This window comes from Brassica napus, chromosome C5 (assembly GCF_020379485.1).
Source record: "Brassica napus cultivar Da-Ae chromosome C5, Da-Ae, whole genome shotgun sequence".
Classification (NCBI taxonomy): domain Eukaryota; kingdom Viridiplantae; phylum Streptophyta; class Magnoliopsida; order Brassicales; family Brassicaceae; genus Brassica; species Brassica napus.
In genome coordinates, this window is record NC_063448.1 from 23904023 (window position 1) to 23974787 (window position 70765).

General features: G+C 37.9%; 7 protein-coding genes, 2 non-coding genes and 1 pseudogene across 15 annotated transcripts in view; 3 read left to right on the forward strand and 7 right to left on the reverse strand.

Moving 5' to 3' along the window:
* LOC125587728 (formin-like protein 14) overlaps positions 1-5399 on the reverse strand; it is a 6312-nt gene extending 913 nt beyond the window's left edge. Inside the window, exons 1-15 of one of the 2 annotated variants that reach the window (XM_048758760.1) lie at positions 5201-5399; positions 4864-4970; positions 4080-4783; positions 3788-4009; positions 2091-3631; positions 1788-1908; positions 1392-1463; positions 1123-1221; positions 948-989; positions 786-866; positions 654-704; positions 490-571; positions 301-395; positions 133-204; positions 1-53 (exon numbers count right to left, since the gene is read on the reverse strand). The exon at positions 1-53 is cut by the window's left edge and continues 64 nt beyond it. In XM_048758760.1, coding sequence (XP_048614717.1) covers positions 1-53; positions 133-204; positions 301-395; positions 490-571; positions 654-704; positions 786-866; positions 948-989; positions 1123-1221; positions 1392-1463; positions 1788-1908; positions 2091-3631; positions 3788-4009; positions 4080-4783; positions 4864-4936 — 3308 coding nt within the window. In that variant the 5' untranslated portion in view covers positions 4937-4970; positions 5201-5399. Of the gene's footprint in view, positions 54-132; positions 205-300; positions 396-489; positions 572-653; positions 705-785; positions 867-947; positions 990-1122; positions 1222-1391; positions 1464-1787; positions 1909-2090; positions 3632-3787; positions 4010-4079; positions 4784-4863; positions 5166-5200 lie in introns of those variants that run through there. The other variant, XM_048758761.1, reaches the window with a different exon arrangement.
* Positions 5400-14056: 8657 nt separating this feature from the next.
* On the forward strand, positions 14057-14546 carry LOC125587158 (F-box protein At2g35280-like). The gene is made up of 2 exons (XM_048757331.1): positions 14057-14330; positions 14401-14546. The coding sequence occupies exons 1-2, from the start codon at positions 14057-14059 to the stop codon at positions 14544-14546; spliced, it is 420 nt and encodes a 139-aa protein (XP_048613288.1).
* Positions 14547-16304: 1758 nt separating this feature from the next.
* On the reverse strand, positions 16305-17520 carry LOC111212596 (acyl-CoA-binding protein-like). Of its 2 annotated transcripts, XM_048758763.1 has the most exons (5): positions 17477-17520; positions 17277-17403; positions 16864-16981; positions 16711-16773; positions 16305-16577 (listed from the first exon to the last, which is right to left on the reverse strand). In XM_048758763.1, exons 2-5 carry the CDS (start codon positions 17286-17288, stop codon positions 16489-16491), a joined length of 282 nt encoding a protein of 93 aa, XP_048614720.1. In that variant the 5' UTR covers positions 17289-17403; positions 17477-17520; the 3' UTR covers positions 16305-16488. The 2 variants fall into 2 exon arrangements, with proteins under 2 accessions (XP_048614720.1, XP_022569877.1); XM_022714156.2 differs by lacking the exon at positions 17477-17520 and having other exon boundaries at positions 17277-17421.
* A 339-nt stretch (positions 17521-17859) lies between these two features.
* LOC111211832 (FRIGIDA-like protein 2) lies at positions 17860-20049 on the reverse strand. The gene is made up of 2 exons (XM_022713123.2): positions 19781-20049; positions 17860-19689 (listed from the first exon to the last, which is right to left on the reverse strand). The coding sequence occupies exon 2, from the start codon at positions 19394-19396 to the stop codon at positions 18059-18061; it is 1338 nt and encodes a 445-aa protein (XP_022568844.1). The 5' UTR covers positions 19397-19689; positions 19781-20049; the 3' UTR covers positions 17860-18058.
* Positions 20050-28281: 8232 nt separating this feature from the next.
* Positions 28282-28388, forward strand: LOC125588041. The gene has a single exon (XR_007324437.1). It is a non-coding gene; the product is annotated as a small nucleolar RNA R71 (small nucleolar RNA).
* A 7107-nt stretch (positions 28389-35495) lies between these two features.
* LOC111212593 (probable ribosomal protein S11, mitochondrial) lies at positions 35496-42082 on the reverse strand. Of its 2 annotated transcripts, XM_022714153.2 has the most exons (3): positions 41856-42047; positions 40718-41599; positions 35496-35514 (listed from the first exon to the last, which is right to left on the reverse strand). In XM_022714153.2, the coding sequence occupies exons 1-2, from the start codon at positions 41965-41967 to the stop codon at positions 40743-40745; spliced, it is 969 nt and encodes a 322-aa protein (XP_022569874.1). In that variant the 5' UTR covers positions 41968-42047; the 3' UTR covers positions 35496-35514; positions 40718-40742. The 2 variants fall into 2 exon arrangements, with proteins under 2 accessions (XP_022569874.1, XP_022569873.1); XM_022714152.2 differs by lacking the exon at positions 35496-35514 and having other exon boundaries at positions 40566-41599; positions 41856-42082.
* A 155-nt stretch (positions 42083-42237) lies between these two features.
* On the reverse strand, positions 42238-46160 carry LOC111212594 (annotated as a pseudogene).
* Positions 46161-48562: 2402 nt separating this feature from the next.
* Positions 48563-50683, reverse strand: LOC111212592 (probable polyamine transporter At1g31830). 4 transcript variants are annotated; one of them, XM_022714150.2, is made up of 2 exons: positions 50392-50683; positions 48563-50196 (listed from the first exon to the last, which is right to left on the reverse strand). In XM_022714150.2, the coding sequence occupies exon 2, from the start codon at positions 50149-50151 to the stop codon at positions 48709-48711; it is 1443 nt and encodes a 480-aa protein (XP_022569871.1). In that variant the 5' UTR covers positions 50152-50196; positions 50392-50683; the 3' UTR covers positions 48563-48708. The 4 variants fall into 4 exon arrangements, with proteins under 4 accessions (XP_022569871.1, XP_022569870.1, XP_022569872.1 ...); XM_022714149.2 differs by having other exon boundaries at positions 48563-50226; positions 50392-50622; XM_022714151.2 differs by having other exon boundaries at positions 50365-50591.
* Positions 50684-56082: 5399 nt separating this feature from the next.
* LOC111212595 (probable WRKY transcription factor 62) lies at positions 56083-57276 on the forward strand. The gene is made up of 3 exons (XM_022714155.2): positions 56083-56417; positions 56506-56628; positions 56714-57276. The coding sequence occupies exons 1-3, from the start codon at positions 56140-56142 to the stop codon at positions 57087-57089; spliced, it is 777 nt and encodes a 258-aa protein (XP_022569876.1). The 5' UTR covers positions 56083-56139; the 3' UTR covers positions 57090-57276.
* A 12454-nt stretch (positions 57277-69730) lies between these two features.
* Positions 69731-69836, reverse strand: LOC125588013. The gene has a single exon (XR_007324409.1). It is a non-coding gene; the product is annotated as a small nucleolar RNA R71 (small nucleolar RNA).
* Positions 69837-70765: the final 929 nt, after the last annotated feature.

Here is a 70765-nt window from a genome sequence, read left to right on the forward strand (position 1 = left end):
TCAAGGCCTTTAGCTGCCGCCTGCATTTCTTCAGCCAACGTTTTGAAATCAATCTGCAATTTTTAGAAACTATTAAGGCAAGTGCATTATGAAGACGGAAAGCTCATATGCAAGCATGAATAACAAGGGTACCTTTGATGCAGCTTCCAAGTGAGCAAGGTCACTGGGAAAATCCAGCAACTCTGGCATTTTTTCGCCAACAAGCTAAACAGCAAAAAAAGAAAATTTACCTAAAGTTCATCTTAAAAAAACTAACTGAATAAAAAGTATTATTGAGATAAGAAAGGTATGTGCTTCTACCTTGCATAAGTAATGCATCAAAGTCATTTTGTTATTTTTTGCACGAGTATCAGATAATTTAAGAAGACTCTCCAGTTTGAAACCCACAGCAGACCCTGCAACACAAAAGGCACACTACATTACCAACAGATGCTACAAGAAAAATCATTTAAAAAAAACTTGAAATCAATAGGAATATAAAGGTAAAACCTCTTGCAGTTCCCTGATTCAGAGCATTTCCTAGTGTTAAAATTGTTTGCATAATCTGACGCAACTTTGCAGACTCCTTCACCTGTTGCATGATAATAATAATACTTAATTATCAAGATGGGGATATATTTCCATAACTTAGAAGCTCTCACTCTCCACTATACCTCTTTAGTAGCATCGTTTATTGTATTCAGGCAGCTTTTTAAGTCTTCCGCCTGAAAAGAGCAAAAAAATAAGATCACCACAACATGCCTAAGACAGGAGAGACCAAATGCAGAAAGTTTTAATAGTTATACCTGAGAAGCAAAGGTAATCTTAAAGCCAAACACTCGTAACTTTGCTTCTATACGTGGAACCTTCATTAGTTCCATGAAAAACTGATACATTTTGCAAAGTTAAGAGTCAGAACACAGATTATAAACATGTAACCATCCAACGCTCCAAGAACTGGAACAAACCTGTTCACACTTTCCAAGCATTTCTTTGTCACCGGTATAATTCTGAAGACAAAAACAGAACAAGTTAACTTTAGGCATTAAGGAATTGCTGAAAGAAACTTGCGTTTTGAAGCCAAACAGAACCTATGAACCTGGTACTCTACAGAGAAGTATGACAATAAACTTTAAGATTTACCCTCAACAATTCCATTTCTTCCTTCGTCGGACAAAATTTGATGAGATTTTCAACCTGGTCGATGTCCAGAACTGACGAATCTAAGGCTAGAACTGCGCTCTAAGATAAGAAACAGATATGAAATTCTCAGTTAGTAGACATAGTAAACATGATATAAAGAGATGCAACTAGGTAAAAAAGTTACAAAAAGAAATGTAAACTCTGAACGTCCGCCTTACAATTATTGTTTCAATGCTAAAATGATGAGCAAACCGAGAGCAAAAACTTACAAGCATATCTGGCAGAGGAATCTTAATTTTCGTAAGCATTATTTCACAGTTATTTGCTCTTCGAAGGTCAACCTGATACAAACACACACACAAAACTCAGGACTAGAAGATAAGTATACTAAGAGGCGTCAATCATATTCGTTTATGTTAGTCATAGACTACCCATTTGATGGAATAAATGGAATTTGCAAAGTATATCAAGTGTCAATGTTTTCTGGTAACCAATGAATTGGATCGTCAAATAACTATTTACTTCATGAACTCTAAAGCTGTAGGCAATAGCTGCTTAAATAAATCCTACACATGATAAATTGATAATATTTGGAAATTTTACAGAATTGTATTTATATATAACAAATGTTAGATATGTAAAGAGGTGAAACTGAGCTGCCTCACCAGTTGAACTTTCTCAGGTTTGCTGATACTCGAACCCCTGCGAGCTGTGCTTTTCTTAGCAGCGGTATCTGAAACTGCAGAAAACAGACTCTCGAGCTCTGATATATCTATTTCAGGGGCACTGTCATGAAGATTCATAAAATCATTTTATTAGCTTCAGCAAACATACCAGCTACTGGGAGATAAGAAAATTTGCAAGACAGAACTGGAACGACTGATAACATTTGTTTTACTATTATCAATGAACTAGAGACTGTGAATGTCACGCTAAACTATCTAAAAGAAAGTGTAAGAGGAACCCACCGAGGTTGGTTTTCCTGTTTTTGAGTATCATCAGCCCACAAACTACCTTTTGCTGGCCGAGTAACTTTAGACCAATGCAAAGGCTTTAGCACGGTTTTCTTAGGTGCAACAGTAGGCACACTCACACCTCGGCCTCTTCCAAGTCCCGAGGAAGCTCTGCCCCTTCCTGCAGCAGGAGGTGGCGGCGGTGCATTTGAACCTTTTGCTCCCAATGGTGGTGGGCAACTACTTGTACCACGACCCAAAGCTGGCGGAGGAGGAGGAGCAGAGGTCTTGGATAGAGGTGGTGGAGGGGGAGCAGGGGTCTTGGATAGTGGTGGTGGTGGAGGCGGAGGAGGAGCACCCAACTTTCCGGATGAAGGAGGACGTGGTGGTGGAGGAGGCGGAGGGGGAGCACCCAACTTTGCAGATGAAGGAGGTGGTGGTGGAGGCGGAGGGGGAGCACCTAACTTTGCAGATGAAGGAGGAAGTGGAGGTGGCATGGGGGCATTTGAAATATAAGCCTTAGGAAGCGGAGGTGGAGGTGGTGGGGGTGCCGAAGGTGGACCAGTACGAGCAAGACCCGAATGAGATGTAGGTGGCGGTGGGGGTGGTGACGGCACACATTTAGTCGAGGATGCTTGGATTGGAGGAGGAGGAGGAGGAGGTGGTGGTGGATGTGGCTTCGCCTGAACTTTATTTCCTGTGTTCCCAAACGGAGGTGGCGGGGGTGGTGGTGGAGCTGAAGATGGAGAAATGCTTTTAGAGAAAGGTGGTGGAGGGGGTTGCACCTGAAGTTTATTTCCTGTGCTCCCAAATGAAGGCGGCGGGGGTGGTGGTGGTGGAGGAGGTGGAGCTGAAGGTGGAGAAATGCTTCTAGAGAAAGGTGGAGGAGGAGGTGGTGGTGGTGGGGTTTTGTTGATAGGGTGGTGTGATGTTGTTGGATGATCTCTACTGCTGAAACTAGGGAGAGGTGCCGGCGGAGGTGGGGGTTGGGGTTGGGATGGCAACGAGTCTATGCTTGTAACTTTATTTACAGAAAAAAGAGGGGGAGGAGGTGGTGGTAGCGGTGGAGGTAAAAGTGTGGCAGAAGAAGGAAGAGCCGAAAGCTGGACACTGTCTTTCGATTGATCTTCTTGCTGTTGTCCACGAGAGAATTCATGAGGCTCCGCTGAAGATTCAGGAGCAAAAGATATAGGAATGCCTTCGGGGTCATCATTATCAAAAGATAGAGAAATGCGAGGTCTATGGATGGCATCAAAGCCTTCATCTGAACTATCAGCGGCGCTAGATGTGTTGGTCTCCTCTTCAGAGTCAGGAGAATTCATATAAAAACCCCCTCTGTGCCGAAATCTTGTGAACTCCTTTGCATCATTTATTGCAGCAAGTTGTTTCAGCAACCACAAAGCAGCATCGTCTCCATTTTCAGCTAAATCCACACCACTAAAAAGTTCTTGCACTTTAGAAAAGGCTTCAATGGGCAAGCCACCAGTCTCATCACCATTTACTATTGGCGTTGGAACTTTCTGAGGCAAAGCATTCTCAACTTCTCCAAACAAAACCTGTATGCATAAAGAATGGAGTCAGAAACAAGCGCATGTATATAGTATGGACTATGTTCAGCCCACCCATCTAAGGAAAATTGTTTCTCCTCTGGCTATCTATATCTTCTCATATTCATATAAAACTTAAAGAGGTGAACAAAAAGGTCGACACACCTCTGCTCGAAACCCTTTTGGATAATGATCCTTGGCCTCCCAAAGAATATCCAAGTTGTCGGAGTTCAACATTAGTATGTTGGACCTGATGAATGCAGTATTGAACATCACACGAAACATCATAACCTCTCGTTCTGGTTCTAAATCCATATGCACACACTCCAGTACAACATCTCCTTGCACCCAGCACTGGATGTCAATTTTGATCACGTCACATTGTGCCTGCAGCCAGATTATACAGAGTAGTCGTTAGAAAGAGAAGTGTGTGAAGAAATCACAGGCACACACCAACCTGTCGGTAATGCCGAAGGGGTTTTTTCTTATTAGACATAGAATAGAGCATCTCCGTGGAAAGACCAGAAGTGCAACTGTAATTTCTGCCAAAGATACGTATAATAGGTCTGCATCCATGTTGGGAGTCGAAGTTGGGAATAGCTCGAATAATCACACAATCCAAAGAAAGAGATCTCTCAGGAGGCGGCCACTCAGGACTGATGTTCCTCCTCGCTACATACTGAAGATAACGAAGCTGAGAAGGGAACGGATTCAAGGGGGAGAGGAGCTGCAATAGACCCTTGGGAGCCTCACGATGCACAATCTCAAGGGTCCTGCGCTCACCACTGTGAACTTTCCTGAAAATAAGAAAGCTGGCAAGGACAAAAGCGAGAAGCGGCCAGCCTCCTCTTTCGCAGTGAAGAAGAATAACATCCTGACGGCTCCCACGAGAAAGCCAATTCTCACAGACACGGAGAAAATGCTGGATGAGTGATAAAGGGAGCAAAGGGCAGCCTTCGTATTGCCTCGGATACTCAAGGACAGTGACATCGTATTCACAGAGAGTCTCAGCAAAGACGCTTCTTTTCTCTCCTTCTCGGAAATTGAAAGCTAGAAAAGATGATTCGGGGAAGTCTTCGTGTAAATCATTGATAACTTCGTGGAGAAAGATTTGGTATAAGTCATCAGCCAACACTTCCGTGCAAAAACATGAATCAAAAACTGTCGGAAAGTACAAAGATGATTTAGCCAAAAAAGAGAAACACAGAAACAGTTAATCGTTAAAAGGTGGTGATGATTACCATAAACTCTATCAGCAAACTCAAGCAACCCATCTGGTGGTCTCTTGTAAAAGAACCTACTTAGCAGAGACATTTCGGCAGATTCAAATGTGCTTCGATCGATAAACCTGAAACGAGTCCGATAATGGTTTCGAATCAGCTTAAGTCGTAGCTACGAGAAATCGCAAAGTCAAAAGCTAATCGAATCGAATTAAAATTGGGGAAATCCCATAAATTGCGATCAAATTAGATGTATCCCAGACAACCCAGGTGGTTTCGAGGATGTGTAAACACTGAGACTGCACAAAAACCTTCCCGCAACTAGGGTTTTTAAGAGGCGAGGAGGTTGATGACTTACACGTGACAATCAATAAGGGTAAGACGTCGGCTATTTACATTCCCCGATGCAGCTGCAGCTGCAGCGAAGGCGGCGGTGGTGGGACGTAAGTGATGAAAATCGGGAACGTTTGGTTTTCAAATTTTGAAATGAAAACCAGATGAATCGCTTTCTGGTTTATTTCAAATAATAATCACCACTTCTTCTTCCATTTCTCATTTCCTTGTCTTATATTAGTATAAAGTTTTGAAACAAAACCAAAACTATTTTCTCTGTTTTTTCCTAAGAAAAACTAAATAAATTACGCAATATACACTATATAATAAATAGAATTATAAATTTCGTAAATAACTATCTTTATAATCTTGAATCTCTCTCAGAGAGTCCAACTCGGATGTCATGTCATCAATTAGCCACCTTCACTACGACCCTAACCCTAATTTTCTCTATCGTTACTCTGAGTTTGATATCGGCGGCGAGGATGACGATCTATTGTTCCCGTAACGGATCGCAACATTAATCACATTAATATCAACACCTACTAAGAACCCTTCAATGCGTCGGTTGCGTCTGTGAAATCTGTAGTCTCTGCTATAAATAGGTTAGTATTCACCTGGAGATCTTGCTCTCTTCATCTCTCTGCTACTTTTCTCTTTTATTCTCGATCTTCTACTCATCTCTCTAAATGATCATCTCTAGGGTGTTTTTCTGATTTGAAGACCGGGAATTGTTCATCGGTTGTGGAGGCTAGGCTGCTGAGATACTGGGAGACTAGGAACGTTAAGCGGGGTGGAGAGCTGATGTGGGTGGATATGCTTTTGGTCGATGTTAATGTGAGTGAATTTCGATTTTCCACTCTTCTTGATCATTGGCATTGATTGTGTTTTATGTGAATTTGACTATGTATTTAAACAGAATCAGGAACCGTATTATTTTTTCCGCATCTCTATTTACATTTTTAGAAAAGTATATAATAGAGTATCTTACGTTTGAGAAATCCTTTTTAGTTTTTTGAAAGTCATTAGCTTTTGATTATGGAACTCCTTCATTTTCTCAATGTGTTTTGCGTTGTTTACCATTTCATTTTCTGAGAACATTTTAAGTGGTTTCAGGAGTATTTTGTTGAAGTGAACGTAGAAAAAAAAATGTTTGATTGCTCTGTTCAAAGTGAGTTGGGTTTTTCAAATCATTAGCTTTTATGGTGGAACCCGTTCATGCCCTCAAAGTGTGTGGCTTTGTGCCTGCTTTAGACATATCATTTGGTTTAGACATGATTTGTGTTTGCTAAAAAGTGTTCATGTCGTGTGTGGTTAAAGTCATAGTGCCTGCTTTTGTCCGAATAACATTTGATGCTTTTGTCTGTATATCATTTGATTAACTTAAGTAAGTAGTTTGAAACATGATTTGTATTTGCTCTATAATGGTCATGTGGTGTGTGGTTATGTGAATCTGAAAATGTTATTTAACAGACTCATTACTATTATATTTAAAATCCGAACTATGTTTGCAGGCAACCATGATGCAGGCCACAATCAGCGCTCACCGTCTCCCATGGTTCAAAGAAAGACTTATTGTCGGTGCAATGTATTCCATAGCTGGTTTTGATGTCGCTCGATGTGCTCAGAACTTCAGACTTTCTGATTCTTCATTGATGATCCGGTTCAATGAGTCTACCTCTTTTGACGAGATAGATGAACCGGTCCCTGCTTTGCCTAAGGAAACATTCTGGTTCCGTGACCAGTCGGAGCTGCTTGGGCTGGCTAACACAAACACTCAGTTACCAGGTACTTTAATACAGACTTCTTATGTAGTTTGACTTTATACATGACATGATTTACTGATTTCGTTTTTGAACTGCATGTAGACATCATAGGAGAGATCCTTGGCATCAAAAGTACTGTTACTGACCCTCCGGAGGAGAAGAATCGTGTCATGGTAACCATAAAAATGGACAGGTAATTATCCTTCACTTTTAGTACTAATTGATACTATACTATCAATTGATGCTCTGTATGTTTGCAGTGATGACACTATCACTTTAAGCTTATTTGACTCTCAATCTGTTGCTTTCCACAAACAACTTGAGGCCATGCGTGTTGATCCGAAGGTCATTGTTGCTACTAGCATTAACCCAAAGATGGTTGGAGGTATTGAGATTCCATTTTATATAGCATTATTTTATCATTCGGATCCTTATATTCCTATTCCTTAATGCAGGCCGTTTGTTTCTCAATGCGACGTCCGGAACACATGTGTATTTTGACAAGAAGATGAACGCATGGGAAGTTCGCTTCTACCCGTATGTTTATCGTTTATTAAATGTGTATGTGTGCATTGACATACCTGACTGCCTAACCATTGTACTTTGTGCAGGTTGGTTGCGAGAGACACTGGACTACCATCAGTCGCCCCGCTGCTAAGGTCATATGCCAAGGTTGAGAAGATGACGATCGTTGAGCTCAACAGTTTCATCGTCTCCGCTGGAAGTCAGGTGAGATAGCTGACTATATATATTTGTTTGATTTCAATCATCTCGAATATGTTTTACATGTGATCCTTGCATCCATGATGCAGGAAATCGATTTCCTATGCACTGGGAGGGTCGTTTGAGTTGACACCGATAAGGGGTGGTGTTATGTTGCTTGCTCCAAATGCAGTAAAAAGTTGCAGCGCACTATGTCCGCTTTTACGTGTGGGCGATGCAATAATTTGTATGCCGTTGGAGCACTTCGGTGAGCATAGTCTCAACTGGATTGTTATTTATATAGTTGTTAATAATTGTCTTCCACTTTACTTTCTTATTACAGCTATCGTGTGGAGATGTCTATAGCTGACGATACTGCTGAAGGAACGTTTGTTTGGTTTGATGGGGTGATGATAAAATTTCATAGTCTCCGAGCAAGAGAAGCTGTTCAGATGCTGGTATGCTACAGCTCTGTTCATCAACGTGTTATCACCTAATAAATGACATCTCACCTCCATTTGATTCCATGACAAATAGGCTGAAGATGGAGTTAATCCTAAAGACTCTAGGGTACCTCCTTTCATAGCAAATATGGAAGGACAGTCATACAGTTTCCAGGTGAGGGTTACTGCACTTAACTTCACCGAGCATCATAAGATGTTAACCATAACACGTATTGCTGAGGAGCTTGGTCGTGTGACAGTCGATGACACGGACGACAATGTAAGTATTATGTGTATTATACTGGATCACTGACATCTCGCTGTTTACATTTGCGTGTATGACCAACAACATGAATGGATCAGAGAGGTGATGATGAGGATGAAGATGACATTCCTCCTGGCAAGCCAGCGCCAGAAGAGTTTGGATCTGGAGGGGCCATTGGTGAATCATCGTCCACTGCTGATACGGGTACAGTCCGTAATGCGCGTACTAAGGTGGTGAAGAAGGCGTGTGTTGGCTGATATATGCATCTCAGTTTGGACTTTCAGTTTTAATAATACTTAGACATCTTTGTTTACTTTCATGTATTTGGTTGTTTCACTTTCACATATTTGGTTGTTTCACTTCTGGATATTCTCATTTTTATGGGCAATTTAAGTTTAAGGATTTTGCATTTGGGTATAATTATTTTTTACTGTATTCTTTAAATCGTATTAGTGAAGTTATGCAGAAATAATTTACATACTTATATCTGTTATAATTTATATAGAAATTTGAGTGTTTAGACTAACAACTTAGATTAGAAAAGGGAGAATTGCCAAGTGTGACTCAAAACTTGGAGTCAAACCAAAACAATACCCCAACTTGGGTCAAAGGCAAAAGTAACCTAAAAGGCTATTGAAATTACAACTATCCCCTTGTGACCAAACAAAAAAACGGAATTTTTTTTACGTTTCTACCCCTCGCAAGTCGTCTGTTTAGACGACTTGAAAATAAGTCGTCCAGACGACTTAACTGAAAGTCGTCTGGACAGTTAGTCTTAAACATAATTTAAAAATTTTGTAAAAAATATTTTGATAAGTGAAAAATGGGAATTATGTAATTAACATATGTCTTAGGAGGTATAAATTAAGATATAACAAATTTCAATTGTTTTCAGCATAGATGAGTGAAAGTAGTGAGTCATGATATTCTTTAGTTTATGTTTCATCAACATATGTTGTAGTATTGTATGTGTTCTTAGGGTTAGATTTTGGAAAGCATTAAAACCGTTTTTGAAAATTTTTAAAATTACTTATGCGTGTTCATTTCTATGTATAGTAAACACTATTTAAGTATAATTTGATTTTATAACGTGGTTAGTTAGTTAATCTAGTCATTTTAGTTTAGGGGTTCATTTTAGGGTCTAGGACGACTTAATATTTTGTCGTCTGAAAACAGACGACTAAATATTAAGTCGTCTGTTGTACATTATCAGCCAGAATAAGTCGTCTAAACCGGACCAAACCTTAAAGTTTATCAATGTACTTTTAAAGCTAACCGGATTATTTACCCAATATATAAGGTGATTTTTATTTTTTTTGTTTCATTTTTCACGAAATTCAGAAACCCTAACAGTTCTCTCTCAAAGGCGATTTCGAATTCCCACGATTTCCGAACAAACCATCGTTCTCAACGTCAGCTATCTATCTCACTTCATTCTCACCGTTGTCGCCGCAGCTTCTTCTAACCCTAGCGCCGCCGATTCCTCTAAACCCTAGCGCCGCCGATTCCTCTAAACCCTAGCGCCGCCGCTTCCACTATTTCTGAACAAACCGTCGCCCTCGCCACCGTGGTCACCAACGTTCTCACCGCCGCTTCCTCTAAACACTAGCGCCGCCGCTTCTTCTAAACCCTAGCGCCGCCGCTTCTTCTAAACCCTAGCGCCGCCGCTTTTAACATGATTTTTGTATTTGAACATGATTTTTGAACATGATTTTTGTATTTGAACATGATTTTTTAACATGATTTTTGTATTTGAACATGATATAAGTTGTCTGGAAGAAATAAGTCGTCTGGAAGGTTTTCCAACTGGACGACTTACAAATAAGTCGTCTGGAAGGTTTTCCAACTGGAAGACTTACAAATAAGTCGTCTAGAAGGTTTGGACGACTTATTATAAGTCGTCTGGAAGGTTTTCCAACTGGACGACTTACAAATAAGTCGTCTAGAAGGTTTGGACGACTTGAAGGGATAGTAGAAGGTAGTCTAAAAATAAAATACACTTGAAGGGATAGTAGAAGGTCGTCTAAAAATAAAATACACTGGACGACTTAGTAGAATGTCGTCTAAAAATAAAATACACTTGAAGGGATAGTAGAAGGTCGTCTAAAAATAAAATACACTGGACGACTTAGTAGAAGGTCGTCTAAAAATAAAATACACTTGAAGGGATAGTAGAAGGTCGTCTAAAAATAAAATACACTGGACGACTTAGTAGAAGGTCGTCTAAAAATAAAATACACTGGACGACTAAATATTTAGTTGTCTAGACGGGTAATCAAGACGGGACGACTTAAATTTAGGTCGTCTGGACAACTAGTCAACTACAACTAGTCAACTGGTTGTGTACATTGTGGTTTCGTATGGCCAGTTTCCTTGCAGTTTGAGCATCTCCGTGCCCTGTGTTTCTTCCTGGGTTTGTGTCCTCTCATCCTAGATAGCTCCAACCAAGATTGCCATCTTGATTTCTTCGGTCTCCCCCGACCACGCTTTAGTTCTGGAGGAAAGCATTCTCGTTCCTCAATATGTTGTGACACGATAGGATATATATTCTCTGAGTATCCTGCATACAGATAATTCTTTGAGTACAGTGGACATACAAGTGTGGAGATATGCAAACCAGCATGTATTCCAGCAGCTATAGCATGAGAGCAAGGTATTTTCTCCACTCCATAGACACCACAATCACACTTTGCATGTTCCAAATCAACCACACAGTCCATTTTGCCACCTTTGACAAAGAAATGCCATCCATCAATTGGTTCGACCGTCATCATACCCGCTATCTCTTCTCGAACAGCAAGCAAGTATTCAACAGCCCGGCTATGTTCAGTTGTGAGACTCAAAGCATCTTGTCTCCTTTTCCAATACCATTATCACCAACATCTTCATCATCACCACCAACATCTTCATCATCACCACCAACATCTTCTTCCCATTCACCAGCTTCATCATTATCACCAACATCTTTTTCCCATTCACCAGCTTCATCAATATCCCTTTTCTCTGAAACCTTTTCGACCTTGCTGCGGCTTGATACACAAAGACATACTCTATGGGTTTTGAGTATCTCCAGCAAGTTTCGAACTTGTCTATCACTTGTAACATGAATGGGAAGACTGCCTGGAGCCATCATCATTTCTGCTGGTAATGAGTAGCTAATCTCCACACTCACTGTTCTCATATCCAGGTTATAATCTTCTTGAGCCATTGCAACAAGTTCAGCATGTGTTGAATCTTCATTCAATAAAAACAATCTTGCTCCTTTGAGATCATCAACCACAAAATCCCAACGGAAATCTCTCAACAACCATTCTCCATACACTGCATGTAACTGAAAAATCATCTGCAAATATTCAAAATAAAACACATTAGTAAACATAGAGAAAATGAAGAAGTTCAATAAACATTGCCGCAGACGACTTAGCATTAAGTCGTCCAGAAGACTTAAAGGTAAGTCGTCTAAAGAGGTCACTTTTGCAATTGAAAATTAAAAGGGACGACTTAATTCTAAGTCGTCCGGCTTTGTTTGTTAAAAAAAAAACTTCAGACGACTTATATATAAGTCGTCTACGAGAAACGGGCTAGTTTTGCATTTGACCGAATCGTGTCAGATCTTTGACTATTTCTGGACGACTTATAATTCAGTCGTCTCTGGGAAAGTTAAAATTTCAATATTTTATGAAAACTTGACGACTTACGTGTAAGTCGTCCTAAGGTTAGTTTTGTAATTGAAAAATAAAACTTGAAATTTAACTTTCTCCAGACGACTTAGATGAAAGTCGTCCAGCTAAACGACTTAATTTAAGGTCGTCCGGGATAAGCAAGGTTTGACCAGAAAATTGGGAAAAATTCTGGACGACTTTGCTTTCCCCGGACGACTTTAAATTAAGTCTTCTGGAGGGACGACTTTATATTAAGTCGTCTGGTTAAAGTTAAATTATGAAGTTTTATTTTTCAATTACAAAACTAACCTAGGACGACTTACACGTAAGTCGTCAAGTTTTCATAAAATATTAAAATTTTAACTTTCCCAGAGACGACTGAATTATAAGTCGTCCAGAAATAGTCAAAGATCTGACACGATTCGGTCAAATGCAAAACTAGCCCGTTTCTCGTAGACGACGTATATATAAGTCGTCTGGAGTGTTTTTTTTAACAAACAAAGCTGGACGACTTAATTTAAGTCGTCCGTTTGACCAGCAGACTCATCAGTAAGTCTTCTACATACAGATGACTTACTAGTAAGTCTTCTACGCGAACAGATCTTGAAAAAAAATTCAAATTCGTACCTTAAACTAGGTGAGATGACTTCGTTTGCACACAGGGTCTTCTCCAACCACCCAGAACCTCAAACGAAAGCAACCGTAAGTAAAAACGAAAGAAATATGGCTCTGTCAACCATAGCCCATATTTTGAATCAAAAGCTTGAGTTTTTTGGATGAATATAGAGAGAAAGTGAAAGAAATGTTGTTTTTAGTTCATAACAATTGAAACAGAGAGAGTGTAAAGAGATTTACGTGCATTAAAGGGCATTAAAAGCTCCAAACAGTTCGTACAAGGTTGTTGCCACTATTCATTGCAGTGGCAATATTGTAAATACTTGAAGAAGATGAGGTTGAGACAGTAAAGAAGCCATTTTCGAAAAAAAAAAAAACAAAATGTTAATGGCATTTTCGTAGATAAAATGCAGGTGTGGGGTTAAAATCTCAAAAAAAAAAAGAGTCAAAAGAAAAGGTTAGTTTTCTGTTTGACTTCAAGTTTTGAGTTACTTTTGCAAAAAGCCCATTAGAAAAAGATAATTTTCAATCAGTAATTTTTTTTATTGTTATTTTATGTTATGCAACTTTCATTCATAATGGACTTATACAGAAACTCTTTCTCAGTTATTATATTTTGCTACTTTATGAATTGTTAAATTAGTTTTTAACAAGTTTATTGAAATTAATATATTAAACTAAAGTGATAAAGTGCATCAAAATAATCATTGTGAGCTTAGTCTATAAGTAGCTACGATTGCACCGGATAACCACATACACCCAAACGATCCATGTTATGGTGGACGTTAAAAACGTATAATTTGAACATTTAATTAGCTAAGTTGAATTTCAGGACATAACTGTTTCAGGAACCTTTTGGTGATTTTCTTTTACTAACACTTATAAAGAAGTATTCAAATTGACAGTGTAATTAAAGTTTGGGAATGAATCAGACCCATTTTTATTAGTAAGTCTGAGAGTAACATAACATATATGAATCATTTTACTGATTAAAATTTAAATATTAATGCTAATCAAAAGGAAACATTTTTTAAATAATAATAATGATTGAAGTAATGTTATGAACTTAATTATTGGCTATATACTTTCTCAAGAACAAACACCAAATTTATCTTCCACATATTTACCAATTTAGCACATGTTAGTGAACCCAATATTGTTAAGAGTACTATTAATAATGTCTGGAAAGATCCAACTCCTTAACGATTCACCTTATACGAAATCCGTTAGCGACATTACTATCTTACAATAAAATCTCTTCAAATGTGTAGTGGGGTGATTCAATTCTGATCCGTTACGCTTAAACTACGTGAACCAGAAACCCTCACTCCTTCCTGATCATCTCTTCTATATAAGCAGACCAAAGCACCACACATCACCACCAAGAAAAGCAAAACCTCAGATCATTGTAACTTCCCAAACACTTCTATGGAGCCAACTAACCGTTCTCTGACTCGCCTTGACACCATGCCAAACGGCATGTTGCGCCTCATCATCTCAAAGGTCGGTGCTGCGTCATCCACCGATTACTGCAACACCGTGCTTACTTGCAAGAGTCTGAACTTCAGTTTAGATGATCCCTTGATCGCCAAGACCCTCAACATCGCTCCTTTGGTGGAGAGGCCTCATCTAGCTAACAGGTATGAAAAAACAATGGAGAGCATTTTGGCGGCCAACAACCTCGATGCGCATTACGTTAAGGGTATGCGTGAGTACTTTTATTTTGACAATCACTTTTTGGGACTCAATCACCTACGTCTTGCCTCTAAAAGCCAAAAGGGACCACAAAGAAGCTAAATACCTTTACGGTGTTCTTCACATGGCCTTGGGCATGATCGAGAAGGGCAAAAAGATCCTTACGAAATTGACTGAAGATGAGGGTCTCGACTCTGTTGAGATGAGCTGGGAGAACATCTAGACATCCCTGAGCCAGCTAAACGTGAGGATGAAGGACGTGTATGTGGACTCATATATGAGCATGCAGCCAGAACTCAATTGCCACCCAGCAAAGATCAACAGTCTGCTAAAAATGCTACCATGCATACCTCATGTCGGAATTTTTTGACATGGCCCTAGGTCTCAACCCAGTTACTGCAGCTGCGAGCGGAGCTTAATGGTACACATTGAAGACCAGTTTCATGTTTTTGCTTTCATGTTTTTGCTTTCATGTTTTTACAAGTTTCTTTATATCTTCCTCGCCCTTTTTTTTACTCACAGACAGTTGTACGTTGCTATGTCTCGAAGAACAATTCCATCTGGCCTTAAAATATTAGACGAAACTTCCGGTAAAGACGGTGAAGATGGAGTTACTAATATCGTCTACAAGGAAATCTTCATGGATGTTCAAACAACCCAGGTTAGATCTACACGTTTAAATAATACATCCATATCAAACTGATTTTGTTTACATGAACTGACCTCACCCATTATTTGGCACTGCATACTTAAAACATCTCATTAGTTGCAGTGAAAGCAACATGCCGCCATACAGGTTCACGAAGACACATGAGGTAGCATCCCACTAATTATCATGCACTTTAATGCTTCAGCAACAACATCATTTGCAAAACTACAATCAATATTATGTTGAGACTCTTCACTCTGTTTTCATTTCTACATTTGGTCCACATACGACTCTTATTTTATACTATACATTATTCTAACATACGTAGAAACATGTAAAAAATAATAGTAATAGATTGTACACCCATAATATTGCTAGGTAAAAAGTATACATCCAAAATTCTGATGCAAGGACATGTATATCAATCAATAATCATTATTAAATTTCAAAAATAATATATACTTAAAGAGTCAAAAATTAATTACCAAGCCCATAACATTCTCTTCATGTGATCAACACTCTAATAGACAATAAATACATGTAAAATAATATATAGATATAACTGTATAGTTCTATTAGTCTGCTAATACCAAAACATATAAAAAAATAACTAATATATATAGTTTTCTATAATATAAATATATATTAAATATATAATATACAAATTCAATTTTTATTAAATATACATCCCGCCCGTAGGGCGAGCCGACCCTAGTTTTCATATATAAATGTGGGATGGCAATTATGAAAATGTAATAGGTTCAGAAAAATATATATTTAATTTACGCAAATTAAATGAATAAACTGGAGTTTAAAACTTTTCTTTAACTAGTTGAAATAATATGCCTTAATATTCATAGTTTGTTTTTCTAATTGTGAGATAGTCATTCTTTTAATATAGAGATATCTCACCTGATTATAACTCCTCATATATTCTTGTAACTTCAATATATGAATGAATACATAGAACTATTCAGATTTTTATGGTTTCAGAGATAGTCTCAATCTGATCTTATTTGTTCTTTTTTTCTTTCATTGTTATTTACCTTTAACTCTTTTGCAATCCATTTTAATGGCGACTATTGAGATAACTTTTAGACTAGTAAACATATGCTCACACATCTTTTTTATTATTGGAGTAATTTACAGAAAGATAATAGTCAATTTCACTTAATTTTAAGCCTTTTTCTTAATTGTTTTCTTTTGAATACGATTGACCATGATCATGGTTGGTAATGGATGTAACGAACGTACATACGGTAGATAAGCTTCGTCTTCAAAATCAACAAGACACAAATAATGGTTTTAATTTTGCATTCGTTTAGACCAATATTAAGAGGAAGACCCGAAACCATAGGATCAATTTTTAAAAATCAAGACAGAGGTCATAATGTAAATGATAGATTCATAAGGATGAAAACACAAGAAGCAACAAGAACAAAGTCTTATGCTAAGTTATTTGAAGTTTAGATGGAATTATTGGAGTGGAGCATTTGGTGAATCATATATAAATTCATCAAGTTGAAGCGGCGGAAGCCTCTGCTGCTTCCATGAGTTGCTTCACCTTAGTGATGTAGTCACTCATGGCCTCATCCGTCGATTTCGCTGACATCAAAACCCAAAACCAAGACAAAATAACGGGTTAGATTCGGTTTTAGTGTTGGAACTTCCGACAAGAATCGTAAGCTACATTTGGTTATAAGCAAATAAGTAGCAGCTCAAATATGAAATGAATTACCTTCAACGGCCTTCCAAGCATCCCACTTGGCTCTTTCCTTCATGCTGAACATTCCAGGACGGCCTACGAATCAATCAGAATACACACACAAATAAAAACGTTAGTAACATGAAGCTTCTTAGAGAGAGAAAACTAAAGGAATGTAATATTAACTGGTGGTGACTGGGCCGACGGTGGCTTGCTTGAAGAGACCGTAGAGGATGAGCAAGTCCGCGTCAGATGGTTTCGTGGTGAGCGTCTTGACTTCCTCAGCGTGCTCCTCGAACTCCTCCTGCAGATATATATACATCAAACAATCTTTAATTGCATATAACACCATCAAACATATGATTACAACTTCTAGGCATGGAATACAATAAGTGCAAGGAGACTGTAAACTGAATAACACAGCAAAAAGCTAGAATTCAATCGAGGATTCGTGGAAATAAACCCAACCGGTGAGATTGATTACAAAACTTGTCTGATCACATATGAAACACTAGATCGGCTTAATACATAGAAACCAAAACGAACACTATCCGAACATAAATTGTAACCGAAATGAATAGAAAGGGATATGATCGTACCTTCAAACCCATGATGATTAGACGTTGAGATAAGCAGCGAAAACAAAATCAATGTGTGACGGAGAAGACGAGAACGCGCTTGTGATTATATACTAGATACTCTCAGGCCCAAAACTTTATTTTATTTCTGATAATAGTAAAAATCATACCCATATTAAATCAAAAATAAAAGAAAAGAATAAAACCAGAGATACTCTTACACGTCAGACACCTCGCTGATTGGGCTTATCTACCCATCAATGTTGGTATGGGTAAAGAACATGTTCTGTGTTTCTTTTCTCAACGAATATGTTCCTTGTCCACTCAAACGAACGTCTGTCTGATCATATGGGTTTCCCCATTCATCAATTATTTTATGTCAATTATTTATATAAATTCAATTATTATAGGTGTCTTTTCACAAAAACCAAAACATAGTTGTCCTAAATCAAAACAACTTAAGAAAGAAAATCTTGCTAATTTCAAAGGAAGTGAATCATGGCAGGTTATCTACCAAATCAAAGATTAGAAATGTAAGATCAATCCGTCAAAGACCATTCCCTCCACAAGCTAACTAATAAACAAGACATTAGTAGAGTAAGAGTACACAAGATTAATTATTTTCTTTTATACCATCGCAAAAACAGCAATCATAATCAAGTATCTTATATGTGGTCCTTTGAGAAAATTTACTTTTGTGTCAATACAGAACATCATACACACATAGAGCCTAGCTAGCTCCTTACACCAAAAACTTCTTATAATTCAATATCCCTTGCATTCCCTAGCCAACAATGGAGATGCTACTGAGGATAGTAAGGTGGTTGGTATTGAGGTCGTAACCCATATCCAGTCTGCTGCTCATAGTAGACAGGTCGAGCCGCTATAGCTGGAGCTGGAACCGATCCATATGGAGCCAATTGGTTGCCGTATGGGACATTAACACGAGGCACTGTTGAGTTCACAAAACCAAACGGGTTCACTTGTAAACCGTGCCTAGGATCAGGCAAAAGCGGAGGTTGCTGACTCTGTGTCGGGGCTGTCAAATTGTTACCCATAGCAGCTCGAGGTCGTTTTGGGGGATTGGCAGGGGAAGCGAGCTTAGCGGCTTGCGTCGTCCGAGCTCTCAGATTCTCCAACTCTTGAACGGATTCCTCAAGATCCTCTTCAAAAAACTCAATTTCGAGGTTCCTCTCCTTGATCACTTTGATCACCAATCTCAACGCACTAAGCTCTTTATCAGTAGCTTCGTTCTGGGCCTTGAGAGAGTTACCCGCTTGGGCGCAGACCCTCTTAGCAGCTTCTCTAGAGTTGTACAAACTAGTTTTCAAAACATTAACTGGTCGGAACCTATCAGTCATCTCAAACTCATAAATAAAACTAATGGCGGCAAGTAACCTGCCAGTGTGCAACAGCTTATGAACAATACCAGCGACTATGGTGTAATCCAAACCAAGCTTCTTGGATAACGTCGTCGCTTGTTTACAGTTAGAGATCAAGAAAACGTAATCAAGAATCTCTTCCATCTTAAACACAGATACTAACTCAAAGACTACGACCAAGTGAAGAAACCCTAACGCCTCTGAAGGTTTGTTACCTATATTCAGCCTCCAATCGGAAGCGAGCGTCCTCGCTCTCTCCCTCAACTCGAAAGTGAGATTCGGTTTGACCTCAATCAAAGCTTCCAACAGCAAAACGAAGATTCTCCTCGCATCGGCGGAAGACGACGGGGAACAATGGTAAGAGCCTTCGATCGCGTCAAGAACCAAAGCTGCTGGACTCGATGAGGATCGAATCGCTTGCGCAAGCTCCGGTTTGATCGACAGACGCTTATTCGAGTTATCAACCATGAACGTCCCCAAGCCTTTGCCGTCCATGTTCTCGCAGAACGTTCTCAGTTCCGGCCAGAGGAGCGGTGTCTCCGTCGTAACCGCCGGGGGTGGTTCGGTTTTGTCGGATTGGAGGAGGCGGAAGCGGTCAGAGAGAGAGGAGAAGTGAGAGTCGATGTCGGACCAGGAGAGGTTGAAAGATGGGGAGAGGAGGGATCGGTGAGCTTGAAGGTCATCGAAGGCTTTCTTCAGCTTTTGCTTCTTCTCGTCGATTTGCTTGATCGCTAAGGCGATTGATTCAGGAGCCGTCATTGTAGTAGGAGCCCTAGATTTTGATTGATTTGTCCGCCGTGCTGGCACCTCATAATCTCTGTTTCCTGATAATGCATATATATGTGTGTTTTGTTGACACTATAAAAAAAGGAAGCAAATCACGGTCCGGTTTATTGATCAGTCTCTTTGGTCCGGTAATCACGTATTATGTGGAATGTTATCTTCACCTTCATGCACTGCAAATCTGCAATCTGTCTCAAAAAACTACAATTCCTTCCATATGAGAATTGCTGGTGGAATACAAGGAGCTGGTGAGTTTCCCAGACAAATCCCTAAACACACAGAAAATATATAGCCGTATTCAGGCACCTAGGCTAGAACAAACATTCGTCCGACAAGTCTAAAGAAGAACTGAGAACGCACCGGAGAAGGAGAGCACGTAGCAATAGATCTGAACACCATATTCCATATATAACTGAAGCGCCAAACTAATGAAGACGGCCAGTACCGAAGAAGCCAAAATACATCCACAATGGCAACCGCATAACTCCGAATTGATCCATGCCACAAAGGATCACCAAGCTTCAACCAACGAGATCCAAAATCTGCAACACCGGAACATCATAATTTGACAAAATATTTAAACACACAACCAAATATAAGACACATATTTGTCCCCCAATTATTTTTCTCAAATTCAATGTGAAGGCTACAATCAACTAAAAACAAGTGAGAAAAGGGTGAACCCCATCAAAATATAGATCAAAAAGGTGTAGAAGCACTGTGGCGTATTGGTTAATTCTACACCCGTGTCTGGGGGTGTAGAATCCAAAACAATACAGCTTCTTGTAGATTATAAGATGAAAAACTTATCGGAGATTCCAGTACTTGAGGCAGAGTGGTCATCTGAGAGAGAGTATATCCATCAAAAGAGTTGCACGTGTAGAACCGTGCGTCAATCCAAGTGTTTTGGGGAAAGCTTCATCGTGAAATCATTATCCATGGAGTTGTTCATCAGTATTGCATATGTTGCAGGTAGTTGATCATTAATATGTAATAGAATTAAAGATTATATGATGGTGTAATTGTTACCCATTGTTAAAGAAAATGATAGATCAAAAGAGAGACATAAAGACACATAAGAAAGATAAAGGGGCGCAGCATCAGAGAAAAATTATCGAAAGCTTATCGAAAAACACCAAAACGGCGGAGGAGGCTTTTAAAGGATGAAAGAGAAAAGAAAAAAATTAGGGCGAACTGTCTATTCATATTTCTCTTCATTTTTTTTTCTATTTTTTGGGTTGTCATCATTTAAATATTTATACAAACTGATTTCCTATTATGGTGGCGTTACACGGATTTTCTCATTATTATATGATATATGGAAAGTACGTAATGATAAATTTTTATGTGGGCTCTAAGCTTAAAATATTTCAGAAACCGCATCGTTTCTCTTAAATCGCCAAAAATGATTAAAACCACCATTCTGCAATGACTTTGGGCCAACTTCAGCTTCAACTTTGGCTTTATTTTTGGCTTTTTAATCTTGTAATTACATTTTTATTTTTCTAATAACATCAAGTAATGATTTGAACTTTTCAATTTTCAGATATTGTTCTTTTTATTTTTCTTTATAAAAATCACTTTTTTTGCTTAAATATAAAAATATTTTTTCAACCATAATCTAACACCAATCCGATAATATATGTGTTGGATTTATTCCGTCAAGGAATTCACAGTCAAAAAGTTCATGTCTTTGATTTGGATTTCTCCAATTTGTGACAAGGATTTTAAGAATGGATCCATGACAGAGGAGAAAACATTCCGGTTTCGAAGACAGATTAAATGAGAAAAAAATGGGGAATCATCAGCGAATTTAAAGGAATAAATTCATCATTTAATTGATTCACCTACATAAACAAAGAGAAGCTTTGCAAGAAAATAATGAAGATATTCAACATATACAAATATGCTGTGAAAGTAATGGAAAAGTCTATCTTTATTCATAACATAGAGGTTCCTTATATAAGAGATTACACCGTCATAGATAAATGGAAAGATTACAAATCATAATCTCTTGGTTATGAGCCCATCCACAATCTGGTTCATAACACTTCCCTTTGGATGACATAACCATTTAGAGCTTGTAATGTGTTTTAATGTTGTCTAATTAAAACCTTACCAGGAAAACCCAATTGGGACAAAACCATGGTGAAGGAAAAAGAGTACAACACACATTACTCCCCCTGATTTGGACATTACTCAAGGTCCCTTGGACCTCTCCAATTTTCTGCAATCCGTGGGTGATGAATATCTTGGACAGAATATGCTTCGTCCTCGAACATGATAGTTGGTTCTTCTTTACCATCGGCCATGCCACAATCTGATCGAACATATTGAGTCATCGACCTCAAATACACACACACGAAATCTTGGATGATGTTGCTGTGATATGCGTGTACCACCATGTGTAAAACATAACATGTCTGAAAACAAATCAACAAAACCAAATAACCCCTCTTTGGGCTGGTTAGTATAAAATAAGCCAAAATCAAAGGCTTCTTCATCGTCCTTCTTATGGACCAATCAGATCAGTGTCTAAAACAAGATTTCTGCATCGTCCATCTCAGGACTAAATGGACTTCTTTATTGTCCACCTTTGGACTGAATGGATCAGTGTCCAAAACAAGTGATCTCACGCACATGTACTAGATAATGGGTGAGACTGGTCCATATTAAATCTCTTGAGTACCCTTTTCTGTATATACTATTTGATGCACAAGGATTTCATTGTTAATGTACTCAAGCTGTAATCCCAAACAAAATTTTGTTTTCCAAGATCTTTCATCTCAAACTCTTTCTTGAGATATTCAACTGTTTGAGAAATTGTATCCAGAGGTTCCTAGGATATTCAGATCATATACTTTGATGATTATCAATATTGTTCTCGAGAACTTGCTGTTCTTTCAGCTCAATACCCTCTAGTACTTTCATTATCCAGTGGACCATATAAATATGCAGTCACTACATCAATTTGCTGCAAGTCTAATTTTCTCTCTTATATAGCCAGACTTATGAGAAATCTAAAAGTAGTTGCATCTACCACATGGGAGTATGTCTCCTCATAATCTATTACTGGTCTTTGTGAGAATCCTTGTGCAACATCAGCTTTATATCTCTCGATTTCTATTCCTCGCAAGACCCATTTATATCCACTGGTTTTAACATCATATGACATCTTAATCATATGGTCAAATATGTCTTTCTTCTTTAAACTATTTAACCTCATGTTTCCCTTCAATTCAATCTATTCTAAGAGTACACACTCTTATATTGACGTGGGTTCATGATCCTCGCTTATATTCATAAATTCAAGTGCTACCTTGTATGCAAATAAATCATCTTATGTCGATATTCCTTATTGGTTCCATTATGTTCCAGACATGATATAATCGATTGAGATTCATTATTATCAGGGCCTTTAATACTTTACAGCTTGGCGTCTCAAGCTACATTGTTTGGTACCTATATCTTAGAGCTGGCCGGCCTTATCTCCATGTTTGGGATGGTTTCCTTAGTAACCTCGGATTTGGATTTTGATTATCATTCTCTGCACCTTTCTTTTGTTTCCGAGGATTCTTATCTTTTGGAACCTATTTGGTCTACCACGTTTCATATGTTGTCTAGACTCTGTAGCAACTTGACTGTGTCTCTTCTTGGACATCAAATTCGTTGGTGCTTTACAAGCTGGTTTATATATGACTTAGTCATTCTTTTGTGGGTCAGCAAATGTGTCTCGCATTTGATTAGCTAGCTTTGTAAATGTATAATCTTTGGACGTCTATTTGATGTTAGGAGTTTTCAAGGCTCCTAAGACAAATGATGTAGTATAAAAGATTGTCGAACCAATTCTAAGGGATTTCAAAGCACCGAGAATGCAAGTACGTACTTAATCTAAGTGCAACCGATAATTTGGATGGTTTTAAACTACTACTAATAATAGAATGCAATAACAGAACAATAAAACAATAAAAGAAGTGACTTTCTTTGGTTATGATAAAAGAGAACTCATGGGTATAGGAATTAGACCTTGGGTGATCAAATTTCGAACTAATGATGGCAAATGATCAATCAAAATATCAACCTTAAGCTTAGACACAATCTTAAACAAACTCTATGTCTAGATGAATGTTCATTTACTAACATATTTCAAACATCAAATGTCTCTGGTTGAATAATATGAAAGCAATCATTACTAGCACGTCTATTGGCTATCTTAACACTTTTAACAACAAATGTCTTTGGTAAAGTAGGTTAAAAGCTTAGGAGAGTTGTCTCAGGCATTTCATCAAACACCTTGTGGGTGGAAAATGCCTAAAGATCAACTTTTGAGAGGCCAACTCAGAAGATGCATTATGAATACTCTACTAGCAAGGAATAAGAATGATCTACACTATAACATCCTAGATCTAGCCTAATCACCCTTAATCTCCCTAACCCATGAATTCAAGAGTGGATTACTCACTACTCTTCATGATTCCTCTTAAACCCATATTGGATTTCAGATTAATCATGTAGAGAAATACAGATAATAGATTAGAAATCAACAGGATAACATATGATCAAATGAATCAAAGAGATGAACTTTTTCAAGAGGTTTTTGGTGGTTTTCTCCAAGATAAAGATCCTCTCCCTCCTTGGCTTACAAAATGTACTTAAACTTAGGTTTAGAAAGTGTAAGAAGTCAAGACAAATGAACAAAAGGTCCCTGAAAAATCATAAGTTTCGACTGAGTAAATGACGCACAGAGTGACTTCGTGGTGTAGCTCTGGGAGGTAGCTCTGGGTTGGGAGCTACCTCAGGTGGTCGCTCTGAGAGGTCGCTCCAGGCTTATTTTTTTTACCTCCAAAGTGATGAAAAGGCGAGTGACTTCGTGGTGTAGCTCCGGGAGGTCGCTCTGGGTTGGAAGCTACCTTATGGTGTCGCTCTGGAAGGTCACTCTGCGATGCTCGACAAGGATGGATATGCCTCTGGTAAATTGATCATAACTCCTTCATTACATCTCCAAATGATCTGAAACCACTTCCACTAGAAAGCTAACTCAATTTTCTGTGTTTCCACAAATCTTAGCAACAGAAGATTTCTTTAAGGCCTCCATCCATGCTCATCTTTCATCCCTTTTTGGATCACAATGCTCCAAAACATCTCAAATCACTCCATGGCACACTCCAACACCTAATAAGGACAATGAATGCAATATGGACTCTAAAGATGCCTAATTCTTAATCTATATGATCAAAATATACACGAATTAATGGCTAAAATCATGTAATTATACAAGATATCAACTCCCCCAAACTTGTTCTTTACTTGTCCTCAAGTGAACTTTCAAGAACTCATAGGGATGAGAGGTTTGAAGGTGGGAGCTCATAGCCAAACACTTCTTGTTATACTATAGCTTCTCTAGGCCTATCAATACTCTTATGCTTTTACACAGGTTGCAATGCTCATCAAGCAACAAATACCTTCACCCAACTCTCACATTTATTCACACGCACACACACAAAGTGAATTCTTACAAATGGGCACATGATCTCAATCATTTGGCTTGGTGAGTGAAATTGGTCTAATGTGAAGCAGAGGGTTTTCAAATGCATATTTTGTGGTGACTCATACTCAAAAACAGGAGCAAGAACATTATACAAAATTTATCTAAGAAAATGAGCAATTCATGCATACAATGATTTGTTCTCATCATTCTACCCATTTCCTAAAGATCTTTAAACTCTATCCCTTTTCTTGGTGGTAATCTCAACCCTTTTTCAACCCAAACACCCCAAAGACCACACTCTCATCTCTCACCCAATGAACATTTTTCTTTCACTTATCTTAACCAACTAGGAATTCTTTTTCTTTTCTTTTCCCCACTCTTTTCATGTTTCTTTTCTTTTGATTCTAAAGGGGATTATACTTATAAACTCTATAGCCTTTTTTTTTTATATATCCCTAGTGGTTTTCTTTCTTTTTCTCACTCTTTTGGTTCATTTCTTTCACTTTCCTCTCATATCCCAATCACAAGATCAAAATCAAGCTCACAAACCCAACAACCATCCTAAGTGCCAGCTCAAATGAGGTCCTAGTGCTAGATAAAGATAAGAACAAACCATTGTCGCTCCTGATACTCTCAAGATTTTGCACATGACTAGCTTTCATAAAAAGCCTCACTCAAGCAAATCAAAGTTGGTTTCAAGGAATGGTAAGGGTTCACGGGCATGGGAGTGTCATTTCGGTTAACAGAGAGTGGTGCAATGAAATAAGATAACCCAAATGTGTATGAAATCCATGACTAAGTATGCAAGTGCCCATGTGCAAGAGAGATTAAGTTCATTTAGCTCAAGTTTAGCTTGAAGTTGGTTTCAAGAACAATGTCAATATCAAGCAAGCAAACAGGTTTCAAGAAGAGTTTTCAAGGCTCGAAACATGCAAGCTTTTACAAGAGATGGATTCCAGACAAGTACCTTAAGGCATTTTTAATCATTACTCCCTATGCAAGTGAATGAAACCTATATGCATGTTTCTAGACTCAATCTTAAGGATGCAAGATGCAACAACATGCTTCTTTTGTGTTTTTCAAAAACTCTTTTTTTTAGTTAATTTTTTTTTTGGTTTTTCTATGCAAATATGTATGTACAATGCAATGCATGAGACTCAAAATCATCAAAGAAAGCATGATCAAATACTTGGTACCTCCCCCAAACTTAGTTCACACAGTCTTTGTGTTAGTAAGTTGAAAGAGATACCTAAAAGAGAGATAAATGCAAAGAAAAACTGGTATATACAATGGAAAGGTGGTGGAGTGGTACCTCAAGTGGAAAGTGGAGAAGGAGGATCCTTCCCACCTTCAAGAGTGATGGTGAAGACCTGAGAGAGGCTCTTGAAGCTTGGTTGGATCATCTTGGAGTTGATGAGTCCTTGTGGCCTTCTTGTCATTTGCAGCCTTTGTGGCTCGACTCACCTCCTCCTTTTTAGCACTTTTCAAGTGCTCATCACATATCTCTTTAGAGGACTCTCCATCAAGACTTTCTTTCTTATTAACAACCATTGCATCCTTGATCTTCTCAATGGAGGGGTCTCCACAAGTGATGGTTCCACAATACTCAACATCCAGTGGAGACTGAATTGGGTAAGAGACAACTTTGTTCACATTGAGGAGTGTGACCTTCTTGTTGGCAAAATCGATGCAAGCACCCACAGTAGTAAGGAATGGTGTGCCCAGGATCAATGGAACTCTCTTTTCAGTTTCCATCTTCAAGACAGTGAGGTCTATAGGGATGGTGCAAGATCCAATCTTCAAAGGGAAGTCCTTGATGAGACCAATAGGGGTAGTAGAAGAAGAATCCCCAAACGTGAGAGAGGAATTATCTGGCTCCATGTGTTCAATCTCAAGACTCTTCACCATCTCCATGTGTTCAATCTCAAGACTCTTCACCATCACCATTGAGATCACATTCACACTTGCACCAGAATCAACAAGAGCATCATCAAAGGTGAGCTTACCAAGGGAGCAAGACAAGATGAACTTCCCTTGGGATTCTAGTTTAGGGAGAGACTTTGGTGTGACTGGTGGATCAAGTTTCAAAGTTGAGATGTTAAGAAGCTCCCCTACTTCTGCTTGGTGGTCTACAATGTCCTTGATGAGCATCATTTGGACATGATCCTCACGCATACCCGAAATCGCTGGAAGCTTAATTCCAATATCATTTAGGTCTTTTCTGAACTTGGAAATCACCTTCTTCTGAGCTTTGGTGAGGACCCTTTGTAGAAATGGGAGCTTGTCATAGGTTGACTGCTCAACCTCAGTGGTGTCCTCCAGCTTGACCTCTTTCAGCTTCTGGTCAACTCTCTTCGCAACTGGTTTCTCAGCCCTAGGTTCATCTCCCCTCAAAATCTTTGCTTCAACCATTTTGTCAGCTTCCTCCACAATCTTTGCCTCAGCTGTTGCCACAATCAGATGCTCAACCTGTTCAATCTCAGTTCCAAACACCAATCTTTCAATTTCATCTACCTCTTTCTTGTGGTTACTCAATTCAATCCCTGAAGAAGTAGTAGAGAAGACAACATTGCAATAATCCTTGGGATTTTGCTTAGATTTTCCAGGTATAGACCCTTGCTGGCGATTCTGGTGAGTGGCCATGGAAGCAAACTAGTTTTCCAAAGCCCTGAACTTGTTGTTGAGCTCATTGTAACTTCCATCAATCTTGGAGTGAAGGTTCTTCAACTCATATCCAACCTGCTTCTCACTTCTAGTCTGAGACTCCAAGATCTGTTTGAGTAGAACATCAGTGCTGCTTTCCTGAGGAGTAGAGGTAGAAGGATTAGCTTGTTGTTGAGAAGACTGGTTCCCTTTGTTGGAGAAACCAGGAGGAGGGTTTTGCTGAGGCTGATAGTTGCCTTGCTGGTTGTTCCTAGGCTGATAACCACTCTGTTGGTTGTTAGGATAGGATTTCTGTTGGTAATTATTGTACTGAAAGTTGGGCTCTTTCTTGTACCAACTGCCATTGTTGTTGATGAAACACAGCTCTTCTTGACATTCCAAACCCTCAACCTCATTGACAACAAGTGGTGTCTCTTGGTTTGGGTTAACAACAAAGTTCAGCTGCTCTTGGGTGGATTTATCAGCAATGAGTATGTCTATCTTTTCATGTAGAGCCTTTAACTCCTTCCTCATTTGCTTGTCATCTGTTCTACTGCCTCTGTCGTGGTCTCCACTGTAGACTGCGTCACTCTTTACCATGTTGTCAACCAGCTCCTCTGCATCTTCCTCAGTTCTTCCCAAGAAGAACCCATTGCTAGCTGTATCTAATCTGGCTCTGTATTTAGGAGGAGCACCCCTGTAGAATGTGCTCAACAAGCTTTCCTTAGAGAAACAATGGTGTGGGCATTGAGCTTGGTAGCCCTTGAATCTCTCCCAGGCTTCATTGAATCCTTCCAAGTTCTTCTGTTGAAAGCTGGAAATCTCATTTCTCAGCTTAGCAGTTCTTGAAGTAGAGAAGAACTTCTCCAAAAATGCTTTCTTGCAGTCATCCCAGGTGGTGATAGAGTTGCTGGGTAGAGACTTCTCCCACTGACGTGCCTTATTCCCCAAAGAGAAAGAGAATAACTTGAGCTTTAAGGCGTCCTCTGACACGCCATTGGTTTTTGACAACCCACAGTAGCTGTCGAACCTGTCCAAGTGATCAAATGGGTCCTCTAAAGCCAAGTCATGATACTTGTTGTTCTCGATCACGTTGAGGAGTCCTGATTTGTTCTCAAAGTTGTTAGCTGCCACAGCCGGTGCTCGGATTCCCAGTCTATGACCATGAATGTTGGGGCGGTCATAAGTGCCAGTGGGTCGAGCTGCTCGCTGTGGGCGTTCTGGCCCTTGCGGTTGATCTGCCATATGAATAGCCAATCTCTGCAAGTGAGCATGTTACTCTTCTTCTCTTCTCGCTCTAGCACACTCTCTCTCTAAAGCTCTGATGTCTGCAACTCTTGGAACTAGGTTTGATGGACCCCTGCTCCTCAAGTTCATACACCTGAAAGTTAAAGGGAGGTGAAGAAGGAGAATCAGTAACAAAAGAAAATAAAAATGACTTAGTCTCAAGCAAGTGACTAAATCTCAATGTTGAAATCAACTAAGAATTTGGCAACGGCGCCAATTTGATGTTAGGAGTTTTCAAGGCTCCTAAGACAAATGATGTAGTATAAAAGATTGTCGAACCAATTCTAAGGGATTTCAAAGCACCGAGAATGCAAGTACGTACTTAATCTAAGTGCAACCGATAATTTGGATGGTTTTAAACTACTACAAATAATAGAATGCAATAACAGAACAATAAAACAATAAAAGAAGTGAGTTTCTTTGGTTATGATAAAAGAGAACTCATGGATATAGGAATTAGACATTGGGTGATCAAATTTCGAACTAAGGATGACAAATGATCAATCAAAATATCAACCTTAAGCTTAGACACAATCTTAAACAAACTCTATGTCTAGATGAATGTTCATTTACTAACATATTTCAAACATCAAATGTCTCTGGTTGAATAATATAAAAGCAATCATTACTAGCAAGTCTATTGGCTATCTTAACACTTTTAACAACAAATGTCTTTGGTAAAGTATGTTAAAAGCTTAGAAGAGTTGTCTCAGACATGTCATCAAACACCTTGTGGGTGGGAAATGCCTAAAGATCAACTTTTGAGAGGCCAACTCAGAAGATGCATTATGAATACTCTACTAGCAAGGAATAAGAAGGATCTACACTATAACATCCTAGATCTAGCTTAATCACCCTTAATCTCCCTAACCCATGAATTCAAAAGTGGATTACTCACTACTCTTCATGATTCCTTTTAAACCCATATTGGATTTCAGATTAATCATGTAGAGAAATACAGATAATAGATTAGAAATCAACAGGATAACATATGATCAAATGAATCAAAGAGATGAACTTTTTCAAGAGGTTTTTGGTGGTTTTCTCCAAGATAAAGATCCTCTCCCTCCTTGGCTTACAAAAGGTACTTAAACTTAGGTTTAGAAAGTGTAAAAAGTCAAGACAAATGAACAAAAGGTCCCTGAAAAATCATAAGTTTCGACTGAGTAAATGACGCACAGAGTGACTTCGTGGTGTAGCTCTGGGAGGTAGCTCTGGGTTGGGAGCTACCTCAGGTGGTCGCTCTGAGAGGTCGCTCCAGGCCTATTTTTTTTACCTCAAAAGTGATGAAAAGGCGAGTGACTTCGTGGTGTAGCTCCGGGAGGTCGCTCTGGGTTGGGAGCTACCTTATGGTGTCGCTCTGGAAGGTCACTCTGCGATGCTCGACCAGGATGGATATGCCTCTAGTAAATTGATCATAACTCCTTCATTACATCTCCAAATGACTTGAAACCACTTCCACTAGAAAGCTAACTCAATTTTCTGTGTTTCTCCAAAATCTTAGCAACAGAAGATTTCTTTAAGGCCTCCATCTATGCTCATCTTTCATCCCTTTTTGGATCACAATGCTCCAAAACATCTCAAATCACTCCATGGCACACTCCAACACCTAATAAGGACAATGAATGCAATATGGACTCTAAAGATGCCTAATTCTTAATCTATATGATCAAAATATACACGAATTAATGGCTAAAATCATGTAATTATACAAGATATAACTATTTCACATTCTTTAGTCCGAGGATCTTGCCAAGACATTGATGGTTGATTCCATTCTATTTCTTTTACCATTCTTTTACCAGCTTTATTATTTTTTCCTCGTCCTGGTCTTAAAATAATATGTGTACTTGGCCTCAAATATAATCACCGATAGTTGGCTCAAAGTACTTTATTATTGTGGGAGAATCATATCCAACATATATCCCCATCCTCCTTTTGAGGTCCCATCTTAGTTCTCTGTGGTGGAGCAATTAGTACATAGACAACACATCCAAATGTCTTATGATGGGGTATTTCTGGCTCTTGACCCGTTAATAATTGTGATATGGGATATCTATGCTCACTAAATGGTCTGATGCGTATTAACTTAGGTGCATGTAAATTGCGTGTGGTCCAAGCAGTGAATTGGAGTTTTGACCTCATAAGTTATGGTCTATCAATCAGCTATTTGCGTTTTAAAAGATTTCGGCCAAGCCGTTCTTGGTATGGACATGTATCACAGAATTGTCCACACTTATCCCCATGGACATACCATAATCATTTAAATGCTTGGGACATGTATTCACCAGTATTATCTAGACATATAGTCTTTATTTATGAAAAAGGGGCTCGTAGCCGTTTTACTGGTGATGGCCTAATGAGTTTCCCTTGTGTACATGCTACACACGTGAGATTCTTTGGGATAACTCTTCTTATCTTTTAATGTGTGCCTTTTGAATATCAATTTTCGCATCATGTTTGGACCAGGATGGCCAATCCAGTCATGCCATAAAATGTATATTTTCGCTGGCTTTTAGCCTCTATCATACTGATCTATGCATAGTCTAGGTCAGTAGAGAATGCAGGTATAGTCTTTAGGACTTATTATGGTCTTGGGCGATTTTATACATATATCTGAAGGAACTCTTTGTTTCCTTCGCTCATTGTTTCAATATGGAAACCATTCATTCTTATATCTTTAAAACTCAATAGGTTGCTCTTGCTCTTAGAGCTGGGTGAATATAAGGCATCACTGATTTCTAGAAATAAATTCAAGGAGATAAAAATCAGAGAAAGCATACAAGCAAAGCAATCACACAAGTTTGATGTCGAAATCAGATTATCAACTTGATTCTTTTAGGCAATCATAAGTCTCATATTCCATAAGATCATGTTGATCATGTTCGAAATTATTTTCACCATCTTTATAGACCAAGTGGGTTTCAGGATTCTTCCCTTTCAGACTATCTTTGGGAGTCCTTCATATCTTAGCCCAATGGTTCCCCATTCCACATCTATGGTACACTGATTTGGTCGAGCTTTGTGGTTTAATGGATATACCACGACCACTGCCTTGACCATGGCTCAAATTGGGTTGATACCCACGGCCTCTGCCATAGTGATTCCCACGGCCAAATGTGTTATAGTGGCCATGGCCACGTCCTTTCCACCCTCCACGGCCATGACCGTGTGGTCCATCATTCTGGACGTGGTTACCTTTTTTTTTTCTTCTGCGGCCTTATTGGTATCAGGTAATGGGGTTAATCCAGGAGGTCTCAATTCACTGTTTCTCATCAGTAATCCATTATTTTGCCCACCTAGCAATAGACTCATCCACGGACTTATAGTCCTGGATTCTGTGATTCTCCCAATCAAATAGGGCATTTGGTAATAACACCGTTCTTTGGTGATCATATCTCGATTTTTAACTCTGTCCAAAGGTCTAGAGGATTCTCTATAGTCAGATACTGATCTTTGAGACTCTTAATAAGATGATGGCTAATAATTAATATTGTCATGTATCAATCTTTCTCATTTGCATTATTGCCTTCTATGATACATTCACCAAGTCTTTTTGACTTTAGGATAATCTTTGTATCCAATGCCCACCGTAAATAATTATCTCCAGAGAGATTTAGGGCAGTAAAATCCAGGTTGATTTTCGACATCTCAAATCATATATCACTCAATATTTAAGTATAATTTCCATGCGGCCTTACTCTTAAAAACAATCAATTCGGATTTCAATCTTGTGAGGACTATGAGACTATCAATCTTAAAGGCATTTAATCAATCAGTCAATTTCTAGCAAGTCTCAGCAATACTATTTCTATGTGCTCATAATATTATGGTTTATCAAGACTAGCAAAAACAGATTCAATTAATCATGCAATTAGGGTTTAACAATCAATGGATTTTAGCAAGACTAGTAAAAAGATTTATTAATCACTCAATCAGTTTCAATGCTGATTTTAACAATACTAGAATATAGATTTCAAGCATGAATTTCAATGAATCAGTTTCAAGGCTGATTTTAGCAATACTGGAATAGAGATTTCAAGCATGAATTTCAATGAATCAGTTTCAAGGCTGGTTGGTATTTAGCATAAACCATGTGTAAATAATTTATCTAGTATCCGAATTTATCAAACCTCAAAAACATATAATCAGATCAATCAATTTAATCGAACTTAGCATACAATCTTAAACCTCAAGACATTAGATTTTATCATGAATCTATCAACCTAGCGTACGGATTCTCAATTCTCAAAGACATCCAAATCAGATCAATATAACCTATCATACGGATTATTTAGGGTTTCTATTTAAAACAGACCAGATTACAAAACTATCAATCCTAGCAGATGATATTAACACTCAAGAATCATGTAATCAGATCATTCGGATTTTAAACAAGTAAACCTCAATCAATCTATCAACCTATCGGATTATATAAGCAAAGCAAGCTAGCAACCTATCGGATTCAATCAATGTTTTAACAGGCTGGTCGGTTTAAGCAATTTTAAATCAGATGAACAATTAACCAAGCAGGATGAGAAAATAAATCTATCAATTTAACGGTCAAACAATTCTAGCAACATAGCATCAGATTCAACCAGATTTAAAACCTCAATGATCAAAACCGAAAACAGTTTTGATTTCAAAATATTCGATTAGGGTTTTAATATGTGATTTGATAATTATAGTATAATTAATTCTGATACTTATATTATTTAGGGTTTATAGATATAGGGTTAGGGTTTATCGGATTTTAACTTGTAAAAACCGATTTGGGGTTTTAATCATGTAGGAACATGATTTAGGGTTTGGGGTATCGAACTTTTAGAGCTTCAATTTACTCAATTAGGATCTTTGATCTATTAGCCTATGGTTTTGATTCATAAAGATTAGGGTTTTAGGGTTTCAATATTCTTTATCAATCAATCCATGTTCGATTATGGGTTCTTAGGTTTTGAAATACCTTTTAACCTTAGATGATTGTTGAATCGGACCACCAAAGGGGTTGAGCCGCGAGCTGGACACGAACGGGACGCGAGCTGGAATGGATCGAGTCGCTTCTATCGGGTCGCGGACGTCCTTTGTTGCTTGATCGGGAACGCCTTGATCGTCGGACACGAGCTGTCTGATGCTATCGCGAACGAGGAAGAGGTCGCGTGTGGGAGCTGCTCTCGGGTCGCGAACGTCTGAGCTAGGATCAGGAACGCCTTGGGCTGAAGCTGATCGGGGACGCGAGCTGGAACAAATGCGGGAACAAGAGACGCGATCGGAGTTTAGGGTTCGTCGGATCACCGGCTAGGGCTAGGGTTTTAGGGTTTTTCGATTTGGGTATTAGCTTAGGGATTTAGAGTTTCGTGTTGATAACGTGTTGTGAAAGTAATGGAAAAGTCTATCTTTATTCATAACATAGAGGTTCCTTATATAGGAGATTACACCGTCATAGATAAATGAAAAAATTACAAATCATAATCTCTTGGTTACGAACCATCCACAATCTGGTTCATAACAGAATATTGATATTGTATATTTGGTATCACCTCGTGGAAGAAATGAATCATTTCATAGAGTTAATTATCAGATGATGCGTCATCGGAAATTTATGAATATTTGCATTCGATAAGAGTTGAATACAAAGAAAGAATTGAAAATATTTCACATGTTAGCCAATAAAAATTTACTTGTAAAGAAAGAATTATCGTACCATGAGCTTATTGTTGTCTCTCAAAGTGTATTGTGTCTAGCAAAGAAAAATGTGTATCGCGAGAAGAATAAACACATTAGCATAAAGTATTAAAGTTGCACTTCATTAGAAATATTATTGTTCAAGGTGATATAAATGTGAATAATTTCGCTGATATTCTAACCAATGTAATTTTGGTCATGAAGTTTGAGGAATCCGTGGATTTCCTTGGGAGCACCACTCGCATGGCAAAGCATGGGTTTGCATGACTTAAGTAGTAGATCGTATTTGATGTTATCAAGGTGGAATTTGGGATTCTCAATTGTATAAATCCATATGTTCTTATCTGTGTCGACGAGTTCTTCAAAAACTATATCAACGACTTTGTAAGTTTGATTCTTATGTTAAGTTAAACTAATTTGTAATCGAGGAACAACACAGTAACCTTACCAGGACTCCGATGAAACGTACTGGGAGTCGTAAGAGATTTAAAATATTGTGGAAAAGCTGAGTTATTTAGGGTTTGACCATTTCTTGCAAGCTACGGTTGTATAAGTTTTTGGCTGCACGTTGCAGCGTGGAGCTAGTCCTGCTTCTTGAGTTATTAATCAGTGTAGATGACTAGAAGAGGTTTAGAAGTGTGCATGGACTGTAACATGTCTTCTTGCATTCCACTCATCACTGTGGCTAGGGTCCCATCATCTCAGATTGTGTAAGAACCTTGTTTAATCCAGTTGTGTTTTGAGTTCTATTTGTCACATACTCAAATAGATTGATCAGACAAAAAATGTGGATCCGGTTTTAAAATATTCGGTTTATTACGCAATCGATAAGATTCAACCCCAAATTTCATCAGGATTTTATAGTAATAACCAAACAAAGAGACAATTTGCAAAAAGAAATGGTTTCTCTAGTAACCATAGAAGAACAACAAAAGCAAATCTGCAAACACGTTTGACGTTTCCCTTTTTTCTCACACCCGACGTTTCCTTGGCAATCTGCAACCATTATTAGCTTTCCTAGTAGTGTCCTCGATGTACACTATAGGATTCTGATAATTCTTTGAATTGGAGTAACCGCTTATGAACGCCACAATAACGTTCATCAGTATCGCATATGTTGCAGGTAGTTGATCATCATATGTAATAGAATTAGAGATTATATGATGGTGTAATTGTTACCCAGTATTAAAGAAAATGATAGATCAAAAGGGTAAGACATAAAGACACAGAAGAAAGCTAAAGGGATACAACACCAGAGAAATGTTATCGAAAATTTATCGCAAAACATCAAACGGCGGAGGAGGCTTTTAAAGGATAGAAGAAAAAAAAATTAGGGCGAACTGTCTATTCGATTTCTCTTCATTTTTCTTCTAGTTATTTTGGGTTGCCATCACTTAAATATTTATAGAAACTTATTTCCTATTATGTGGTGTTACACGGATTTTCTCATTATTTATATGATATATGGAAAGCACGTAATGATAAATTTTTATTTGGACTATAAACCTAAAACGTTTCTGAAACCGCATCGTCTCTCTCAAATTACCAAAAGTGATTAAAACCACCTTTCTGCAATGACTTTGGGCCAACGTCAGCTCCAACATTGGCTTTATTTTTGGCCTTTTTAATCTTTTGTTTGTAATTACGTTCTTATTTTTCTAATAACATCAAGAAATGATTTGAACGTTTCAATTTTCAAATATTGTTCTTTTTATTTCTCTTTACAAAAAATCTCTTTTTTTTTGCTTAAATATAAAAATCCATTTCCAACCATTATCTAACACCTATCCAGTAATATATGTTTGGGCTTTATTCCGTCAAGGATTTCACAATAAAAAGTTTCACGTATTTGATTTGGATTTCTCCAACTTACGACAAGGATTTTAAGAATGGATCCATGATCGAGGAGAAAACATTTCCGGTTTTGAAGACAATCAAATGAGAAAAAATGAGAAATCGTCAGCGAATTTTATAACGAATAAATTAATCATTTAAAAATTGATTCACCTACATAAACAAAGAGAAGCTTTGCAAAAAAATAATAAAGATTTTTAACATATACAAATACTGATATTGTATATTTGGTATCACATCGTGGTAGAATTGGATCATTTCATAAGAGTTAGTTATCAGATGATGCGTCATAGGAAATTTATGAATATTTGCATCCGATAAGAGTTGAATACAAAGAAATAATATAAAATAGTTCACATGTTAGCCAATAAAAATTTCTTTGTAAAGAAAGAATTATTGTACCATGTGTCGGATAATTCCAAGCTTGTGGAAACTTAACATATTATTAGATGTTTAATATGTTAAGATAAACACAATAAGAAAACCTAGAAATAGGAAAATGAAGTTTCTATTTAGGTTAGGTTTGTGTTTTCCATATCCCACATGTTAAAGGGAATTGTCTTTCATATAAATATTGGTCTAATGGAGAGGTGTTCCATATGATCTGAGAGAAACATATTGAGAGCTTTAGTTTTGAGTAGTTTCTAAAGCTAATAAGAAAAGTTGTTCTTATAACTCTTTGTGTTTCTAAGAGATCTGAATTGGTATCAGAGCCTCAGGTTGGAGACTCGATCTAAGCTTAAGTTGTAGCTTAAGATCCTGGTGCTTGTGAACAAGAGATCGCGACGGCAAGATGGCTGATGTGACTAGGGCTCCACGCACGAAGGACTTTGGATCTACATCCATCCAATGTCCGATGTTGTCACCGACAAACTACACAGTTTGGTCGATGAGGATGAAGGTTCTACTACGTGTTCATGAAGTGTGGGATACAATCGAACCCGGTTCAGATGATCAAAAGAAGAACGATGTTGCGATAGCTCTTTTGTTTCAATCTGTTCCAGAGACTTTGATTCTCCAGGTGGGAGAACAAACCGCATCAAAAGAGATCTGGAATGCCATCAAGTCGCGACACCTAGGAGCTGATCGTGTAAGGGAGGCGAGACTTCAGACGTTGATGACAGAGTTTGATAGGTTGAAGATGGATGATGGAGATACGGTCGATGACTTCGCGGGGAAGATATCGGGCCTATCATCCAAAGCAACCTCGTTGGGAGAAAACATAGAAGAATTCAAGATGGTCAAGAAGTTCTTGAAGGATCTTCCAAGATACAAGTATATCCAGATCGTAGCATCACTTGAGCAAGTCCTAGATCTCAACTCGACGGGGTTTGAAGACATAGTTGGAAGGCTTAAGGCGTACGAGGAGCGTGTAGGAGAAGAAACTCAGAAAGAAGACCAAGGGAAACTGATGTTTTCGAACAATGAAGAGCATAGTCAGAGGGGCTATGAGAATTCCCGTGGTAGAGGAAGAGGACGGAACGGTAGAGGCAGAGGTCGAGGTAGGTCACACAACCAAAACCGTGCGTCACACACCGAAGATAACAACTCGAAGAAGAATCGTTCAAAGCTGATATGTTGGAGATGTGACAAGCCTGGTCACTACGCAACTGTTTGTCCCGAAAAGACAGAGAAGAATCAAGAAACCAACCTAAACGAGACAGAAGAGACTGATGCACTCTATGTACACGAGGTGGTGTTTTTGAACGAAGATAAGGTGATTCCGAAGAATCTTGATATCGACAAAGGCAGTGCAAGTGTCTGGTATTTGAATAATGGAGCGAGCAATCACATGACAAGGAACAAGGAGTTCTTTTCGATTTTGAATCTCAACACCAAAGGGAAGGTGAAGTTTGGTGATGGATCGTGTGTTGACATTATAGGAAAGGGTGTGGTTACCTTTGTGTGCAAGACTGGAGAGAAGAAGGCACTCAAGGACATATACTACATACCCGATCTGAAGCACAATATATTGAGTCTTGGGCAAGCAACAGAAAACGGATGTGAGGTTAACATGATAGATGTCTACTTAACGCTCACAGATTCGCATGGAAGGTTGCTAGTTCGTGTGACAAGATCTCCAAACCGTCTCTACAAGACCCCTATGGAGATAAGCTACCCGGAGTGTTTACATGTCAGGGACGTAGATGCTACATGGAGGTGGCATGCTCGACAAGGACATATATGCTATGGAGTGATGAACAACATGGTAAGGAAGGAGATGGTCGTAGGAATGCAGAGTGTGACACACGAAGAAGGCGTGTGTGACACATGTCTCGCAGGGAAGCAAACGAGACACTCATTCCCGAGTGTAACACACGAAGAAGACGTGTGTGACACATGTCTCGCAGGGAAGCAAACCAGAGACTCACTCCTGACTAAGGCCATGGTTCGTACATCAAAGCCATTAAGATTATTGCTTGGAGATTTGAGTGAACAAACCGCACCACCAACGACAGCAGATAATCATGAGGCATTCTATTGGTTCAAAAGATTTCACACCGATAGAGGAGGAGAGCTTGCCTCAGCTATGTTCAATCTAGGTTGCACCGATAGAGGAGGAGAGGTTACCTCAGCTATGTTCAATCTAGGATGCACCAATAGAGGAGAAGAGTTTGCCTCACATGAGTTCAATATATTCGGTGAAGAGAATAGATTTGAAGCTATGGCAGCCGAGGTGGATTCTATCACAAGAAACAAGACGTGTGAGCATGTGGATAGATCGGCTGGTGTTAAATATACACGGGTATGTGACACACGGATGGAAGCGTGTAACACGACTCACATAGGAGTGTGTGACACAAAGGTGGAAGCGTGTAACACAACGCACGTACCAATGGAGTCAAGGTTCTCAAAAGCTGAAGACGAACCAGAGATAAAACTGTTGGGTGTTGAGCAGAAGGCCGACATCCTTACCAGAGCTCACGTACGCAAGATGGCGGACGTGACCAGAGTTATCGTCGCAGTGAGCTTCAGCCACAAGACTCATCGCAACTTAAGTGAAGAGGTCAGGAGAAGGTTCTACAAAAACTGGGCCAATTCTAAGAAGAGGCGGTACGGAAGCGAGGAGAGCATCCGGTCTAACCTTGAGAAAGATGTGAATTCAATGGGTGGATTCGCACACCATGGTGTGGTGGATGATGATTACTTGATGATTATGTTCAAGCAAATGAGGAGCTTAATCGGAGTTCAAGAAATTGATCTCCCTAATTCAAGTTGGAATTAAGGGGGTGAATGTTGGATAATTCCAAGCTTGTGGAAACTTAACATATTATTAGATGTTTAATATGTTAAGATAAACACAATAAGGAAACCTAGAAATAGGAAAAGGAAGTTTCTATTTAGGTTAGGTTTGTGTTTTTCATATCCCACATGTTAAAGGGAATTGTCTTTCATATAAATATTGGTCTAATGGAGAGGTGTTCCATATGATCTGAGAGAAACATATTGAGAGCTTTAGTTTTGAGTAGTTTCTAAAACTAATAAGAAAAGTTGTTCTTATAACTCTTTGTGTTTCTAAGAGATCTGACCATGAGCCTATTGTGACTTCTCAAATGTATTGTGTCTAGCAAAGAAAAATGTGTATCATGAGATGAATAAACACATTAGCATAAAATTGCACTTCATCAAAAATATTATCGCTCCAGGTGATATAAGTGAAGAACTTTTCTGATATGTTAACCAATGTAGTTTTGATCAGGAAGTTTGAGGAATCGGTGGAATTCCTTGGGATGGCCAATACGAAGGAGCATCGCTCGCCTGGCAAATCATGGGTTTGGACGACTTAAGTAGTAGATCGTATTTGATGTCATCAAGGTGGAATTGGGATTCTCAATTGTATAAATTAGTATGTTTTTATCTATGTCAACGTGTTCTTCAAAAACTATATCAACGAGTTTGTGAGCTTATTTCTATTTTAAGTTAAACTAATTTGTAATCGAGGGATAACACAGAAACCTTGCCAGGACTACTTACTGGGCGTTATCAGAGATTTAAAATATTTTGGAAAATATGCGTTATTTAGGGGTTTGACCAATTCTTGCAAGCCACGGTTGTATAGGTTTTTGGCTGCATGTTGCAGCGTGGAGCTAGTCCTGCTTCTTGATTTATTAATCAATGTGGATGACTAGAAGAGGTTGAGAAGTGTGCAAGGATTTTAACATACTCAAATAGATTGATCAGACAGAAAAATGCGGATCCGGTTTTAGAATTTCCGGTTTATTAAGCAATCGATATGATTCAACCCCAACTTTCATCAGGATTTTAAAGTAACAACCAAAGAAAGAGACAATTTGCAAAAAGAAATGGTTTCTCTAGTGACCATAAAAGAACAACAAAAGCAAATCTGCAAACATGTTTCCTTTTTCCTCACACCCGACGTTTCCTTGGCAATCTGCAACCATTATGAGCTTTCCTAGTAGTGTCCTCGATGTACACTATAGGATTCTGATCATTCCTTGAATTAGAGTAACCGCTTCTGAACGCCACAATAGCGTTTCTCTTCTTCTTGAAATGAGTAAACCCATTCACCTTAACCACCACAGACTTCAGACCCATAGCCTTAACTCTCCTCCCAATGTTCTCAGCGGTCGCATCAGCCGTGTAACTCGTCATCTTCCGTCCGCCTTTCAGATCAGGCAAACTACCAGACGTAGCCTTGCATTTGACGTTCCCCTTGGAGTCAGTAACCGTGACAAAAGTGTTGTTCCGCAGCAGCTTGATGTGAATGATGTCAGCGTTGGTCTCGAGGTTTGGACGATGGAAATGAGAGAAGAGCCCTGTGGCTCTACGTCCTTCATCGTCCTCTATTACTCCTCTAACAAAGTCCAGGTCTTTTGAGATCCCACCGGTGCGGAAGTTGTCCTTGAGAAGGTTAGACTGAGTGAAGCTTTGGTAGCTGGGTGCAGAGAATCCGGTTCCTCCAGTGTTTGGTAAGCCTTCTTGATTCATCTGACCGGATTGAGAAGGTAAGGTGTTTGGTAAGCGTGATCTCAGAGGATTTCTGAAGGTAGGAGGAGCATTAGGAGCAGAGTAGCCACCGTCTCCTATCTTGTTTAACAAACCTGATCTCATTTCACTGAAGGTGGAGGCACCGTTTCCTCCGGTGTTCAGTAAGCCTGCTTTTATTTCACTGAAACTTTTGGAGGGGGAAGCATTAGGATCCGGTAAGCCAGATTTGTTCTCAGAGTCTCCAGGAACTCGTCCTTGCTCTCCGAATCTCCCACCTGTTCAAGAATCCATGAAAAGAACCAATCATTCAAAACATATACAATTTTGAACCACTACAGACTATAGTTGTGCCACAGAAAGACACTATACAGATTCCTAATCAAAAATTTACACATCTTCATGGCTAAAAACTCAGAATATGACAGTGGTAAATATTGAACTTGTTCTAGATCCAATCATCGTTCGTCGCATTACTCATAAAATGAACAAAGCAAAATCGACAAGAGATAAGGATTGGGGGAAACGACGAACCAGAGGAGCCATCTGATTGACAAGAAAATCGACAGACTGACTTGATTCCACCATAGCTGCGGATCAACGAAGGAAGTGAAGAAGCTCGAAGATGACGAGAAACACCATTCATTTTCCTCTCCTCGCAATTTTCTTTTGGGGTTTAGGTTTTTTTCTCGGACATCAACGAAACAGTTTTGTCGTCTCGATCCCCCTTCAGGGATAGTAGATCTGAGAATGAGCTCACTATTACATATTGGGCCGCTCATTTAAAATGGGCCTTCTCACCTATTGGCCCATTTCTGAACCAAACAAATAATTTTTTTTAACCACAATAACCGGATTCAATCGAAGTTAATCGAAAAACCTGATTTCTCAACCGATTTTAAACTGAAACCAAAAAATTTAAGCTCATTACAGTGAAACTTTCATTAACCGAATATTGATCGATACTAACCAAAAACCGAATAACAGGATCCATTTCCTTGACGAATAAACAAACACTACAATCATTTGAACATAGAACAATAAGAAAAAAACATGTTCCTCTGACCTAACGTAACAAAGACTCTTCCATTTCTTGACTCTCCTTCTGAAACTCAGGCAAATCGCAACTGACTGAGAATTGGACCCATCTCTTTCGATCCATATGATCCAAACAAGGTTTCATCAATAAACCAACCATCACCATCACAAAGCTCACTACAGCCACTTTAAGAGTCAACAAAACAACAACCAAACATATCAGCACAATGGGAGGAACGCATATCAAAACCGAACCAACGGTTCCCGCAGGTATTTTATACGGTCTCGACGCAGCCGGATGCTTCACCCTCATCCTAACAAAAGCAACAAACTCCAAAACCATTCCACCGCAGTAAGGCATATTCTCTGCAGCCACAATATCCTGAAAACTCAATCCAGACAAGAGCAAAACACCTGAAGCTGAGCACACAATCCCTAACAAAGGCGTTCCGTAACGAGACCTTTTGGCGAAAACCTCAGGCAGCATACCGAGCTCAGCCATTCCAAGAAGCTGAAACGAGTCGCTACTCATCTCGGCTATGAACATTCCCATGTTCGACGTAGCTGCAGCCACTTGAACCCACACTCTCAACCATCCTCCACCGATGGTTCCCGCAACTTCAGCTAAAAAACCGTCAGTCCATAGCTCGCGGTTCAGCGGTATAGCCCCGGTTCCAGACAAGAGAGGGAGGAAGTTTGAGAGAGTTACAAAGATCACACTGTAACACAAAGCCTTGGGAAGTGTTTGCTTCGGGTTTGCCACTTCACCGGCTAGTGTACTAACTGAATCCCAGTAGTTTAAGTTCCAGAAAGGAGTGTTTAGATACAAGTTCTAGTTCACATCTCCTATGTCCGTAACAAGACATCTCGAAGGCTGGAGATTTGGGATCGAAATGAGACTCATTACAGCAAAACGAAGCATCAAAAAGACTCCCATAAGAACCGCGGTCCAACCGACAATGGTTAGTCCTCTGTATTTTAGGTAAGTAAGCAATAGAGTCAAGATCAAGATGGAGGCAACTCTAGGCAAACCGGTGGATAAAACCCATATAGCGGATTTTAAATAGTCTAGGAAGAGGACAGGATACAGAGCGTTGTCGATGACTCCGCATAGCCATTTCATCCGGCCTACTTGGAACCCCCAAAAGGGTCCTAAGGCATGTGAGATAACAAACTAAGTCTCACATTGGAGATTTAGACAAGGAGTGTCTAATATATAAAGAGATGTCCAACTCTATTAGTACGAGGCCTTTTGGAAGGAGCCCAAAAGTAAATCCATGCGGGCCAGCCTCTAAGACCCAAAGTGGACAACATCGTACTAATCAGATAATATAGAATTGGACATGAGCTTAATAAATCCCAACAATTGGTATCAGAGCGGTTGAAGAGAAATCTGCAAGAAAACCAAAATACCCTTCGAGTAGGAACGGGACCCATCGAGTTAGGATTGGGAGGTGTGTGTGTGGCAGAGATCAAGTCAAAAGATCCTGAAAGTCAGTTGTGAGACAGAAGATGAATGTGATCCTTAGTTTGAGGAGGAGAATGTGAGATAACAAACTAAGTCCCACATTGGAGAATTAGACAAGAAGTGTCTAATATATAAAGAGATGTTCAAATCTATTAGTACGAGGCCTTTTGGGAAGGAGCCCAAAAGTAAATCCATGCGGGCCAGCCAATTAGGCTCAAAGTGGACAATATCGTACTAATCGGATAATTGTGTCTAGGATTTCTCGTCAACCGCTCTGATGCCTCAGGTGATACACGAGAAAGATGTGTGCAACGCCTGCTTAGTTGGGAAGCAAACTCGGAAGTCTTTCCCGCCTAAAGCAAAGTATTGAGCATCACACGCGTTGGAGTTGGTACATGGTGACTTGTGCGGTCCGATATCACCATCAACACCAGCAAACAATAGATATGTATTTGTCTTAATTGATGATTACTCAAGATATATGTGGACGATGCTGCTAAGAGAGAAGAGTGAAGCGTTCGATCGGTTCAAAAAGTTCAAGGAGTACGTGGAGAATCAAACGAAGCTACAACTCAAGACATATCGCACCGATAGAGGAGGAGAGTTCACATCCTCTGAGTTCGTTCATTTTTGTGAAGAAAACGGTGTAACTAGACATCTCAATGCATCGTATACACTATCAACAAATGTGGACGAAGAACCAGGATCATTCAAGCTTCCTCATATTGATGTTACAGAAGAAAGAGATGGTGATGAGCATCAAGATCACCAACACCACGAAGTACCAGAGAACAACGATGCAAACCAAGACCAGCATGTAACATCAAGATATGGCCGTAACATCAGAAAACCAAAGCGGTTCGATGATTACTTCCTACTTGCTGAATTTGAAGGTGGCAGACTCTTGCTCACCATCGATGGTGAACCAGAAAGTTACATCGAAGCTGCAGTGATACAAGCTTGGATCGATGCAATGAATGCAGAGATCGAATCTATCATCAAAAATAAGACCTGGAAGCTCGTCAAGAAGCCGGCAGGTGTGAAACCGATAGGTTTGAAGTGTATCTATAAGATCAAGAGGAATGCAGATGGAACGGTGATCAAATACAAAGCAAGGCTAGTCGCAAAAGGCTACGTTCAACAACAAGGCATAGACTTCGACGAAGTATTTGCACCAGTTGCTCTAAGAGCTTGGAACATCAAACTCGACCGTGTTCTCAAGGAGATGGAGTTCACGAATTGCACCAAGGAACCTGCGGTATATCAAAAGAAACAGAAGGGATGCTTCTGATCATAGCTATATACATCGATGACTTGTTTGTAACAGGGACTTCGCTCAATGTTATCAAGCAATTCAAAGATGATATGTCAAGAAGATTTGAGATGTCAGACCTCGAGATGCTTACATACTATCTTGGTTTAGAAGTAACGCAAGGAGCTGATGGCATTCACATCAAACAAGAAGGATACGCGCAAGGTATACTTGTCAAGACGAAGATGGAGTCATGTAATTATACTCACGTTCTGATGCACACGAGTTTGAAAGTATCAAAGGCAGAGGAGGAGCCTGAGATTGATGCAACATCGTATCGAAGCACCATAGGATGCTTAAGAGAGAGTCATAGAGAAGTAGTGAAGCATCTATACTCACGTTCTGATGCAACATCGTATCGAAGAAATGCGATGCACCTATTAACGGTCTATGGAAGTTCATCGGAGTTCAAAAGATCAACATACCCGAGATTCGAGTTGGAATTAAGGGGGAGAATGTTGGATAATTCCAATTAACTTGAGGAGCAAGTTAACTCATTAAAGTGAAGTTTGATGGGTTAAGAAAAAAGGAAAACATATCGAGCTTAGGAATGTTTCCATATTATTATTAGAAAAAGATGTAGCTTCGCCCTTAGGAAAAGATGTAGCTTCTTCCTATATAAAGAGTTCTCATGGAGAGATGTTCCATGAAGAGAAACACATTGAAAGGTTTAGTTTCGAGAGAGTTTCTAAATCTAATAAGAAGAGAAGTTCTTATAATCTTTGTGTTTGTACAACTTTAAGGCAGAGGAGACCCAAACCACAAAACCGCCGTTTATTGGGAACATTGTGCTCATCTCTGCAGTGATTAGTGCCTCTGGGATACACCAAATGAACGGGAAGATTATAAAGCCGAGAAGAGCTAACAGTGGACCTGCTACATTCACAATTCCTTCAGCACCAAAAAGACCTCCTGAGACTTCGTAGAATATGAGGAAAACGAGTGGTATCATGGAAACTTTCTTTATAGAATTGGTTGCTGCTTTAGGCGATGGAACATCATTGTTGTTTTAGTCTCTCATTGTGATTATCCTTCCCTTCTGAATTAACTAAACAATAAGAGACGAGATAGAGCTTGGAAGAAACTATCCTTATTCCCAACCTCTAATGAGAGGTGGAGAAGAAGCACTAACCGTGAGAGGATCAAGGGCTTATCGTCTCAAGATTTGCAAATATTGAGGGATGTTTTAAGAAGAAGACAAAACAGTCCCATACTCTCATAGATCTCACTCACATCTTTTAAAGAACTGAAAAAAGTGTGGTCCTCTGTTCTTTAAGATTTTGTCCATATCATATCCCTATGATAAAAATAATGAAGGACGAATCCTTGAGAGAGTTGAGTAAACAAGCGACTGAGATGGTGATGATGGAACCAACGAAGTGATTGAGACACAACCAAGTTTGTTTTCACGCACTGTTTTTAAAACCGGACCGGCTAGCAAACCGGAATTTTTTTGGGTCATGGGTCATTGTGGACGAACCAGACCCGGTTCGTGGTTTAATTAGTTAAACTAAATTTAATGATATTTTATAAATAATATGCATATTCTTAAAAAAAATAGATCATATCAAATAAAATGTTTAAATAGCCATAATGCGTAGAAAACTTAAAAATAACAATTAAAATCTAAAATCAATATGAAAAGTACATTTAAACTTTATTCACAGATCTTCTCACTCTAAATCTTCATCACTTTTTTAAAAACAATTATATACACATTACGTTAAAGTTAGATTCTGAAATACAAATTTCACAAACGTAAATGTTTCAATTATTTAAAGTCTTCAAAACAAGTGATCATGAAATAAAATGTAAACAAAGTGAGAAGTAAACAAAAACAATATCTTGACGTGAATATTAAACTTTTTGAATTTTGTAATTTGTGAGTTTAGAGACGACAAAAGAAAAAGATGAGAGACGATACTTTATTAATCTTTAATAAATCTTATTTTTACTTAAAAAGGAAGAAAAATTAATTGTTTCATTAACAAAAAAAATTCTTATATATGAATCGGGGTTTGTCCGGTTCATTAGGTCGCCGGTTCCCAGGTTTTTGACGGTTCGATAGGAGTTTTAACTGGTTCAATTTTAATTGGGTTTTAGCATTAATCCAATCTGGATTATTTTCGGTTCATGGTTCAACCCGGTCCGACCGCTGGTTCGGTTCGGGTTTAAAAACAGTGTTGTCTGGCAAGGAAATGGTCAACATCGATACTAGATAGAATTTTCTAATTATGCTTCTTTTAAGTTTGTCTCTTTTAAGGATGTTAATATGGGCTCAACTCCACGGGTGTGAAACCATTTGTAGCCCTAACCCTTATTTGTGTAACTGAGTTTAAAAAAGGCTGGCTCTAATAGGCCTAGGACTTAAATCTTAACCCTTTAATTTTGATTCACACGATTATTATACAATATTTAAATATATACTGAAATTTTAAATTTGTTAGATAATGCAAAATAGAATTTTTTTCGTCAAAATTTCAAAAACAAAAAAAAAATCAAATTTTTTTGCCAAAACGGAAAATCAAGTTTTAGCTAAAATAGAAAATCGAGTTTTTCCGCCAAAAACTAAAAATCAAGTTTTCCCCCGCAACTAAGAATCAAGTTTTCCCGTCAAAAATGAAAACTGAGTAACGAAAACTGAGTTTTTCCCACTAAAAACTAAAAATCGAGTATTACAACCAAAACCACAAAATCAAATTTCTCGCTAAAACCGGAAAAAAAAAAACTCAATTTTAAGTTATGGCGGGAAAACTCGATCTTGCGGTTTTGGCGGAAACCACCAATTGTGATTTTTTTCCGAAAAACCTGACTTTTTGTTTTTGGCGGGAAACTCAAATTTTCGTTTTTGGCAGGAAAAACTCGGGTTTGCGATTTTGGCGGGAAAACTTGGGTTTGTGGTTTTGGCGGGAAAACTCGGGTTTGTGGTTTTGGCGGGAAAATTCATTTTCCGGTTTTAGCGAGAAAAAATCAATTTTTCGGTTTTGACGGAAAAATTCAGGTTTGTGGTTTTGGCGGAAAAACTTGATTTTTGGTTTTGGCGGGATAACTTGATTTTGTGCTTTTGGCGGAAACTCGATTTTGTAGTTTTGGCGAAAAAAACTTTGTTTTCCGTTTTTAGCAAGAAAACTCGATTTTGTGGTTTTGGTGGAAAAACTCAAATTAGATTTTGGCTGGAAAAAACACAATTTTTGTTTTTGACGAAAAACTTTATTCTCAGTTGTAGGGCAAAAACTCGATTTTGCGATTTTGGCAAGAAAACTTGATTTTGACAAGAAAACTTGATTTTGATGCTCAACAAATTGAAGAAAAGAATCATATCTTAATTTTTCTAATTTTATCCTTAAAATTTTCCAGTCATTAAGGAATTTAAAACTTCTTACTAAAACATTGATTATGGCAACGACCAAAAAAAGAAGAGAAGATACAAAGCATTGCACATCTTATTAAAACCGTGTTTAAGACTAAAACAAGCTGGTGAATAAACACAACATACCATGAAACTCGAGTTTTTCGTGGCTATGACTATCCAAGCTCTGTACTTAAAAACATAAAAGATGAACACACTTCTAACGTATCAGAGTTTCTTGGCATTCCCGAGTCTCCTGTTGAAGGTCTGGTAAGTCAGAACTGATGGAGAACTTGAGAATTTTCTTTCGATCCATATGGTTTAGACAAGGATGCATCACAAAACCAATGATCAGCATTACAAAGCTCACTGCAGCTACTTTAAGAGATGAGAGTGCTACAACCGCACAGATCAGTAAGGTTGGAGGGACACACATCAGGATCGAACCTACTGTTCCGATAGGTATCTTGTATGGTCTCGATGCAGCCGGGTGCTTCATCCTCATTCTAACAAATGCTATAAACTCCAAGATCATACCAAAGCAGTAGAGCAAATTCTCCGCAGCTACAATCTCTTGGAAGCTTAGCCAAGACAAGAGCACAACGCCTGAAGCTGAGAACAGGATCCCTAGTAACGGTGTCCCGTAACGTGACCTTTTGGCAAAGAACTCGGGAAGCATACCACGCTCAGCCATTCCGAGAAGCTGGAAAGAGTCACTACTCATCTCGGCTAAAAACATTCCCATGTTTGAAGTGGCTGCAGCCGCTTGAACCCACCATCTCAACCACGCTCCACCTAGAGCTTTAGCCACATCAGAGAAGTACCCATCCGTCCATAACTCACGCTCTAGCGGGATTGCTCCGGTTCCAGTCAAAAGAGGGAAGATGTAAGAAAGTGCGACTAAGATCACGCCGTAGTACAACGCCTTTGGAAGCGTCTGGTTCGGGTTCTCCACTTCACCGGCTAGGGTACTGATCGAATCCCAGTAGTTTAGGTTCCAGAAAAGCGTGTTGAGGTACAAGTTCCAGTTCACGTTCCCTAAGTCCATCACAAGCCATCTGGAAGGCTCAAGCTGCGGAATCGAAATCAAACCCATGACAGCGAAAGGAAGGATGGAGAACACACCCATAGCCACAGCAGCCCAACCAACTATAGTTAGTCCCCTGTAGTTCAAGTAAGTAAGCATAAGAGTCAGCACCAAGATGGCAGCAACTCTGGGCAAACCGCTACCTAAAGCGGGGATCCCTGATTTCAAATAATCAAGAAACAGAACAGGATACAGCGCGTTATCTATAACACCACTCAGCCACTTCATCCAACCTTGCTGAAACCCCCAGAACGGTCCCAAAGCAGAGGAGACCCACACAACGTAACCTCCATTCTCAGGGAACATTGTGCCCATCTCCGCGGTGATCAAAGCCTCAGGGATACTCCAGATGAAAGGGAAGATGACAAAGCCTAGAAGAGCTAACAATGGCCCAGCTGCATTCACGCTGTCCTCAACGCCAAAAGGACCACCTGAGACTTCGTAGAATATGAGGAAAATGAGTGGTAACATTGAGACTTTCCGAATCTTGTCGGTGGCTTTAGGAGATGGAGATGGAGTCTCGTCATCAACAACGGTTGAGTAAGGAACCTCATTGTTGCTGTTGAAGTGGCTCATCTCAACAGAAGCTGATGATGGATTCACGGTGATGATTCTCCGCTTCTGCATAACGTCATCCAAACGATTAGATATCTGCAATAACCCTTTCTCGAATTACTCAAAATTGAATCTAGAACAATTGGGAATTGATTAACCTAATCCAGAAGGAGCTTAAACGATCCGAATACGAATACAGAGATGCTCTAGGTATACAAAAACGAAAGTCTAAACCTTTACGAGAGGTGAGGAAGCACGAACCTTGAGAGAATCGAGGGTGCTCTCGAGATCTCCGTCGTCTATTCAGGAGAGTGCTTGGAACGATTCGTTTCAGGAGCGCTGATGATGAAACAAAGAAGAAAACAAAACGAAAGCCCTTTTCGAATAAACCCAGATTCAAAAAAATTAAATTAAATTATTTAATATTATTGGAAATAATGGTTCCACGTGTCATCAAGTTTGGCTTTATTAAAGATTCTTGCAGCTGGGGAGGAAATGTTTTTCTTTCAATGGAGAAGATAAATGTGTGAAATCAAGAAAAGCATGGATCTGGATCTGGGTCTCGAATTAATTCGCATGTGCTATTTAATTGGTTAAGGAACCAGTTCTCAGTTAGTTGGTTGAGTTCTTTAATTTCTAAAACTTGATAGTACTAGTACTGAGCTCTTTACTAATCATTTTTTGTTTGACTAATTTTAATTTTCATTGGATTTTAAAGAACCTTAACATATACATTTTTTTAATGTTCAACAGCATAGGGATGAAGATATAAAATTCAGCTTCATACCATAATATACAAAACTATATTATATTAGAAAAATATTTTGTTTTAATTATTGTTTACTGAAACCGGAAAATCTATGAAAGCCTGGTTAAACACTCTTAACAAAATATACAATTTTTGGTCAAAACAAACTATACATACAGTCTTTTTTGTAAAGGACTTACCAAACAACAAAAAAATTGAACAAGCAAAAAAGTATTTTAGGCAAACAAAATGGTCAGGGACAACCGGCAGCACATTGATGTGTTGAAAGAGCAAATACTATGTGGATGGGTTAATTGTGGTGCCCGTGAATTTGTTGAGGTTTTTAAACCCATGTAGGTGTAGCAAATGTAGCATGTCAACTTGTAAATGAAATATGAGTCTGACAATTACATTTTTTTGTTCATCTAGTGAATTCATTAACACAAAGGAGAAATACAATTTTGAGATACAATAGCCGGTTAAAAATAATAATTCTCCGAAAATAAACCGGCAGAAACTCACTTTTCCCCCGAAACATAACCCTAAACAAGGGAAGCAAAGTGAACTAAACCACCAGAACTAAAGTGACAAAATGGGGGTATGAACAAGTTAACCCGATACCCAGAAATAAACATCAAACCAACAAAACCTCTGACTCCAAGAAGAACAAATTAAATCGTACATGCACCCAGATAACCAACTATTAATATTCCTCCTTATAAAAGATCGATTGCATCTCTCCACAAGGCCCATAAAACAGAGGATCATGCCCATCAAGTCGGCCCATGACATCAATTGGCTAAGCAGCTCTAGACCAAACGCACGGGCTCGGCTTTGGACTACTTTACTCAGCTCCACAAAATAAGTGCATCAGCTCAGCTCAAAAGCCCGATAGCTCAGCTCAATTTCTCGGTCCGAAAAGAATTAAGCCCATTAGAGTGAAACGACCTAGGGCGAACACACTTGGCAGGTTTATCTATATAAGGAAGAGAGGATCGACAAGCGAGGGGATCCAGAATTTTACAAACACACTTGGCGGCTAGAAACTTGAATTTTGCTCATTGTATTTCTTGCCGATTTGTAGTTTCCCGGTTAGCTCACCGAGTATCGGTCATCTTTTCCGGCTATTTCCGTACTTGTAAACCGTTACTCTTTTCCGATCTGATAAAACACCTTTGAACAATCCACAATCGAGTAAAGTCTGTTCGTACCGAGTTACAACTAAACTCAGATCTAACACTCCCAACAACTTACCTTATGGTTCCTTTAACCAAAACTGCATGTCTAACTGTCCGGCAAGACAAATCATAATCTTCCGGAAACGGTGGATTCGAAAATATCGATACAGACGCACCTAAATATCAAATTTGCGATGATCTCGAATATATCTTACAGTTACTTGGGAAACTGTTCAGACTGAAGTTTGAGAAAAGATATTAAAGTTTTCATATGTGGGGTGGGGTCTGACAATTTCTTAACCCCACAACATTGAGAACATTTGAGTCTTTTTTTTCATTTATACATGTGGTTAATAATCTTGGTAGTAAAAACATTTCCAACGAACTTTCAAACTCTCAAATTTTGATTCTTTTAGCTCTACAACAAATTTTCAAATTTTGAAGCTTTAATAGTTAAATTTTAAATTTCACTTTTCAAAAACTTAAAGTACTATTTACCTTTTATTTTGGTTTAACAATTCAAAAACTTAAAATACTATTTTCTTTTCACTTTTGTCCTCATGATTATGTAATTTACATATAGGTGTACTAATATTAATTTTTATCACTTTACTCTTAAAGAGATGTTAGTTTGCATTTATTTATCTCAGCCGAACTATAATTGTTAAATGATTCTAAATAGGCTAAAATCATACTAATTTTGTTAACTGCATTTAATTTGGTTTATTGATTTACTCATAATATATATTTTTTAAATCATGTATGGTTTGATATATGTTATCTTGGAAAAGAAACATGAAATTGTTATCGATTTGAAGTTGTGTGAAATACCAATAATGTTTTTAAAATTTATGTGTATATAAAAATTTATGACCAAACTAAATCGTAATAATTTGTTAACATATTTTCACTTATTCATTATTTTGGAGTCATTTGTAATTTATATGCATAAAAATAAATATGAAATATTCTAAGTATTAACATGTCGTTGATTTAATTAGGCTTCTGATTTTGAATACATGAACCATGATTGATTTACTTTCTTATTATTTGAAATATGTTGAGAGTTGTACATATGCGTTTGAAATGAATCACAACAATTTTTGTTCTAATTAGGTTTTCAGAGTTTTCTGGTATATTTCAGATGATGACCAATATAGTAATATTAGATCCAGTCTAATAAAAAGTTTGAGTTTGTATAAATCTATGAGCGAAGAAGTCTTAGAACGAAGACGTGTGAAAAATTAAACAAAACTCAGAAAACCTAATTAGAACAAAAATAGTTGTATATTTTTTTTTGAAATTAATCACAACTATTTTTTTGGTAAATGATAGATACTAAGTCATAAGAAAGTCACGACATAATATAGGGAGTGATTAGTAGAGCTTTATCTTCGTACTTTGGTTTTATTTATTTTTAAATCATTAAACTGTATCAATCATGATTTAACTTTATTTTTAAAGTTACATAAAAAAAAAACTTTTTTCTTATGTAGTTTATGGAAAAAACCTACATCTTCTTTTTATAGGCTATAGAATATGTAAAATGAAATAACCTATTTATAAAATCAAATAATAAAAAATATTTATAAATATTTAAATTTAATTTTGGTTGTTTTAAATTATTGAAATATTTTAAATAATATAAAAATTATTTACATATCACATTTTAAATAACAGTAAAATTTGATAATTTATAAAAAAATATTAATATAAATTATTTTAATTAATAAAAGATAATTATTTTATTTATACATCACATATTTCACATATTGTTTTAAAAGATATACATCATATAGTTTACAGCTACAACAAATTTAACCACATCAAGTTTCTGTAAAAAAAATCTACAATAGCAACTTTACAGCTACAACCGACTTACCCACAACTAAATTTTTATAACTAAATTTTATAGCCACAGTCAAACCAATCATCAACATGGTTACCCGCTGATACTAAAGCAGAAGCAACGAATATATGTACTTGAACTGGTATATACTTTAATTGTGGTGTATGTAGTTTAATCATTTAAGTGTTCTAAATTTTGGCTTAATGCGTTCTACGGTAATCAATTGTATTCATGTTACACATTGTTTTATGCAAATTTGTATAGTTCAGACGAATAATAGCATTTAAGCAACACAAGATGTTTAGGCTAATTTGAAGCATTAATATTTGAAAAAATATATATGAGTATTGTCAAATATTTTATTAATATTATTATTCATATTGATTGTTATTTATTCTGTGTATTCATATGATTATAATTGTTTGCAAAAAAAAAAAATTATAAGTTTTACAATTATCACCTATATATATTTAAACATATTTTAATTTCTTTAACTGGAACTATTTATATATGTTAAACTATAATTTTATACAGAAAACTTATATTTCATGTTCAGTTTTCTAAAACTAATACATACATATTAATTTTATATCTATATTTTATGTAAAACATATATCTGCGGCATAATACGAATGCATATGCATACCGTGTTTGCAATTAATAAAAAGGAGATATAGTTTAAAAGTTGAAACCGTAGTATTATATACTAGACCTACATATATATAATATCATTTTCAATGTATTTGGCTATTTTTTTCCTATAAAATAGAAAAAATTATAAGCGATATGTTATTTTGAAATAACAACCTTTAAATATATATGAAAAATAGAAGAATGCTATTTTTTCTATAAATAAAAAACTAGTATTCCCTCCGTTTTTAATATAAGTCGTTTTAGAATTGTGCACATATATTAAGAAAATCATTAATTTTTATATTTTCTAAACAAAAACATCATTAATTATTTATCTAACCACAAATCAACCAATAATAAAATAGAAGGTATATTATCATTGGTCATATAACATTAAGTGTTAATAAATTTTACATAGAAAACCGAAAACGTCATATAATTTGGAAGATAAATTTTTTTCTACAATGACTTATATTTAAAAACGGAGGGAGTAATATTTATTTTTAGAGGAAGAAATAGAAATTGATTGGAGTAGTTTTTCTCTAAATAATATTATAGAGAGAGGCAAATGTATATAGGTGGGTTGGAATCTAAAAATTGAGGAGATTAGATTAGGATTAATGCATTATCACGATCTGTCATCCATAATTCAACCTTCCGTTACGTAAGGTACGATGAGGTCACGTACCCCACGTCACATTTGACAGAGCTGACTCACTTGCGCCGTTTAAATTGGCTCCTCCGTTTTCTTCGCCCGTTAATTAGGCGTTCCATCTTCTCAGGTGCCGTGCCATATGCTTTTGGACTCGTCCCATTGTCAGATTATCAACAATCCTAATTCTTTTTTTTTTTTCGTGTGTGTGTTTAAATTGTGAAGAAGATTATATAAAATATATGCACTCTTGTTTTTTAAATATTATAATTACGTGATTAATAATATGTTTTAGTTTTCCTAAGACCATCTGCAACAATGATTCTTAGCACAAATCCTTAAAAAAAAATTATTATAAAATTACGTGGACATCACTTCATCTATGTTTTTATGCCAACAAAAGCTCTTAAACTCTCTAGCTAAGGATTCGGTTTGCTGGGCCTTTTAACTATTCGCGGACTCCACTGACACGTGGCAGCCCGCGATTGGTTAGTTTTTTTTTTTAAATCCGAAAAAATAATCATAACTACTATTTCTAAGAATTTGTGCTTTGAATATCACCATTGCTGATGCCCTAACACCATATTTTGAAAGGGATGTTCCTGTTTTTATATGAGATGAAAACCACTTTAGTGAGAAGAAAATCCAGTGAAATAATTTAGATGCCCAAAACAAATAAAAAAGTCAATGAGTTTACACATATAATTGTTCACATAGTAGTGCTCATTGTTTTTGTTTCTATATCGTGGGGTTAAACCTCAAGGGCCACACTTAATCCGCACATTCCTAATTAGATAATAGTATGATAATGAAGGAGCGTATGGTAATTAACACACGTATACGAAACTTCCCATCAAACAACCTCATCGATATATATACATATATACGAAGAGGCACATCGCATCTCCTAGTTAATAATAATCTCGACTTGGACAAAAGACAGAGAACGATGGAGTCTTGCCAGCAAAAGGTTATGGAGAAGCTGCTTCACGGCCATGGGTGTGCAAGCCAGCTCAAGCTAATCATGGACCACCACGCCGAGTCAGATTCGTCCATGGAAAGGGAGGATCTGGCCAAGTCCGTCCTCCATTGTTTCTCGGATGCTCTCTCCATTTTGATCGATACCAATGATCATAACAAAGATGATGATAAATCCAATAACTCATCTCCCCAAGACTCTTCACATGTTCTTGAGAGCAGCAGGAAACCATTTCACAAGAGGGGAAGGTATATAAAATATAAAAATCTAACCTAAATAGTCAATTGAAATGTTCAAGAATAGTTGAATGAAATGATTCTCATCTGGTGGTTGTAGAAAGACATCAATGGCGGAGAGCTCAGATTACCGCAGACACGAATCCCCAAACCCGATCTACCACGACGGCTTTCTTTGGAGGAAATACGGACAAAAGCAAATCAAAGAATCGGATCACCAAAGGTATAACTATCATTCACATTCAAACTTAATTTGCATATATAGTTGATGGTGTTAATCTAAACAAAAAAAAATGATGAAATATCAGGAGTTACTACAAGTGTGCGTACACAAGCGACCAGAAATGCGAAGCAAAGAAGCAGGTTCAAATGATCCAAAACAACCCTCCATTGTACTCAACCACTTACTTCGGCCGCCACACATGTCAGCTTCATCAAGCCTTTGAAACTTTTCCCATTGACACCTCAGATCTCCAAGATTCACGCATGATTCGATTTGATAACCCAGATTCCTCTACCCATCAACATCAAAATCAGATAATTCATCACAAAGTTGAACAAATGATGCCCTCTGAGAAAGCAGAAGAGTGGTCGTCCCCATCTGAGTATATGTCCTCCGAGGTTGCCTACGCGGTGGAGGCTTTCGGGTTTAACCCTGCTCGCACATCAAGTGACTTATCATGACCATATATAATACCCTTCCCGTCGCTATCATCAGACATCTAAAGCTTCTTTAGTTATTTGTTTCCTCATAATATCCTTCCTATAGTATAACCCCTGTTACTTTTTTTTGTGTGTTTTGCATCTCATGTATTTGCCTACCTCTACTTCTTTTATTTTGAGTTTAATATTAATCAGCTTTAATAACGCATCAACATTGTTTGGTATGTTGCCAGCTTTCTTCCCTTTTTTTGTTCCTACGGGGGTTGATCTTGTATTAACAAATTAGAGTAATTTAGAGGTTCACCCGTAGGTGAATCTAGAGGTTCAACCAACCAATAGGATTTAATTATTTGAGATTCAATATCTTTTAAAAAACGAAACTAAATAATAAAGATTTGTGAAATTATATTATGTTTTTAAAATTAAAAAAAAAATAATAATTGCCAAAAACTTTTTTTAATGTTGTTAAACCCGTCAGCAAAATACTAAACTTTAAATTCTTGGATAAACCATGAATCCTTTGACAAATCCTAAACTCTTAATCCTAAACCCTAAACCTGAAACCCTTAATCCTAAACCCTAATACTAAACCCTAAATCCTCAATTCTAAATACTAAACCCTAAACCATAAACCCTAAACTTTTGGACAAATCCTAAACCCTAAACACTTAATCATAAATCCTTAATCTTAAATTCTAAGGGTTTAGGGTTTAAGATTAAGGGTTTAGGGTTTGGTTTAGGGTTTGAGATTAATGATTTAGGGTTTAGGATTTGTCCAAAGATTTAGGATTTATCTAAGGGTCTAAGGTTTAGCGTTTAGAGTTTAGGGTTTAGAGTTTAGTACTTTGTTAACTAGTTTAATGATATTAAAATTATTTTTGATAATTACTATTATTTTTTATTCATTTTAAAAACATAATATAATTTCACAAATTTTTATTATTTTGTTTTAAAAAAAAAAATTAAATTTAAAATAACTAAATCCTATTGGTTCACTTAGGGTGCCAGCCTAAGAATTTCTCAACAAATTGCCGTGCAAAGCTAGCCACACTTGGTTGATTTATTCTACTAATATCCTCATAAATTCCTAAAGTGTACCTCCTGTTACTAATTTTATACTTACAAAAAGAAAGTTATCAATATCAATATTATTATTCTCATAAATAAAATCTCTCTGACACCGCTCATGCTAATCCGATCAACTGTACACAGTCCAACACGAGGGTCAAAAAGTGGTGAAACAAGAAACTGGTGGTCAGGTCAATGAACTTGCGACTGAAGCAGATCGGAAAGACAAAGAGACCTTTAATTTGACCCTTGTGTCCTAAGTACCCAATATATAGATTATTTATATCAGGAAAAAAACTATATATCCTTTAGTTTTGTATTATATCTCTTTTGGGTTTAAGGACTTTTCTTTTCTTTTTTTTCGAACACCAGGGTTTAATTATGGACTTTTCTATCGACTAAATTACAGAGGTTCTTTAGAAGTTATAATTTCACGATCGAGACTTGAACCCAAAAAAAAAATCATTTCACGATCGAGTCAAGAATGTACTTATTGTTATAAAAGTAATGAAAAAAATCTCTATTTATTCATAACATAGAAGTTACTTATATAAAAGATTACACCGTCATATATAAATGGAAAGATTACAAATCATAATCTCTTGGTTATGAGTCATCCACAATCTGGTTCATAACACTCTCCTTGGATGCCATAACCATTTAAAGCTTCTAATGTGATTTAATGTTGCCTCATTAAAACTTTACCAGGAAAACCCAATTGGGACAAAACCATGGTGAAGAAAAAATAGTACAACACACATTACTCCCCCTGATTTGGACATTACTGAAGGTCCCTTGGACCTCTCCAACTTTCTGCAATCCGTGGGTGATGAAGATCTTGGGCAGAATATGCTTCGTCCTCGAACATGATAGTTGGTTCTTCTTTACCATCGGCTATGCCACAATCTGATCGAACATATTGAGTCACCGACCTCAAATACACACACACGAAATCTTGGATGGTGTTGCTGTGATATGCGTGTACCACCATGTGTAAAACATAAACTGTCTGAAAACAAATCAATAAAACCAAATAACCCCTCTTTGGGCTGGTTAGTATAAAATAAACCAAAATCAAAGGCTTCTTCATCGTCCTTCTTATGGACCAAACAGATCAGTATCTAAAACAACACTTCTGCATCGTCCATCTCAGGACTAAATGGACTTCTTTATCGTCCACCTTTGGACTGAATGGATCAGTGTCCAAAAAAGTGATCTCACGCCCATGTACTAGATAATGGGTGAGACTGGTCCATATTAAATCACTTGAGTACCCTTTTTTGTATATACTATTTGATGCACAAGGATTTCATTGTTAATGTACTCAAGCTGTAATCCCAAATAAACTTTGTTTTCCAAGATCTTTCATCTCAAACTCTTTCTTGAGATATTCAACTGTTTGGGAAATTATATCCAGAGGTTCCTATGATATTCAGATCATATACTTTGATGATTATCAATATTGTTCTCGAGAACTTGCTGTACTTTCAGCTCAATACCCTCTAGTACTTTCATTATCCAGTGGACAATATAAATATGCAGTCACTACATCAACTTGCTGCAAGTCTAATTTTCTCTCTTATATAGCCAGACTTATGAGAAATCTAAAAGTAGTTGCATCCACCACATGGGAGTATGTCTCCTCATAATCTATTACTGGTCTTTGTGAGAATCCTTGTGCAACATCAGCTTTATATCTCACGATTTCTATTCCTCACAAGATCCATTTATATCCACTGGTTTTAACAACATATGGCGTCTTAATCATATGGCCAAATACACCTTTCTTCCTTAAACTATTTAACCTCACGTTTCCATTCAATCCAATCTGTTCTACGAGTGCGCACTCTTATATTGACGTGGGTTCATGATCCTCGCTTATATTCATAAATTCAAGTGCTACCTTGTATGCAAATAAATCATCTTATGTCGACATTCCTTATTGGTTCCATTATGTTCCAAACATGATATAATCGATTGAGATTCATTATTATCAGGACCTTTAATACTTTGCAGGTTGGCGTCCCAAGCTACATTGTTTCGTACCTGTACCTTAGAGCCGGCCGGCCTTATCTCCATGTCTGGGATGGTTTCCTTAGTAACATCAGATTTGAATTTTGATTATCATTCTCTGCACATTTCTTTTGTTTCTGATGATTCTTATCTTTTGGAACCTATTTGGTCTACCACGTTTCATACGTTGTCTAGACTCTGTAGCAACTTGACTGTGTCTCTTCTTGGACATCAAATTCGTTGGTGCTTTACAAGCTGGTTTATATATGACTTAGTCATTCTTTTTCGGGTCAGCAAATGTGTCTGGCATTTGATTAGCTAGCTTTGTAAATGTATAATCTTTGGACGTCTATTTCACATTCTTTAGTCCGAAGATTTTGCCAAGACATTGATGGTTGATTCCATTCTATTTCTTTTACCAGCTTTATTATTTTTCTCCTTCTGGTCTTAAAATAATCCGTGTACCTGACCTCAAATATAATCACCCATAGTTGGCTCAAAGTACTTTATTATTGTGGAAGAATCATATCCAACATATATCTTCATCCTCCTTTTGAGGTCCCATCTTAGTTCTCTGTGGTGGAGCAATTAGTACATAGACAACACATCCAAATATCTTATGATGGGGTATGTCTGGCTCTTGACCCGTTTATAATTGTGATAGGGGATATCTATGCTCACTAAATGGCCTGATGCATATTAACTTAGGTGCATGTAAATTTCGTGTGGCCCAAGCTGTGAATGTGAGTTTTGACCTCATAAGTTATGGTCTAGCAATCAGCTATTTGCGTTTTAAAAGATTTCGGCCAAGCCGTTCTTGGTATGGACATGTATCACAGAATTTTCCACACTTACCCCCATGGACATACCATAATCATTTAAACGCTTGGGACATGTATTCACCAGTATTATCTAGACATATAGTCTTTATTTATGAAAAAGGGGCTCGTAGCCGTTCTACTGGTGATGGCCTAATGAGTCTCCCTTGTGTACATGCTACACACGTGAGATTCTTTGGGATAACTCTTCTTATCTTTTAATGTGTGCCTATTGAATATCAATTTTCGCATCATGTTTGGACCAGGATGACCAATCCGGTCGTGCCATAAAGTGTATATTTTCGCTGGCTTTTAGCTTCTATCATACTGATCTATGCATAGTCTAGGTCAGTAGAGAATGATGTATAGTCTTTAGGACTTATTATGGTCTTAGGCGATTTTATACATATATTTGAAGGAACTCTTTGTTTCCTTCGCCCATTGTTTCAATATGGAAACCATTCATTCTTATATCTTTAAAACTCAATAGTCTGCGCTTGCTCTTAGAGTTGGGTGAATATAAGGCATCACTGATTTCTAGATGCATACCCTTAGGCAATAATATATTAGCCTAGCCATAGTTTTCTTTCAGACTGGCGATACCTGCTTTAGTACTTATATTGACGTTTTTCAGTGTACTCATATAGAAAAATTATTCATTCATTTAATCTAAGGAGGTCTCAATTCACTGTTTCTCATCAGTAATCCATTATTTTGCCCAGCTAGCAATAGACTCATCCACGGACTTATAGTCCTGGATTCTGGGACTCCTCCAATCAAATAGGGCATTTGGTAATAACACCGTTCTTTGGTGATCATATCTCGATTTTTTTTAACTCTGTCCAAAGGTCTAGAGGATTCTCTATAGTCAGATACTGATCTTTGAGACTCTTAATAAGATGATGGCTAATAATTAATATTGTCCTGTATCAATCTTTCTCATTTGCATTATTGCCTTCTATGATACATTCACCAAGTCTTTTTGACTTTAGGATAATCTTTGTATCCAATGCCCACCGTAAATAATTATCTCCAGAGAGATTTAGGGCAGCAAAATCCAAGTTGATTTTTGATATCTCAAATCATATATCACTCAATATTTAAGTATAATTTCCATGCGGCCTTACTCTTAAAAACAATCAATTCGGATTTCAATCTTGTGAGTACTATGAGACTATCAATCTTAAAGGCATTTAATCAATCAGTCAATTTCTAGCAAGTCTCAGCAATACTATTTCTATGTGCTCATAATATTATGGTTTATCAAGACTAGCAAAAACAGATTCAATTAATCATGCAATTAGGGTTTAACAATCAATGGATTTTAGCAAGACTAGTAAAAAGATTTATTAATCACTCAATCAATTTCAAGGCTGATTTTAACAATACTAGAATATAGATTTCAAGCATGAATTTCAATGAATCAGTTTCAAGGCTGATTTTAGCAATACTAGAATATAGATTTCAAGCATGAATTTCAATGAATCAGTTTCAAGGCTAATTTGTATTTAGCATAAACCATGTGTAAATAATTTATCTAGTATCCGAATTTATCAAGCCTCAAAAACATATAATCGGATCAATCAATTTAATCGAACTTAGCATACAATCTTTAACCTCAAGACATTAGATTTTATCATGAATCTATCAACCTAGCATACGGATTCTCAATTCTCAAAGACATCCAAATCAGATCAATATAACCTATCATACGGATTATTTAGAGTTTCTATTTAAAACAGATCAGATTACAAAACTATCAATCATAGCAGATGATATTAAACCTCAAGAATCATGCAATCAGATCATTCAGATTTTAAACAAGTAAACCTCAATCAATATATCAACCTATCGGATTAAATAAGCAAAGCTAGCTAGCAACCTATCAGATTCAATCAATGTTTTAATAGGCTGGTCGGTTTAAACAATTTTAAATCAGATGAACAATTAACCAAGCATGATGAGAAAATAAATCTATCAATTTAACGGTCAAACAATTCTAGCAACATAGCATCAGATTCAATCAGATTTAAAACCTCAATGATCAAAACCGAAAACAGTTTTGATTTCAAAATATCCGATTATGGTTTTAATATGTGATTTGATAATTATAGTATAATTAATTCTGGTACTTATATTATTTAGGGTTTATAGATATAGGGTTAGGGTTTATCGGATTTTAACTTGTAAAAACCGATTTGGGGTTTTAATCATGTAGGAACATGATTTAGGGTTTGGGGTATCGAACTTTTAGAGCTTCGATTTACTCAATTAGGATTTTTGATCTATTACCCTATGGTTTTGATTCATAAAAATTAGGGTTTTAGGGTTCCATTCTTTATCAATCAATCCATGTTCGATTATGGGTTCTTAGGTTTTGAATTACCTTTTAAGCTTAGATGATTGTTGAATCGGACCACAAAAGGAGTTGAGCCGCGAGCTGGACACGAACGGGACGTGAGCTGGAATGGATCGAGTCGCTTCTATCGGGTCGCAGACGTCTTTTGTTGCTTGACCGGGAACGCCTTGATCGTCGGATGCGAGGAAGAGGTCGCGTGCTGGAGCTGCTCTCGGGTCGCGAACGTCTGAGCTAGGATCAGGAACACCTTGGGCTGAAGCTGATCGGGGACGCGAGCTGGAACAAATGCGGGAACAAGAGACGCGATCGGGGTTTAGGGTTCGTCGGATCGCCGGCTAGGGTTAGGGTTTTAGGGTTTTTCGATTTGGGTATTAGCTTAGGGATTTAGAGTTTCGTGCTGATAACGTGTTATAAAAGTAATAGAAAAGTCTCTCTTTATTCATAACATAGAGGTTCCTTATATAGAAGATTACACTGTCATAGATAAATGAAAAGATTATAAATCATAATCTCTTGGTTATGAGTCATCCACAATCTGGTTCATAACACTTATCATTTTTAATGTGTATGCTTAGAAGAAAAGAAACCAAAGATGATAATGCATCTCTTTAATTTTAAATTCAAATATAACATTTAAAATTTTATGGTCCCCCTTTCTTTTTGTTACTCGTGAGCTTATATATCATAATATGATGCAATTGAAAAAACGGTTAAGATTATCATAATCAAGCACCCAACCTATAGATAGAGCCTAGAGGCTGTTTAGTTATCCCAGAAAACAAAGTTAAGATGGCGAATAATGTTTGATACCTTAATCATTCAAGATTTATGCAATTATTCATGGCACAGGTTTTTTTTAGTATACCCATAGATAATTATTAAACATGTCGTGAATTTTATAATAAATGTAGTTGGAAGGGATTAATTAATATAATCGGGTAAACGGATACGAACCTTTTTTCTTAGAATATGCATCAAAGACTCTTTTTATAGGCATATGTATCATGTATGCCCAACATCATGTGTGTAATATGTCTATGCATGTGCACTTTTTTTGTGTAACAGTCTATGGCACACATATATGAATAAAAGGACATGTACCTTAATATATATGCTTATAGAACATACACACACACACACATATATATATATATATATATATATATATATATATATATATATAAACTCATTAGCTCTGATATTACAGAGAATCTAGGGTTAGATTTCTTGTTAGTTGTTAGTTTCGTTATAAACGTGTAACGCATTTTCTTCAATTTCACACTGGTAAATGTATGTTTAATGTAAACGTACTTCCTATAACTATAATATATATATGTAGAGGTAGACATATAAATCCAAAGATGTTTTAAAAGCAAGAGTGAAAGCAACGTTCGTGTGGAAAAATTGAGGTATCTTTCTTAAATGAATCGATGGGTGTACACGTATAAACACACTGCAACATTCACATTTCTGGTCAGCGTAGCCTCTGATTTATTAGGTTGGCCTTCAAATTTACCATTCCAATATATTGAAATCACTGCAATATTATTTCATTTTATATAAAAATATAGGCTAATATACATGATAAAGTTATTTGACCAAAAAAAAACATGATAAAGTTCAAAGTAGTTTCCATCCCCGTCTTCTTTAACTAAGACAAACAAAGATACTATATCTAATTGGGTAGTATCTGTGGAGATGATGACTGGGCCTAAATCCTTTCACTGGGCTTCTTGCCACATCAATCAGTAGAAGCGGGAGACATATTTAGTCAGTAGTGAGTCTGTTTGAAAATTTCAGTTCACCAAAAATACTAGAGAGAATAAAAAAAGTGAAAATTTTGAACAGTTTGTGTGACAGCCCCCACCCCCACCCCCACCCCCATTTATGAAGAAAACAAAGAGCTAGAGAATATTGGGTGCGATCATGATGAATATGTGGTTAGTTGTAAGAGGTGTTGACATGAAGAGAATAAAGAGCAAGAATAAAAGACATGAGTGTTGACATAAGGCAATAAAAAGCAAGAGTAAAGACATGAAGAATCTGATTGATCATGAACAGGAGATCATAGACAGGAGATCATGGACAGAAAATCATGGACAGGAAATCATGGACATGAAAACTGAAGCAAGGAAAGATGTGAGACTGATTTAAATACCTTGCATGAAGTCTTGAACGAATTTAAACAAGTGGAGGCAACTGGATGTAGCTATTGGAGTGTGGAAACAAGCCAAAGTCACATGATATGCTAAGGAAGAGAAAAGGGAGTTGTCACTATCCGAAAGTGACTTCCCCAGATCTGGTCTTCATTAGTTTATTCATTCTCATTGTCTTATTCTCTTTGCTAGATCTATTTATGTAACTATTGTATACATTAAATCAATCTAAAGAAAAATGTTCCTCAAATATTTGTGTCTCTCTCTTTTGGATTCCCTCACATATCTCTCTTAGTTCTTCACCAAAATCTCTCAAATAAATTCTCATAAACTCTCATTAATTCTCATAAATTTTCATGGTATCAGAGCTACAAGCTCTTGAAACCTAAAAATCTTCCGCAAATTACTCTGGTTTTATTTCTCTTTTTCTCTTTAAAGTCTCTTATCATTCACACCAGTCTCTCTCCTCTGCTCTTGAACTGTTCTTGAATTTTTCCAGTTCTGTTCTTGTGATTCTTGATGGATTCAGGAGAAAACTCAAGAATGGTGGAGATTCCAGTTACTCTTAAAGGAGCTAACTATCTACATTGGGCAAGGCTTGCTAAGACAGCTCTTGGAGGCTGAGGGCTTTGGGAGATTGTTGAAGAAGGAAGGCCACAAAAGAAGACTATCCTAGGAGAGGATGGCAAAGATGTTGTTGTTGCTGATGCTGGCGCCAAGAAGAAATGTCAAGAGGACCAGTTGGTGTTGTCCATTCTTCAGCACAGTCTTGACCCCTCACTTCAGGAAGGTTACTCCTATTGTGAAACTTCCAAGGAGCTGTGGGATACACTTCAGAAGGTGTATGGAAACAATTCCAACATCAGTAGAGTCTTTGAAGTCAATAGGGCTATCAATACTCTTAGTCAAGAGGACAATGATTTTGATAAAAAAATTGGGAAGTTCAGATCCTTGTGGGCTGAACTTGAGATGCTCAGGCAAGCAACTATTGATCATGATGTGCTTAATCAAAAGAGAGAGCAAGACAAGGTCTTTGCTTTGCTGCTTACCCTCCATCCAAGCTATGGTGACCTCATCAAGCACATCCTAAGGAATAAGGAGCTACCTTCTCTAGATGAGGTATGCTCTGAGATTCACAAGGAGCAAGGCTCAGTTGGTCTCTTTGGAGGAGGAAAGAAAGATCTGGTGCTTGCAAACCAGGCTGATGGAGCAGCAAACAAAAGCTCTTACAAAGCTGAAGACAAGAAGGTGTGGATTTGTGATCATTGCAAGAAGAAAGGCCATGGAAAGGACAAGTGCTGGATACTCCATCCTCATCTCAAGCCACAGAAGTTCATGACAGGTTAAACTTCTCTGGTGATATTGGTGAGCCATCTATACAAGGCAGCATTCGCCAGACCAATGAAGCTTGTGAGAACAAAGGGGGAGCTTCCAGCAGTGGCTCAGCCTTAAGAAACACTCAAAATGAGACCATCAGGAGATATGATATTGAGGCTCTCATCAAGCTCCTTAAGGATAACTCTGGTAACTTACTTGGTACCTCTTTACATGCTACTGCTTGTGGAACTTCCTTGAATGCTATAACTAAATTTAATTTGGGAAAACCTTTAGTTATAGATTCGGGAGCTAGTCACCACATGATCAGTGATTTAAAATTGATTAAAAACATTGTCTCTGCCCTAGGAAATGTTACAATAGCTAATGGTGAAAGAGTACCAATTAAAGGAGTCGGTGATCTTAGGTTGTTTAACAAAGATTCTAAAGCTTTCTATATGTCTAGCTTCACCTCAAACTTGTTATCAGTTAAAAGAGCTACTGATGACTTGAATTACAGTGTTACTTTCACTCCTAATGATGTCTACTTTCAGGATATTGAAACTCGTAGGTTTCTTGGCAAAGGTGTCACCAAAGAAGACTTGTACTTGCTTGAAAATACTAAGCTTGTTGCCGATTTATCCCATGCTTTAAATTCCATTTCTGATTTCCCTAAAGATGTATTTGATATCTTGTATATTTCCATTATCTTATCCATTCATCCATGTGCATTTTGATCATATAGACTAGGATTTAGCCATGTTTAGGTTGCATTTTGCATACATAAGTCTTTATCAGGTATTGGAGTACCACATGGAGTTCTCGGAGACATTTGGGTGTGTTTGGAGCTCGAAAGAGGTGTAAAGATGATCATTGGACGAGCAGAGCGTTGGGAGCGACTTCCCGGAGCGACACCAGCAAGTCGCTCTGACCTGCCTTTTCAGAGCGACCTTACCAGAGCGATGCGGAGAAGTCGCTCGCCATTTCATCCCGGTGGAAGCCGAAAACTGACCCGGAGCGACCTATCAGAGCGACCACTCCAGGTCGCTCCCGAAGCCCAGAGCGACTTGGCCAGAGTGACACCCCGAGGTCGCTCGCATTTCTATCGCATGACGACAACACAATGGAGCCAGAGCGACCTCTCGCAGCGACACAGCGAGGTCGCTCCCGAAGCATGGAGCGACTACTCGGAGCGACGAGCGGAGGTCGCTCGCATTTTCATCACTCGGGAACGCGAGAACGAGTCCGGAGCGACCTCTCGCAGCGACACAGCGAGGTCGCTCCCGAAGTGTGGAGCGACTACTCGGAGCGACGAGCGGAGGTCGCTCCGCGTCTTATTTCTGCTCGAACTTATGATTTCTCAAGGGCCTTTTGGTCATTTCATGATGCACGTTTTTATTTTCTAAACCTATGTTTTAATACTCTGTAAGCCACCAGGAGGCAGATCTATCTTTGTTCTGAAGAAAACCACCAAAAACCTTGAAAAAGGGGATCTCTTTGATTCATTGATCACATGTTCTACTGTTGATTTCTATTCTATTATCTGTATTTTCTCTGAATGATTAATCTGAATCCAATATGGGTTTAAGAGGAATCATGGAGATTAGTGAGTAATCACCTTTTGAATTCATGGGTTAGGGAGATTAAGGGTGATTAGGTTAGTTCTAGGATGTTTTAGTGTAGATCATTCTTGTTCCTTGCTAGTAGAGTATTCCTAATGCATCTTCTGAGTTGGCCACTCAAAAGTTGATCAATAGGCATTTCCCACCCGAAAGGTGTTTGATGAAATGCCTGAGACAACTCTCCTAGGCTTTTAGTATACTTTGCCAAAGACATTTGTTGTTAAAGGTGCTAAGATAGCTAATAGACTTGTTAGTAATGATTGCTTTCATATTATTCAACCAAAGACATTTGATGTTTGAGATATGTTAGCAAATGAGCATTTATCTAGACATAGAGCTTGCTTAGAATTGTGTCTAGGCTTAAGGTTGATAGTTTGATTGATCATTTGCCATCCTTAGTTCGATACTTGATCACCCAAGGTCTAATCCCTATGCCCATGAGTTCTCTTTTCCCTTAGTCAAGAAAGTATCATTTTGTTATTGCTTTCTAGTATTAGTAGTAGTTTAAAACTCATCTAAATCATTGGTTGCACTTAGATTAAGTGAGTACTTGCATTCTCAGTGCTTTGATATCCCTCAGAACTGGTTCGACAATCACTATACTACAACATTTGTCTTAGGAGCCTTGAAAACTCCTAACATCAAATTGGCGCCGTTGCCAAATTCTGAGTAGATTTGAACATTGAGATTTAGTCACTTACTTGAGACTAAGTCATTTTAATTTTGTTTTGTTACTGATTCTTCTTCTTCACCTACCTTTCACTTTCAGGTGTATGAACTTGAGGAGCAGAGGTCCATCAAACCTAGTTCCAATAGTAGCAGACATCAGAGCTTTCGAGAGGGAGTGTGTTAGAGCTAGAAGAGAAGAAGAACAACAAGCCCACTTGCAGAGATTGGATATTGATATGGCAGATCCACCGCAAGGGGCAGAACACCAACCGCGGGCAGCTCGACCCATTGGTACTTATGACCGGCCCAACATTCATGGTCACAGACTGGGAATCCGAGCACCGGCTGTGGCAGCCAACAACTTTGAGGTCAAGTCAGGACTCCTCAACGTGATCGAGAACAACAAATATCATGGCTTGGCTTTAGAGGACCCATTCGATCACTTGGACAGGTTCGACAGCTACTGTGGGTTGTCAAAAACCAATGGTGTGTCAGAGGATGCCTTAAAGCTGAAGTTATTCCCTTTCTCTTTGGGGGATAAGGCACGTCAGTGGGAGAAGTCTCTACCCAGCGACTCTATCACTACTTGGGATGAGTGCAAGAGAGCATTCTTGAGAAATTCTTCTCATCCTCAAGAACTGCTAAGCTGAGAAATGAGATCTCCAGTTTCCAACAGAAGAACTTGGAAGGATTCAGTGAAGCCTGGGAGAGATTCAAAGGCTATCAAACCAATGCCCACATCATGGTTTCTCTAAGGAGAGCTTGCTCAGTACCTTCTACAGAGGTGCCTTCCTAAGTACAGAGCCAGACTGGATACAGCTAGCAATGGGTTCTTCTTAGGAAGAACTGAAGATGATGCAGAAGAGCTGGTTGACAACATGGAAGAGTGATGCAGTCTACAGTGCAGATCACGACAGGGGCAGTAGGGGTGATGATAAGCAGACGAGGAAAGAGATCAAAGCTCTCCAGGATAAGATAGACATCCTCCTTGCTGATAAAGCCACACAAGAGCAGCTGCACTTTGTTGGTAACCCAAACCAAGAAGCAACACATGTTGTCCATGAAGTTGAGGGTTTGGAAGGGCAAGAAGAGTTGTGTTTCATCAACAACAATGGTAGCTGGTACAAGAAAGAGCCCAACTTTCAGTACAACAACTACCAACAGAAATCCTATCCCAACAACCAACAGAGTGGTTATCCGCCTCGAAACAACCAGCAAGGCAGCTATCAACCTCAGCAAAACCCCTCATCTGGTTCCTCTGCTCCTCAAGAGAGCAGCACTGACACCCTGCTGAAACAAATCTTGGAGTCTCAGACTAGAAGTGAGAAGCATGTTGGATATGAGTTGAAAAACCTTCATTCCAAGATTGATGGGAGCTACAATGAGCTCAACAACAAGTTCTCACATCTTGCTTCTACAGTCAAGAATTTAGAGAATCAGTTTGCTTCCATGAACACTCACCAGACTCGCCAGCAAGGATCTCTACCTGGAAAATCTGACCAAAACCCCAAGGAGGCCAAAGCTATCACCCTTAGGAGTGGTAAGCAGTTACCTCCTACAACCCTCACCAGGGATGCTGAGAAACTAGGTGAGGAGGTGGCCATCAACTTAGATGATGAAGTGGTGATTGTTGATGAGAAATTCAATGATGAAATCTTGGAGAAGATTGTGGAAGCCA

Excerpts from the sequence above, each read along its gene's own strand:
- LOC111212592 (XM_022714149.2), bottom strand. The coding sequence starts at position 50,202 with ATGCAGAAGCGGAGAATCATCACCGTGAATCCATCATCAGCTTCTGTT.
- LOC111212593 (XM_022714153.2), bottom strand. The coding sequence starts at position 41,967 with ATGAATGGTGTTTCTCGTCATCTTCGAGCTTCTTCACTTCCTTCGTTG. Across the intron at positions 41,600-41,855 it reads TCAATCAGATGGCTCCTCTG|GTGGGAGATTCGGAGAGCAA; the intron begins GTTCGTCGTTTC and ends ATTCTTGAACAG.
- LOC111212595 (XM_022714155.2), top strand. The coding sequence starts at position 56,140 with ATGGAGTCTTGCCAGCAAAAGGTTATGGAGAAGCTGCTTCACGGCCAT. Across the intron at positions 56,418-56,505 it reads CCATTTCACAAGAGGGGAAG|AAAGACATCAATGGCGGAGA; the intron begins GTATATAAAATA and ends TGGTGGTTGTAG. Across the intron at positions 56,629-56,713 it reads AAAGAATCGGATCACCAAAG|GAGTTACTACAAGTGTGCGT; the intron begins GTATAACTATCA and ends ATGAAATATCAG.
- LOC111212596 (XM_048758763.1), bottom strand. Across the intron at positions 16,774-16,863 it reads CGTCGGCCCAGTCACCACCA|GCCGTCCTGGAATGTTCAGC; the intron begins GTTAATATTACA and ends ATTGATTCGTAG. Across the intron at positions 16,578-16,710 it reads TGCTTGGAAGGCCGTTGAAG|CGAAATCGACGGATGAGGCC; the intron begins GTAATTCATTTC and ends TTTTGATGTCAG.
- LOC111211832 (XM_022713123.2), bottom strand. The coding sequence starts at position 19,396 with ATGACGGCTCCTGAATCAATCGCCTTAGCGATCAAGCAAATCGACGAG.
- LOC125587158 (XM_048757331.1), top strand. The coding sequence starts at position 14,057 with ATGGAGCCAACTAACCGTTCTCTGACTCGCCTTGACACCATGCCAAAC. Across the intron at positions 14,331-14,400 it reads CGATGCGCATTACGTTAAGG|CCAAAAGGGACCACAAAGAA; the intron begins GTATGCGTGAGT and ends TGCCTCTAAAAG.